This window comes from Vicia villosa, linkage group LG5, assembly GCF_029867415.1.
Source record: "Vicia villosa cultivar HV-30 ecotype Madison, WI linkage group LG5, Vvil1.0, whole genome shotgun sequence".
Lineage (NCBI taxonomy): Eukaryota > Viridiplantae > Streptophyta > Magnoliopsida > Fabales > Fabaceae > Vicia > Vicia villosa.
Window position 1 is genome coordinate 90,537,911 of NC_081184.1, and position 72,089 is coordinate 90,609,999.

Sequence of the window (72,089 nt, forward strand, 5' to 3'; positions counted from 1 at the left end):
GTTATATATAGTTATATATATATATATATATATATATATATATATATATTGTGGAGAGTTGTAGGAAAAATATATTTTATGTATTTTGTTCCGGGTTTGGGTGAAAAAATCTGAACCCAACGGGTGTGGGCGTGGGTGTTATTTTTCCACTCGAATAGTGTTTGGGTTTGAGTTCGAGTTCGGATGCCAATTTCGGGTGCAGGTTTGGGTAGTGTGAAACCCGCACCCGACCCGACTCGTTGTCATCCCTACCAAGGACAACAAATTCTAATCAATGATATCTTTATAATATTAAACATTGTTATGTATGTTTATTGTTTGAGTAAATAATATTGGTGTTTGTATAGTTAATACACTATTACAAAATATATTTATTGTAACATTTTATTATCTTGATTAATCAAGCAATCGAAGTAATGGTTTTTACCACTATGGTCCATAATAATAATTGTGGTGATATGTTAAGGCTTACAAGTTTCGAATCTTAGCACCAATATTTTTTTAATTTTTTTTATACAACAAAGAGTGTGTTCATTAATTTCTAAATTAAAAATAATTTCACCATAGTTGTATCTGTCAACCCTGGTTGTATGTCACCTAAAACTAATATGTTTCACTACAATTGATCTTATCAACCACAGTGAAATGTGTTTCTTTATAATTAAAACATATCAGATTTTGTTTATTTTCTTTAGAACACAAGTGCCCTAGTGAAGAATAAACAAAAGCGACAGCGAAACAGGCTTTCAAACTTCATCTTCTTACCTCTCATTCATTTCTTGGAAGGTCCAAACTTCCGGTTCTTACAACGAAAGCGAGCGCAAGCATACACGAAGGGTGTTTCTTGATCGCAACCTCTTCTTCAATTTACAGCACTTTATCTATTTCTTAACCTTTATCACCATTCACATTGAGTTTTTAGATTTTGGTGTTGTTAAATGTTATATTATTGTGATTGAACCATATTCATATGAAGTGTGTGTATGAACCTCTAGTAAGTTGTGTGAATGTAGGTGATATATATATATATATATATATGTGTGTGTGTGTGTGTGTGTGTGTGTGTGTGTGCGCGCGTGTGTGTGTGTGTGTGTGTGCGCGCGCGCAACATATTAGTATGTGAGAATGTTGTATGTAGCATTAGTGTGTCATTTGTGTTGTTGTGATTGAGTGATAATGAGATTGTTTTTAAGTTATTGGGAATGTTATCTATAGTTGTTATTTAACGATATGAAGCTAAAGACTGTTTTATAACTTATTGTGTTGTTGTAATGTTAAATGATTATACAAGTTTTTGATATATATTTCAAATTTTATTATGGATCGTAGTTGGATGAAAGCTGATAGATTAGGTCCAGTGTATGAAAATGGAGTTCTTGAATTCCTTGAATAATCGGAATAAAATATTCCCAACAATAATGGACTCTTTTATTGTTCTTGTGTTGTATGCGGAAATGTCAAAAAATTTCCAAAGAAATAAATATTCCATCAAGTATGTTGTGATGAAATTTGTCAAAATTATACAATATGGACCTGGCATGGTGAAGTGGATAAAATCAAAATGCAACGTCAGTGTAGCAACCTGCCTAAAATTTAAACTTAGAGAGTCGCCACCTATTCTGAAGGGCGAATAGGAAACCCTACGCAGTATAGAGATCAGGGTAAGATACTATATTCAGGTCGAGGGAAGGTGTTAGGCACCCTCAACCCTTTCCTATTGGCTTTGAATCTAAGGATCAACAGTGTTATGGCTAAGAGTATTAAGGTAAGGTTTATGCTTTCGAGGGTTAAATAATTAAGGGAAATAAATCGGGGAAAGATGAGATTTAGAAGGAGGGGGACTCGCCTTGTTGCCAAGTGCCTACGTATCTCCTTATGGAGAATCAGAGTCAACGTAGTTCGGGGCACAGGATTGTACGCCTTAGAATTGAATTTGATGTGTTTTTGAAATTGTTTTGAAGTTGTTTTGAAATGCGAATGTTCGAAGGTATTTTGAGTTACCTTATCGTAGTTGTGAACATTGCAGTGTTGAAAAACTGTAGTATCGTGGTTTAGTGTTTTTTAGATTTGGGCGTACAACCCTGATTTGGCACAATTAACCGCAATGATCAATAGGTTTGATCACCATAGTCAAAAGATTGGGGTTTTGCACCATTACCAATTCAAATCGATTGATTCGATTATCACTAATAACGGATTATTATTTTAATTATTAAGTTTTTAATTTACCGTTACCCCTCATAACCGATAGATTCGATTACAAATAATAACGAATTGATAAGGGGGAATATGCTAATCATCATAACCAATAAGATGGTTAAAACCATTTAGCAAAATAATATGTTTTTATTATTGGATTTGATTAAATAATTAATCGATTATTAACCATTGCGACCAATAGATTTAGTCGGAACGAATAATAAATTAAATCCTAATATCTTGGCCTAATGGCCAATGGGATTGGGCGAACCCTAATGCCTTACCTTTCTAGGATTTTTTTGTGATGTTTTTTAATAGTAATTAGATTAATTAATACAATTAAATCGAATAGTCGAGATAATCGAATAAATCGGGAGAAATCCTATACCCCTAACCCCAATCCTACTTTTATTATATCCTAATTTGAATAATTAATTAACTTTCCTAATTAACTAATATTTAACCTAATCATAATAAAACAAAATAACATAAGTAAAAAAAAATAGAAAGAACCTGGTTATGATCCTGTATGGTAAATCCTTGAAGCTCCATGGTGGGGTTGCAGCCCTCGTGCGTTGGATGCAGCTTTGGAACAATCCAAAGGCCGGGATGAGAGAGTGCACCATGAACTCCCTTTGGCAGCGTGCATGTGATCCATCTTTTTGTTTCAGTAAAAATAATTGGCATGAGTGGGGATTCGAACCCACGCCCTTCTTGTTACCCAGCGAACAGTCTTACCATTTGCGCCAGTTGCGTCTTCTGTTAATCATAGTGGTTCGAGGATTAATGTATGAAAAATTAGCGAGCCAAAATTCAAAACAAAAGTTGAAGCATGTGGCACTGTTCATGTTCATCTTCGTTGTACTTCCTTCGATCCTGCAGATTTAAACTCACACAATTTCGACCAATAAATATAAAAGGAAAACATGATTCGGCTGGGAATCAATTTCTAAACGTGATAGAGTCATTGAATCGTTCTAATTTTATCTATTTCTAAAAGCCCCAAATCAAAGCTTCTAACCCCGGCCATGGTGATTCTTGAAACCTGCACAAAATCTCAAATTAAACAACACAGGGAGACTCAAGACAAGGTTATGAACACAGACATGTATCCAAACTCGATTTATGATGGGTATATGCTTGAATTCGGAAAAAAGAATTTGAGGCAAAAGCGTGAATGTTGTTGGCTGTGTTTGCGTTGTTGACCGTGTCGGTTTTGTAGCGGCGGAGCGAGTTTGGTCTTCTTCATTTTTTCCAGAATTTTCTTCTTTTTCCGAATCCTTGAAACTACTTATCTCTTTTCACCTGTAAACATAATTCTTGGTGAAGATGAGCATGGGATTGTGGTTATGACTTTGAGGCAAGGTTCCGCTGTCAAAAAAATATTAGAAATTTGGTTTTGGAGTATATACGTGAGAAAGTGAGAAAATTAGCGTATAAACTTGTGTTGTTAGTATCTGAACAAAAAGTCAATCCTCTGTACCGAGAGAGAGTAAAGATTATTGGGTGAAAAGAGTGGCCTCCCCTAATATGCACTAAAAATGTTTTATTTATATTAGTAAAAATTAGGTTTTCTACACCTAATGGGCCTATTGCCCAATCAACTAAATAATTATAAAAAGAAATCCTAAATTAACACTAATAATTCTAACAATATATAGTTTAACTCCTATTTAATTTACAAATAAATACAACTATAAACTAAAATTAATATACTTAAAAATATAAGGAATCTTATTTTTTTTATTTTTTTTCTAAATAAATAAATAAATGAAAATTGGTTAGAAAAAAACATTACAAAAATAAAAGACGAAAAGTCAGTGGGATTCGAGCCCGAGACCTCTCGATCGCACACTCTTATCTTTAAGTTCTTACCGACTGCACCATGTCAATCATTCGAAAAATGACATAGACAATTATAAGGGGGCAAATTTTGGGGTATGACAGTCAGAAACACATGAAGTTGATGAATATATAGATGATCAATTAGAAGATATGATTTGTAATATTGGAGAATCTTCTTTTAGGAAAGCACATTTTATGATACTTTATGTAGTAATAAGGATGCGCATTTATATAAGGGGTGCACAAGTTTTACACGATTGTTTGTGGTGTTAAAAAAATTTAATTTGAAGGAAAAAAGTGGGTGACAGATAAAAGTTTTACGGAATTGCTTGATTTGGTGAAACAAATGCTACCAGAAGATAACAATTTGTCGGATCGTTGTTATGGGGTCAAGAAGATATTATGTCCAATGGGTTTGGAGTATATCAAAACACATGCATACCGTAATGATTGCATATTATATAGGAAAGAGTATGTATAATTGGATCAATGTCTAGAATGTAGTGAGTTGCACTACAAGGTGAAGGAAAACAATGGTGATAACTATGACAATGTTAGCATGAATCATTTTCATGCTAAAGTGTTATGGTACTTGTCTATGATTCCAAGGTCTAAGATACTTTTTGCTAATACATATGCACAAAGAATATTATATGACATGCATATGAAATAAAATATGATGGAAACATTCTCCATGTAGATGATTCTTTACAATGGAAAAAAATAGATTAGTTGTTTTCAGATTTTAGCCTTGAGCTAAGAAACCTTAAGTTTGGGCTTGTAGTTGATTCTTTGATTCATTGATTGTGCATGAAGCACGAGTATATCTAGTTATCTATGATAATTTTTGGACCAAAACAACCTGAAAATGACATAGATATTTCTCTAAGTTCATTAATTAAAGATTTAAGACTTTTATGGGAGGAAGACATTGATGTGGATGATGCGTATTCAGGTGAAAAGGTTAAGATGTGTTCCAGGTTATTTTTCCCAATCAACGAGTTTTTTACATATGGTAATTTGGATCGATACAGTTTCAAGGAACATAAGTCATGTCCTATATGTGAATCTAATACCTGTTTTCACCAACTTCGATTTGGAAAAAATATCGTTTAGCTTGGGCATTGGAAATTTCTAAAACCTAACCATCCTTATCATAGATTGTTGAAGGCTTTAAACGAAGATCAGGAGTTTGAAATCGCTCCTAAGCCTTTAGCAGGCAATGAAGTTTATCAATGACAAGAACACCTTACTGTTGTCTTTGAAAAGAATAAAAAAGGGCCCGCTGATAGAAATATTTTGAAAAAGAGATCGGTGTACTTTGATCTTCAATATTGGTCTAACTTCGACGTAAGACATTGTCTTGATGTGATGCATATTGAGAAAAATGTCTGTGATTGTTTGATTGGAACACTTCTAAACATTCCAGACAGGACTAAAAAGGAAAAGAAAAGTGTATGCAAGTGTTTGCATGATATCAAAGTTCCACAAGGTTACTCATCAAACATCAAGAAATTTGTATCATTGAAAGATCTCAAGTTAATTGACTTAAAATCTCATGATTGTCAAGTCTTGATACGTTAACTTCAATCAGTGGCTATCGGTGGACTCCTACCCAAAAATATAAGAGTAACTATAATCAGATTGTGCTTATACTTCAATGATATATGTTCAAAAGTTCTTGATTTCAATAAATTAGATGAATTAGAAGATGAGGCTGCAATAATCTTGTGTCAATTGGAGATGTATTTCCCTCCATCAGTTTTTGACATTATGATTCACTTAATTATACATCTAGTAAGAGAAATTAGATTTTAGTCCAGTTTATTTAAGGTGGATGTATCTAATTGAGTGATACATGAAGATCTTTCAAGGATACACGAGAATCACCATGACCAGAAGCATCAATCGTTGCAAGGTACATCACAGAAGAAATTGTTGAGTTGTGTTCAAATTATTTGTCGGAAACCTGGTTGATATAAATTCCAAAGTCAGATCATGTTGATAGATATGGAGGAAGAGGTACTCTAGGTTTAAATGTTATTTCAATGTCTCGGGATATAGTTCTTCATGTACATTTATATATATTGAATAATGTTGATGAAGTTGAACCATACTTATCTACTCATAAAAGAGTTATCAAGAAAAAATATTCCCGAATGAGTGACAAGTGGTTGTTGAAAGAGCACAGCAAGAATTTCATAAGTTAGTTTAATGAAAGGATTTATAATGATGACAGTGCATTTGAGATAATTAAATGGTTGTCATTCTTGCAAAAAATTTAATGTAGTAGTAACTTGGACTGCATATGACATTAGTAATTTTTTCTTTTATGCAAAATTAAAAGATAATCGTAATACAATTCAAAATAGTGGGTTATGGTTGAGTGTGAGCCCATGTATTTCTCTAATTCGAAAGGTAATAATCTTATTTTGTAACCTTTATCACCATTCACGTTGAGTTTTTTTTCTTTTATGTTTTTACTCAAAACCTTCTATATTTATAAGTAAAGTCAATACCAAATTTTGGATTAGAGGGTCAATGAACAAGTAAAATTAAGAATGTGTAAGATTTTGACATGCACATCTTGCAAAAGAGATTATACGTCATATAACATAGTCCGAGTCTTGTGTTATGTGCTTCATCCCCAACATAACATTAGAAGGATGTCGCACACCACACTTGTACTTAGGTTATCAATTTAATACCACGTCAATAGACACCAATAAATAAATAACATAGAAGTGGCTCAATTTGTGTATTGTGTTTAGGTGATATTAGTGGTTGTTTTTATGCGTGTACTTCATTGTCAAGATAAGATATATTTGCTGTACATATGGTTAGAATTAATGGTCGAACAAGACATTAAAGAATTTGGTTTGCTACTACTTACTACTCCTTTACATGAGTTTGGTTTGTTTCAAAGATGGTGAGTCAACAATGTAATGAAAATATGGCTTAAGTGGTAATAATATCTGTGTGTGTTCCACTTAAATGTATTGTTTTGTAAGTGCAGTTTGAACCTTCCCTAACTAACTGGCAGAATTATATATGATCCTACCATTCAATTTTAGAGGCTCATTTAATAGATTCATAACAAACAACCAACTCAGCCATAAAAACGGTGATAAACTCAATTAACATCCTCCAATAATCACAAAAAATAATACTGATATAAGTCACCTATGTATCATTAACTATCCTCTATAGTAGTTTATAGTATAAATATTGCATGCTTGTGAGAATTGTAACTCAAGCTAAGTCTTCAAACATTTCCACTTCTAAACTACTTTTGTTCATTTTTTCAATCATGAGAAGGGCTTTCTTTTTTCCTTTGTTGCTTCTTGTAACATTCTTTTATGCTACTTCTATTTTAGCAAGAGATGATCCCTCAGGTTTGTCATTTTCACATTCACACATTCATATTTCTCCCATATTTGGTAAAAAGAGTATATAAAAATTTATGACATGAAAAAATATATAATTTGTTGTCACTTGTGATAGTAATTTTGCATTTATTGTGTAGGGACTGAAGTGAGCACAGAAGGGAAGCTTGCAAATGAAGGGGTGACAAAGCCAATCCTAGAAGGGCCAAATGAAGATGAAAAATTCAAAGGATATTTTTATCTAAAACACAAACTCAAAGGATATTTTCACAAGAAACCAATTTATTATAAGCCTATACCAAAATACATTCCAACCTATAAACCATTCCACAAACCAATCATAGGTGAAAAACCAATCCCCTCTGCTGTTGAGCCAGAGGCATTTCTTAAGCATAAGCATTATTTCTTCAAAAAGCCTATTGTTCCCATTGTTAAACCTGTTTATGTTCCAATTTACAAGCCAGTTCCTAAGGTTATTCCAATTTACAAGCCTATTCCAATTTACAAACCTATTCCAAAGGTGATTCCAATTGTTAAGCCAATTCATTAATCAGTTTGATAGAAGAAATTAATGTATCTCAAGTGTTTCGTGGAAGTACCATGCTTGAAAAGTTAAATAATCAATTCTTAAAGCTTTTACATATAAATAGCTTCACCTCTCCTATTTATATCTTGTGTAATTTTTATTTCTTTGAGAGAACTTACCATGTGTTGTGTATTACTTAATGTTTTCACCTTAATAAAGTTCTCAACGTGCCAATTGTCATTGATATTATATTTCTTTTTATATTTATTATTATCTACTATATTATTGTGTATGTGTTTGTCTTGGAAATTGGTACACAACACTATTCTCTTTTTAAAGGTTACTTTGCGAGATCAACTAAGGAATCTTAGAACAGCACTTTTGTTTCAGAGTTTTTACAAGAGTTTTTAAATATTGTAGTTTGAAAAGAAGGTGCTTAACACGGCACCAAATACTCTCAACGTCAAAATTGGTGTTTTCGCAAATAGTTGTGAAAGATCAAAGCGAAAAGTTAAACATAAATAGCAAGACTTAAAAGTAAATGACATAACATTAAAATTTGCATTAAAAATACGTGATTCAAACGTACATAGTTCTTGTTTGACTCATTTCGCTCGTTCGCTTGGGTACTTTGAGTGTTTAGCGTATAGGCGTTCGCAAGTTTGGACCTTTAAAACTATGTACAAAGTCCTTTATTTATAATACAGAGAAATAACTACTTCATGGTGGTTTTCAACCAGCTGGAACTCCACGTTCTTCTTTCTAACTTCTCCTATGAACACCCACGTTCTCCATTCGTATTTCCTTTTCCTCAAAAATCCTCGCCCTTTTCCTCAAAAATCCTCACGCTCATGACTTGGGCTGCTTATTCAGTCTTGGACTTTTGAGTGCTTTCAGGTCCAATTGACTATTGATAGACTCTTCCTTGGTTGACTAAGATTATGCTCGACTTGAGTATTTCTCTCACACCATCGAACCCTTTGGATCCTTTTCTATTAGCTGGATTTTAGTCTTTGTCGAAAATCCCACAAATATTATATTTTAGTGATAAGAAGTGATGTACGGTCTTTAACTATATTTATCTGTATTAATAAAAATAAAAAAGATCAACTAACATTTTAACTATTTAGCTAATTAACACATTATTTTGACAAGTATTTAACATAAGTCTCTCATAGGTCCATTTTTTTATGTTACACTATAATTGTGCATTTGCGACTGTATAAGAATCCATACGATTGGTCATGAGTAATAGATTGATCGAATACCTTTTTTAGCATTGTTGCAAGTAAAACTTTCATCTTCGAATTTGAAATACTTAAGAATTTTTCTTTACCCACCTCCCTATGTGGGAAACCCCCACCGAAATCCTAAAACTGCCCCTGCTTCGGAGATGCATCTCCGAAGTTATTTTTTTTTTGTTTTTTTTTTTTAGTTCGGAAATGAATCTCCGAAAACATCAAAAATTTGATGTTTTCGGAGATTCATTTCCGAACTAAAAAAATTCAAAATCCGTGCATATTTTCGGAAGTTCATTTCCGAAACTGTTGCTGCATATACAAATTTCCCTCCTTCACTTTTTCATCATTTTTCTCCAAAAACTTATCAAAACCCTCTCTAAACCCTATCAATCTCCATCAATTTTTCGCCCTAAAAGCAAGTTTCAAACCGTTGATCACGTTAAAGGGGGCATAGAAAGCTACAATTTCAGGTAAACATCTCTCATTTCATCCCCTATTTCACTACATTGATTCAACAAATTTATGCTGAAAACTGATATGGTTCGGAAGTTCATTTCCGAAATATATTACCTAACAAATTTCGGAAATGAACTTCTGAAATATGCCATGGCAGTTTAAAAAAAAACAGTTTTGGCCAATTTTGCTAATTTTTGCATTTGCTAGGTATGGTGCATCCGGACAACATTGTGCAAGACGATGGAGTATTAAATCCGGAAATTGTCAACGTTAATAACGATCCGGTTATTGACGCTACTCCTATGATCAATGCGGTCGATGTTAGGCAACATTTTACAAATGATCGGAGCTTCGTTAGTCGAGAACAATTGATTGATTGGGTTCGAAACGAAGCTAGTAAACTTGGATTTGGAATTGTCATTTTAAGGTCGGACAACGGAAATAGTAGGCGGAAAGCTTTCGTTGTTTTGAATTGCGAACGTGGTGGTAGTTATGTGCAATCAAACCGTGTGCTAAAACACGAGGACACGGGATCGAGAAAGTGCGGGTGTCCTTTTAAGTTGCGTGCTAATCGGAGGGTTGATGATTTGTGGCGGTTAACCGTAATTTGTGGAATGCATAATCATGCCTTGGATGTCAAGTTACACGGGCATCCAATGGCGTGTCGTTTGTCCCGCGAAGAGAGGAATGTGATATCGGACCTAACGATAGTCAAAGTGGCGCCTCGCAACATACTTGCCGATTTGAAGCGTAAGAAACCGGATAGCGTTTCAAATATCAAGCAAGTTTACAATGAACGGCACAATCTCAAGGTTTTGAATATGGGTCCTCGGTCTGAAATGCAACAACTTTTGAAACTTCTAGGCGATAACAATTACGTTTCAAGCTTCCGAACCTCCGAGGACAAAGTTACCGTGCGTGATATTTTTTGGACTCATCCCGAAAGTATCAAATTGTTCAACATATTTCCAACCGTTCTAGTCATGGATTCGACGTACAAGACAAACAAGTATAGGCTTCCTCTTCTAGAGATCGTCGGTGTGACCTCGACGGACAAGACTTATTCGACGGACAAGACTTACGTCGAATCCACCATTCTTGACAAAGTTAGAGAAAAAGTCGTGTGCGCTTGGACAAATCGGGTTAGACATCTTGGTTGCACCACGACTAACCGAGTTGAATCCGCACATGCGGTCTTCAAGAGGTGGTTGGGTGATAGTAAGGGAGATTTATGTCGCGGGTGGGACACCGTGAATCAAATGCTTGAAAATCAACACAATGAAATTCAAACATCGTTCGGTCGGAGCAAGACGGTCATGGAACACTGGTATAAGGGCCAAATTCTATTCTCCCAATTGATTTACAACATATCTCGAACGGGTTTGAATTTTTTGTTTCATGAAGCTAAGCGGTCGGAGACCACGGGGGCGGATAGTTCTTTATGTGGGTGCACCATTAGAACTACATACGGCCTTCCGTGTGCTTGTATAATTTCAAAAAAGAAGGAGTTGAATTCACCAATACGCATGGATGAGGTAGCCGACCATTGGAAGAAACTTCGTTTTAATGATTTTGACCCGCAGAAGGAAAATGACTCCAAAATCACCATCTCCGACGAGTTGGAAGTGATAATGGAGAAGTTTGCTAAGGCGGACGACACAACAAAATTGCACATAAAAGAACAATTGCGAAAGATCGCGTTTCCGGAGACCACCGATTTGAAACCGCCATCTCAACCGGTTAAGACGAAAGGTGCACCAAAAAAGTCAAAAATTACACAAGATGACAATTCAACAAAACGATCTCCTTCCTACTTTGAACATGTTGATTCATCGTTGCCGGAAATTCAAGAGACACCGAAGTCCACGTGTAGTGGTAACAAAGGAGCCCGTATTTCGAAGCCACCTCGCACACCGCCGATCAAAAAATCACCGATTGTCTATATTGATGAGATGCCACTTTTCATGCACAAATATATCGATAACATCGTTGATGTTGGAGGCGACGGTAATTGTGGATATCGGGCCGTTGCGGGTTTGCTCGGTAAAGGGGAAAATAATCACACTTTAGTCCGACGGGAGCTCATTGCGGAGTTGACTTTGTATCGGGATATCTACGGCCGACTATATGAAAATCAAGAAAAGTTTGCAAAAATTCATGATGCACTTGTTCCATCACTTACCGGTATCACTCCGGTTTCGAAGTGGATGTCATTCCCCGAGATGGGTCATCTAATAGCAAGTGCATATGATATGGTGTGCGTCGATTTGACGAGGTTCGGATTATGTGAGACTTTCTTTCCACTTCATAGTCGACCGCCGTTGGACGCGTCGGGCCGCGTCATATGCATCGGGTATCTACAATCGCGGCACTTCGTTCAAGTGTTTTTGAAACCGGGTTGTCCTATACCGGCTACTTCTTGTCAATGGACGGCACATCGTTCAAATGAGGCGGAGACTTGGCCGGATCCGTTCGTTGCGAGGATGGCGGAGTTTGAAGAAATGATGAGCAAGGAGCGCGAGCAAAATAGAGAGCGTTCGAAGAACGTGCCTATTTTCGACTTAGGATCCACCGATTGGTTCGGTGAATTTTAGTTCGTTCCGGATCGTTTTTTGTTTGTAACGATCATTTTTTGTATGTATTGTTGTTTATCATGTAAAATCGGACAGATTCAATACATATATAATATAAGTATGTTTTATGTCATCTTTGTGTAATTTATGCCTATTTTGAATGCTTTTGGTATTGGTAACACAAAACTGAATGCAATGCACAAAATTTGAAATTTGCCTCTGTTTCTGCATAATTCGGAAATGAACTTCCGAAATATACATGTCTGGAGCCTATTTTCGGAAGTTCATTTCCGAAATGTCCCCTGATGCAGGATAAGATTTGTTGGGCCATCAATGCTCCAATAAGTCTATAAATACCACACACTCTTCTTCATCCTCTTCACACCACAAAACACAAATGACACAAACCTACCCTCACCTAGCATTCGTCTACTTTGAAACCGGCTACCCGATGCCGTTCTAATTTCGCTTCTCGCGTGACACGCCGTTTGCGGAATTGATACCGTCGCTCAACACGCTTTTGCGCTATCCCGAGAATTGAAAGGTTGTCAAGCTCGAGTACCGCTCTCCATCGCTTAACGACGAGGGAGACATTAAGTTCACACCTTTTGAGATCAAGAACGACGAAGGCTTAGCGGTTATGTGGACAACGTTCGACCGATTTTCTTCGAAAGGCCCGATCGAGTTGGACGCCAAACTTCAAAGATCGGCGGACGACGTTATCAAAATGTTGACTCATCCCCACCTACCCGTGTTCAACAATATGTAACTTTGATTTTCAGTAATATTATCGTTGTAATCTTCACCCGATTAAATAAAGCGAATCGTTGTTATTTTTCATTTTGCTTCTGTCCAGACATAACTTCGGAAGTGCATTTCCGAATTCCATCATGGGGGGTGCGCTCGGAGATGAACTTCCGAAACACCACATTTTCTGAAAATTTAACTTTATTTCGGAGATGCATCTCCGAAATCAATTTTTTATATTAAAAAAAACACTTTTTCGGAAGTTCATTTCCGAAAACACCTTTTTTGCAAAAAAAAAGTACCGTTTCGGAAATGAACTTCCGAAACAAGGGGTAGTGTGGTAAATTCACTAGGGGTGGGCAAGAAGGTTAGGAGGTGGCTAAAGAAATTCTCATACTTAAACATTCTCAAAGCTAATATATGTATATCCTCATTCAAAGGGTATAGAGATTCTTTAAAACCCATCATATTTTGAATATGATATACAAGTCTTGAAGTCATTAAAAGAGGTTATGAATTCAATAAGGAGTTATCAAATGGCCATGAGAAGAAACTTGTACAAAAAACATATAATGGTTAGTCTAAGGGTTACTATAAGCCACATACAATGCAACAAAACATAGATTTTTTAACGAATTTTTTTATCTCAGTTGAATGCGAGGTCGAGGGGAAAACAATGAGTGTCCTATTACAAAACGTGCATACGACAACGTCAAATTCACCACGGTACTTCAATATACCGTGGTGACATATCTAAATTGAGGTGCTAATTTTTTTTATTTTTTAATTAAAAAACATTAACATATAATAACGGTGGATCATTTAACTGTGAACCGTGGTGATAAAATGAAACTTTTATGGGTTCGAACCTCAGCGCTCTCAAATATTTTATTCCTTTAATGTTAAGACGCGCCTTTTCGTTTTTATTTACTTTTAAATAAATAATAAAAGGGATATCACCACGGTTGAAAGTTTTAACCATTGTGAAATAGTATACTCATATATCAGCGAATTAACTCTCACTTTTTTACAGTAGCACCGTATCCTTCGCGGGTAAACCCTAGCACCCATTTTTTCTCTTCTTCTTCGTCATTAGTCGTGATTCTTGTTTTCAATACATAACATATTATTCTTCTTCCATCTTCTTGTTAGATAGTTCCTGATTATCTCTTTTGTTGCATCTTGATGAATGTTCTCTGTTTCTTAGATCCATCTTCACGACCTTAACAGGAATAAAGTACAAGAAGTATGAAGCTATGTAGAAAACTTCATCCATCTTGTACTTTTTCTTCAAGGCTTCACAACAATATGAACTTAATACTTTGTTACAGTTCCACGACTTCATGTATATCCATTGATGATGTAAGATGTTAGTATTTTTATTTTATTGCATGTATTTATTGTTGAAAATTAAGTTTGCGGTTTCACATCTTGATAACTTTCATGGTATTTATAGGAATCAAACCAAGAACAATACATTGTTAAGTCACAAAAAAAGTAAATGAAGAAACAACAGCAGCAAACTTCATATAGTTTGAGAACCTATGAGAAGAAATATAAGAAGTATGAAGTTGTTGTGTAAACTTCTTACTCCTTATATTTCTTTCTTTTTCATTGCTTCTCAACCTAGATGAACCTTATCAATGATTCATGTTCCATGTACGATTAGTTTCAATACAAGTTGCGTCCTAGAAACATTTTATAATATCTGGTTCTGTTGTATATGTTATTTTGTTTATAACTGCTTTTGTATGTTGTTGTTGTTGATTAATGTTCTCAAAGCAAGAAGATTATTTGAGTTTATTATATTCTTTGTAGATTGTTTGTTTCACTAATCCTCACTTAAAATACATTCATTTAAATTGACATAGATACTTATAATATGCAAATTAAGTTGTTCTTGAAAACCAACTTATATCCATCAATTTTTTTAAAATATTTGCGTCTTATCTTTCATTTTGTACTCTTTTACTTGTAGAATATGATATAATGGCCTTAAATGCATCGCTATCTTCAATTATAGTTAAATTTATACAATACAATTAATTAGATTATCTGCCTCATTATAATCGTAATTTTTATGATGTTGTATCATCATAAAAACTATGATGATAAGTGATGATGACGAAACCAATTATCCAATGCCTTGTTATTATTGAAATTTAACTATAATCGAAGATAGCAATGTATCGAATAAGTTAGACCAATAAATCACATTGTATATGTAAAAGAGCATGAAATGAACAATGAGATGCATGCAATCAGAAAACAATGGTTTGTATAAGTTGGAAGCTCATAACTTCTTCACCAAGTCACCATTTTTCATGCTCCAAAGATCAAATTGAATAGCAAATTACATACAACAAATTTGTCCTTGAGGATGAATTTCCAAAAGATGCAAAAGTTTTGAGTTATGAAGCCATGAAGTTAGTGCCTCAATTACCAACACTTAGTGAAATTCTCAAGGCAGTTTTGATCCTTAAAAGTTCTTGACTTTCAGGCCATTTTCAACAATGATCCCTTGTGAATTCAGATATACTCCGAACATGAAAGTTGTAGAGGATGTTTTAGGTTTTCCAAAAAGTGCAAGAACTCATTCATAGCATGTGTGAGCTAGGAGTTTCAAATTTAAGAAGAAGACGCCATGGAAGATGTTCTTAAGGCCATTTTCATGTTCTAAACCAAGTTCAAACCAAAGCCATACCACAAGATCTCACTTTACAAGTCCTATAACTTGTAAATCTCAACATAATTGAGTAATTACATAGATCCTTAATGCATTGCACAAGAATTATAAGCTTTATCCATTGCATGATGCTATTTTGGGATGAATTTGCAAAAATTCATATATCCAATTTCATAAAGATCACCTTTTCTCAACAAATCTTGATTAAAGCTTGCTAAATTGATTTTGCTTGGATATTACTTCATCTAAACTTCAGAGGCAATCCCCTAATTTCAGGATAGCATGGCACATTCCATGATTTACTCCTTTCTTCACCAAGAAGCAAGCCATGTGTTTTAGAACTTGGAGAAACCAATTGACCAAACCACCCTTCCATATGAGCTGAGATTTATTTCTGCAAGTCACATGAGCCAAAATTATAACTCAACACACCAGAATTTGCACAAGGAATTCCATTGTTGCAAGCTCTCTAAACCATTTCTTCGAATTTCCATTTCCTTGCAAGTTCTTTGCAAATCAACCATCCAAACACTTCCCATATAACTTATAGAACCTTCTGTAAGCATTAAACCTTAACTAAAACACCTCCATTAACATATCAATATCACACTTGCTCACCTATGCAACTTGAGTTTTCCAAAGGAATTGAGGCACTTTCTATCCAAAGTAAGCATTGCAAATGCTTCCTGGAATTTTACTGAAGCTATATAGATCATCACAACATCCCCAGAAGTGCTCTAATCCAACTTTCGATTCTCACTTCAAAGATAAGTTAACCTGACTTTGAACTCCATGTTTAAGGAACCATTTTGAATAAAACTCGATTATATCTTGTTCAGCATGATGTAAGGATCATTAACCCTCTCTTAGTTGTCATTTATCATTTGTATATACCATTTAATTTTGTTTTGAAAAATTAGGGTTCTTAGTGTTTTCTGGAAAATTAAAGAGTTACAGGTTAAATAAATTTATGTTATGCACATGGTTGTGTTCGTATTGAAATTCTACACAGCTATCATGTTTACATTATTTTAATTGGTTGAGAGATGAAGAAAATCGAATTTCCAAAAATCCATGTGACCCAAGGTTGAAGATGAAGTCTGAAAATTGAGTTTTTGGACTTTGTTTGTGTTATATTTATTTTAAAGCATATAATTATTGGATGAGAGAATAGTACCGCTGGTCAAGGAGTGTGTTTGCAAGCGTGAGGTATGGGTTTCGATCCCCCTAAACCTTTTTTGTGTTATTTTCTTTTTTTTTAGATTTTTACACTTACTTTGATATTTTATTTTCTAATTGCATTACTTAGTTACCCCTGGCGCATGGCCCAGTGGTTATATTTTTGTGTTCTGATGTAAAGGACGTGTGTTCAAGCCTTCTTGCCAACAAAACAAATTTTTAATACTAGTTTCTATTCCTTTTATTTTACAAACTTCGCCAATTTTTTAGCCTATCAATTTAAATTACTTTGGCTTGATTTTTTGTACACACCTTATTTATGTGATATATTTTTTAGAATATATTTTAAAATCCCCAAAAATATTATTTACTTAATCACTTTTAATTAAATCAAAATAGTGCCTTTTTTACACCTTTTAAAAGCCTTTTTCTCAAATATTTTCAAAATGATTTCTTCACCAAATAAATTGTCTATACTTGTGTGATCCTACTAGGGTGGAGTTAAGCTTCCTTTGAAGTTTGTAATATGATCAATTGTTTTATCATCTAAGGTTTAGTTATTTCTAAATGAACAAGTTTGGTATATATACCTAAAACCCTAATTTGTGATCCTTTGATCTTTCTCTTGACTCTTGATGCAACACCATGTTAATATTGACTTGTTGCCATGATTATACCTTGTTACTCATTTGAATACATATTTGTTTGTTTACATACTTGTATCATACATTGGTTATGTTATTATCTTTGTATATATTGTTGACTAACCTCAAATACATGAGATATTCATCCATTTTTTTCATTACGTCATACTCATACATACATGATATGATTGACCTTAAGGTATGTCATCCTTTTTATTCATAACCTTTTATACTTGTGTTTATTTGAATACATTTGATATCTTTACTCACTTTGATTGCATCCATGATACACATGTCATGTCTCACCCACAACTTGATATGCTTACCCTTAATGCTTGCTTGAGATGTTTGATTCCTCATTGTTGCTAAAAATCCAAAGGACTGGGTTAGTATTGAATAAAATTGTCAAGGTACTCACTCTCTATTCCTCCTCTTTTTATTTTGTGCTCTGTATTGTTAAAATCTTAGCACCTCTCTTGTTTTAAACATGGTTCTATATTGTTAAAGCTCAACCATTTTTAAATCAAACCTTGTTGTGTATTGTTAAAGCTCAGCATTTTCAAAACTCTTTTAAAACCATGCTTTGTATTATTAAAGCTTAGCATGTCACTCTTGCCTTGTGTAATACGGTGAACTGACTTTTATAATCGAAATGTCGCGGTTAAGCATGAGTCGCCACCGACTTTTATTTTATCCAAATTAATTAGAAAGGCTAAAAGAAACAGAAAAAAACCTTTTAAAGAAATCTGAGTTCGGGGGGTAATTTATGCAAAGGGAAGGTGTAAGGCACCCTTTGCATCCATGGTTTTCCATGGGCTCTTAATTGCTTTGCTTGCTCGTTTTCAGAAAATGTAGATGAAAGAGGAAAAAATGGACTTTAGCTCGTAAATGAGCGTAGCCAGTTTTTGAAGAATTTTGAGAAAGAATATAGAAAATAGAGCATGGCAAGGCAATTAGGGGCAATTACCTTAAACTCAGATGATAGGTCTCTTTTTAGCCTTTCAGAATGAAAGGGTCAGTCCTTGCCATAAGAGGGCAGGAAGCCTTTCGTTTGGAGGTAGAAGGGTCATCGAATTATCATTCGCTCAAAGACTGACCCATGCCATAGAGAGGCAGGTAGTCTAAGGGGAAGGATCAGAATAGCCTTTCGTAGGCAACCAGAAGATACCTCAGCCTTTTCCGTAGGCAACTTCCGAGGGTCGAGGTCATGTTAGTGTATCGAAGGCAGCATCATTAGGGACCATGACCTTTAATCGAGGCAACATGGCTGAGGTATCCTCGTATTCGAGGGACTGGCTATTCTGCACAAGATACAAGGCAACAAGGCAACAGGCAACAGAGAGGCAACAGGCAACAAGGCAACAGGCAACAAAGAGGTTACCCAAAAGTGTGCGTGTGTGCACCAATCATGTGATTATATTCAAATATATTATCTTGTAAATTTAGTGATTCTATGTTCAATTCAAAGGTTGCACTCCCTAGGATTACTAACCACGCAATTTAAACAATATAATCAACAAATACGGGGGAGGGAAATTGTAACCAGCGGATCCCTTAATAGGGTTTGACATAAGTAATAATAAAGCATAAAATATTAAGGTTAGGGTTTAGGGTTACCAACACTCGTAGCCTTGGCGGTCAACAAACCCTGAAAATTGAAAAGGAAAGAATAAACAGAAGAGAGTGAGTGTATTATTTGTTCAGAGGCAACTAGGGTTAACCCTAAAAATAGACATAATAATACAGAAAAAGGGTAAAAGAAACTTAGCTTCGATTGATGAAGGTTGAGAATTGGAGGTAGCTTGAAGCATTGACTCTGACCATCTGATAATTGAATAGAGAAATAAGAGGAAGTGAGTGTAGAGGGATTTCATTGACAGGGGCAATCAAACCCTAATTAAAACAAAATAATAGGCGAAAAATATTAAATAAGAAGAAATTAGAACTTAGCTTCATTCTTTGACGTGGCGCGCAGTCGGAAAGTATTTGTAAAGCCAAACCTGGAAAGGCACAGAAAAAAGAAATGTATTCAGTGTGGGGCAAACCCTAATTAGGATTCAAATTGAGTATAATGGTAATTGATTTAATTAATTATTGGTCTCGTGACCTAATTAATTAAATCGGGAAAAAAAATAAATTAATTGAGTGTAAAAAATGATTTTTAGGAATTTTTTGTGAATTAAATAATATGTATATGAATTTTTAATTAAATATAGGTAATTAAATATAATTTATATAAATATATAATATTAAGAAAACAAAATAATTTAAATAAATAAATAAAAAGGAAAAAAATAAAACATATACTTAAAATAAGATAATTATTTTTATATATATATATAAAAGTTTTAGAAAATATATATAGTTTTTATAAGATAAAAATAAAAGGGAAAATAATAAAACATATATATAAATATAACTAACTAAATAATTTTATGTAATTAAATATAAAAAAAAATGGAAAAAACTTAGCTGGTGATTGTGTGTGGCGCAGCCTGAAGGTGCATGATAGGGCTGCGCATCCAGAGCCATCAGATCCAGCCCATGCTTAAATCCTGTGGCAATGATGGAGGGTGCATTGCACGTACGATGAAGGTCCCCGCGTGTGATCTGGTAACAAGGAAGAACAAGGAAAATAATAGAAAACAAACGCAGTGGGTAAGGATCGAACCCATACCCCTGCGAATCAAAGTGTCATGCGCTGCCAACCGGACCACAATGCTTACGTTGATATGGAATTGGACTGAGATTTATATAACTAGCTATATGACGTTAATAAATTTTTAAAACAAAAAATTAGCGCCCAGACTTTGTCTTCTTCGTGAAGACAATTAAGAACACAACCTTTTTGGCAACGTTTTCCTTTTGTTGCCATAAGTCCTGCAAATCAAAGCTCAACAGAAACAATTTATAAATCAGAATTAAGACCGTGGATCTACTAGAAATCATCCAAAGAATCCAATGGTACCACTGATTTCGACTGATTTCGTCTCTAACCCAATGGCCCCAAATCGCAAGTACTGAACCCTAGCCATGGTGTATTGTCGTATTCGCGTCAAAACTCTAATTAAACCATCCAGGAACCTTGTAAACACAACTATGAACACATATATATTCAAATTGCATTAAAAATGTATGAATTATGGTAATCGAATTCGAAAAAGTTCTTAACAAACCGTGAACGAACCTGAGTGATTCGGCGAGCCTCGAATGCTGGTAATGATCAGAATTGTTTCAGAGAATCTCCAGGAAGGCGTTGGAATCGACGAAACACTTTGAATGGCCCTGCAACTTCTTGATCCGAATTTGATTTTTTTGAGTTTTCTTCCAAGTGTTGCTAAGGCTTTGGGGCAGAGAATTCGTTCCAAAAAAATCCTCCTGTATTCTGATTTTCGTCCACTATAAGTATGTGGGAATTTAGGTTAACAAAAGTGAACCAAATCCTCATAATTGGCATGATTGAGATTGGATTTTTTGGATGAAAATCTCTTATTCCAATCTTTCTAAAACTTGGCCAATATTGCTCTTTTTTCATCAATCTTCATGCGCCAGATTTTGGTGTGAATCCAATATATCTTAATGATTGAAATCAATTTAAAAGACATCCTAATCATAATATTTGGTATTTTACAAGATTTATGTGAATTATATCACTTTTAAATGAATAAAAAAAATTCATATAAAATCAAATAAATCTCATAAATTTGTGGGACTTGGATTTGATTCAAATTGATCCTTTAAATCATATCTTTGATTTTCTATTGATTTACTTCATTTTAATCATTTTTAAATGAATAAAAATTAATAATAAATCAAATAAATCACACAATTTAGTGGCAATTGAATTTTGAGGCCTTGGATAACTTGAGAGTGAAGATTGGGCCAAGAAGATTGGGTCCCTTTGCAAAAAGATTCATTTTGAAGCCTTTTATTTCACATTTTTCTCTTAAAATCGACCAACTTTGACAAGGCATATTACCCTCAATTCTTGAAGTATGGAAGTGTTCTAGGGCTTTGTGTATTGATTTGAATTTGAATAAGAGAAATAGTGTGGGCAAATTTTGGGGTATGACAGCTGCCCCTGTTCAATTATCTTAAACCTGAAGATGTAGAGTGGTTTCCAATCGGTATCTGAAGGTGGAAGATGATTGAACACTAGAATACCAAGAAATTTGCCCTAGCTGAAGTAGGGACTTTTGTCGGAGATGGGCTTGCAGATGTCCTCAGTTGTTCGTCTAAAGTAGATCCTTTTTTAGACTGGATCATATGCATTGATTGTACTTGAAGGAGATGAAGTAATGTCTTACAGAAGACTACCTGAAGAGGTGCTCGAATAAGATATATCATTGACTGATGTAAAAAGATTAGGCTTTAAACAAAGCTCGAGAAGAAGTGTTTTGTAGAAGATTGACGGGGAAACTCCTTGAAGGGGCAGTAGATGTCTTTAGAAGATGTTGGGTAAATATTAAAGGAAGATTTCCTAAAGAGGTTAAGATATGTCTCAAACGAGGCTACCTAGAAGGGCTCCTATAAAGGATATGATATGTCTTAAACAAGACTACCTAGAAAGGCTCCTAGAAAGGATATGATATGTCTTAAACAAGACTACCTAGAAAGGTTCCTAGAAAGGATATGAAACATCTTAGAAAAGATTAACTAGAAAGGTTCCTAGAAAGGATGAGTTATCTTAGAAAAGATTACCTAGAAAGGTTCCTAGAAAGGATGACAGGTGTCTTAGAGAAGACTACCTAGAAAGGTTCTTGAAAAGGATGATATATGTCTTAGAGAAGACTACCTAAAGAGGTTCCTAGAAAGGATATGCAACATCTTAGAAAAGATTACCTAGAAAGGTTAAGAAACGTCTTAGAAAAGACTACCTAGAAAGGTTCCTAGAAAGGACGAGTAGTTCTTTGATTGTTTCTGAATTATCTTTGAAGAAAGACCCGAAACGAAGTGTCATAATTGTATTTTTCTTAAATGAGTGTTGAGATTGACTTGTTGATACGATTATATTCGCACCGTATTTGGATGATAATGTTCTTTTGATTATACAGTGACCTGAAAAGGAAAGATTAGTTTTATGCAATACCATGATGCATGTATTGAGATTCTCGAGATAAACGAGAGTGTTGTATGTTATGCATGTATTTATGAATGATGCAGGGGTGGACTATATAGTCGAAGCATATTGATAACTCTTGTATAGCAACTGCTGATTGAGAAAATAAATCCCTGTATGCCGTTGGGGATAACGATAAGAGAATTCCTGTCTTTCGTTCGATGATATCCAGCTGGGGATTTTTTATCTTTGTTTGGGGATGAGATTGACTTGAGTAATCTGATCCTGATGTATCCCGGGGACAAGAGAAATGAGCATACTATCTAACCATATTTCTGAGCGGCAACTTTGATAGAAATAGCAAGTTTGAATAAACCATGCTAGAGAAGAAGATTGTGTCGGAAAACCGGCAATGTCGGAGGTATAAATTCCGTCGGGGAACTAAGTTTTTGTTGGGAATAGATTGCTTGAAGATAACTTCTTAAAGTGCTATGTGGGGATATACTATGAAAACTGCTCTGTGGGGAAGATTTCTAGAGATTTTCAATTTTCCATTGCCCCTTGTCTTTGAGTACTTGTTGTTCAAAAACACTTGCGAGAGTATACCCGCCCCTGGAATCAGTAGCTTGGTATGCTTGATACTTGAATTTGGAATTAGAACTTCAAAGAAGAGACAGATACTGACATCATCTGATGCTAGTAGCTAAATAGCATTCGTTGAGATACGTGACTGATATGACATGCCCCTAGTGAAGGACTAACTTCTCTGGGTTTTTTTCCAGTGCCTCTGAGAGATTCTACGAATCGTTATGCCCCTTGTATAAACAAGCTTTTAGCTGATCGAGTCATGCATACGAGACGTCTCTGCAAATCTATTTGTCTGGAGGACTTTTAGTCATTAATTATGCCCCATGCAGATTCTTCCTGATGTAAAACATTTGAAATTACGTAGACAAAATTGTTTTATAATGACACTCATTAAAATGCAATGCATATGTCTGTCTTGGAGTTTTAAAAACAATTTTAGTAAAACAAAATATGTAAGAAAGTGATATTTGTAAAAACATGATATCAACTCAGGATTTTTGGTAAACTTTAAGGAGTCAGGATACCCTTTTTGTGACAGTACGCTTTCGAACTAACCATGATTCAGTTAGGACTTTCAAGGGTTGTAACGTGGCTTGGTTCACGGTTTAAGAAACAAAAGATAAAGGCTCAAAGTTTGATTGTACCCGCCCCTCTTCGTGATGATCTTCAATCCTAAGCTCAGTTATTTCAACTTATGCATTCAGGTTCCAAGAGACTTTTGGATTTGCGCCTTTGATAATGTTGATGGTTTACAAACAAAGAGAACTTTTGTGATGTTCTTCGATCTTATGCTCAGTTAACTTTGCGTTTTGAGTTCTAGCAGAGCTTTGAAGTCGTAACTTTGATGATGGTTTAAGTAATTGAGGTTTATTTGGACAGGCAGTCGTCCTTTTCTATTTTTGTAATTCTTTTTCTTTTGTTGAGGATTTGTAGTGACCTCTTTTTGACTTTATTATCCCTAACTTTTGCCTGAACTGTTTATTTTGAGATTACAGCTAGCGGGATGTTTCGATTTTTGATAAGTCTCCTTCATAGGTTTTGACTTAACAATTTTCTTTTTTCTTTTATGGATATTGACTGCCTGACTTGAGAATTACGGGAATCCATCACTTGTGTAAAGCACCTGGTATAATTGAGGTAACTGAGTAACTACCCTGCCCCAGGTTATGATTAAAGGTTTTAATCTGTATGAGAAAGAAAACTTCTACTTCTTAGGCTCAAAGGGGTTGACGATGGATTAACATCCTTATATCTCCACTGTTTAGGAATTGAAACAATGCATGTACATCGTCAGCATAGTCTGTTTGAAAGCATACTGTATGAGGTTGCGGTATCGTTTTCGTCATCCTCCCTCAAAAGGCTTACCGCTTTAGCGAGAGTTAAAGATCATAAAGAAAACTAAGTAAAAACAAATTTTAATATAGAAATAGGAAGAGAAATAAATCAAGACAAACATATGCAATGCATTAATGATTATGATAAAATAAATAGAGTCTGACATAAGACGAATGTTTAAACAAACAGGAAAGAAATTGCGAATGCGAGTAAATTAATGATCTAAATAGCCATCCTTTAGACTTTGTGTGGCTTCTCTGGTTGCCCAAATTCAACGATCCCTTCTTCAATCAAGTTTTGAATTTTATGTTTCAATGGCCCACACTCTTCTGTATCGTGACCAGGACTATTTGAATGGTAAGCACATCTTGCATGATGCTTGTACCCAGGGACGGGATTAGCAGGAGCTGAGTATGGAGGCAGTAGAATTATCAGACTCCGATCGAGCAAGTGTTGCAAAGCTTGAGCCAATGGCATGTGTAGTGGGGTAAATGACCTCTTGGGTTTTGATTTCCAAGTACGTTGGCCACCTTGTTGCTTGCGTTGATCTTTTTGTTGTTGTTGTGTTGGAGCCTGACTAGAGACCAGGACTGCCCCAACAGTGTTTGATTCATTCTTCTGATTGTATGGCTTTTTCACAGTACCAGAAGAAGTAGCCACCTGAATTTTTCCGCTTCGGATACCACTTTCAACACGTTCTCCAGTTAGTATGAGATCGGTGAAACCAGACGAGGATCTTCCAAGTAAATGGCTGTAGAAAGGACCAGTCAGTGTATTCATGAACATATCAACCAATTCTCTGTCAGTCAAGGAGGGTTTGACTCTTCCAGCTAGATCTCTCCATTTTTGAGCATACTCCTTGAAACTTTCCTCGGGTCCCATAAACATGCTTTGTAGTTGCATGCGAGTTGGTGCAAGGTCAGCATTGTATTGGTATTGCTGGTAGAAGGCAACAACTAAATCTTCCCAGGTACGGATGTTAGTACCCTCCAGTTAATAGTACCATTCGAGTTGAGTTCCGGATAAGCTATCCTGGAAGAAGTGGACCCACAGCTTCTTATCGGCGGTGTGAGGTTGAATCTTCCTCACATATGATCTTAAATGCAGCTTAGGACAGGAGACTCTGTCATATTTAGCAAAAATCGGAATCTTGAACTTCGGAGGGATGACAACTCCAGAGACGAGTCCTAGTTCCTCAAAATCCAACCCAGGTACCTTCTGAATCTCCATGGCTTTCATACGTTCTTCAAGCAGCTTGTATTTTTCGTCTGGATTTTCATCCTCATGGTAATAGTCCTCTTCTTCTTCAGCGGGCTTGGCAGAATCATGATTACTTTTTGCATCAGTTTTGATACTAGCTTCATCATCTTGCTCATCTTCGTCACTGTCTTCAGAGGCTTCGGCATCCCTGAGTTGCAGGATAGGTCTAAGTCTTTTCCCTAGAGTCTTCTTGCCTTTCTTCTTCTTCTTGGTAATAAGTGCTTTCAGTTTATCTTGCCCCTTGGATAAGTTCAGGATCAGATCTTGAAACTGGGCATTCTGAGCTTGAAGGTCTTTGACTGATTGCTCGAGATTCATGATGCTGAAATAAACAGCGAGGAGGTGAGAAACCTGTGGTGGAAACCTGTGATGCAATGTTATGAATGCAGATGCAATATTTTCAAGGATCTATGGAAATTTAGTTAGCAACATCAAAAAAATGATTTGGTCGCCTCTTCGTTTGAAGAACTCTGATTTTTGGATGTTCTCCTTTGAGAATCAAGCTCACCATATCGAGTGGGTCATCGCCTCTGACTCGGGAACTTCTGAATTTGAAGGTACATGGCTAGAGGAAAATAAATCCTCTTGCCCCTTAATAAGAGTTCAGTCCTTGATAAGAGCACCTGAAATTGTGCGCTCTAAATCCCTAAGATCCTTGAAAGGGTTAGTTAAATCATGTTATGCTTATGATGTCATGACGTCATGATGTTATGCGAATGCAGTTCGTTGGACTTAGTGCGAGATGGTAAGGACAAACAAATCCTTTCAACAAAACCTGCGAGGAAATGAAGGTTAGTAGTAAACACAAACAAGTCACACAAGTCACACAATTTTTGGCTTAAGGCTTGCACGGAGTCTGATCAGGTGTCCTTCCCAAGGGTATTTCTATGGATAAGGAGATTTCAGCAACGGGTTCTACAAGTTATCCAGAATTGTCAGCCCTTCTAAAGCACCCTCGGACATGATGCATTCGCACCATGCAATGATACTTTGAGAAAGAACCTATCTGAATTGTAGCATCGGGTAGCGACTAGTTCTTAACATTTGTCAAGGGTAGTCCCCCCACTACGTTCCTAAAGGCCAGGATGGGTTAAGGGTAACTAAAGATCCTTGAGCTCCGGCGCACCCACAGACACATACATAGACCTCCCTCATTTGAGAAAGGTGTGCATATGCTATGGAGTCCTAACTCAAGTGTGAACTTCATATTGACTCATCTCCCACATATGTGAAAGAGGTCGCCATGACTATGCCACTCCTAATCTTAAGTGTACTTGAATCCGGGTGTAGGATTCGTCCTTCAGTTAATTCCCAAAACAGCCCTGAAAAATAAAGCAAGCAAAGCAAACAATAGAATACAATTAAGTGATCCTAAACTTTTAAGGTAACCCCTCTTTTATAAGAAAATTCTCCCCAGCAGAGTCGCCAGTTCTGTAATACGGTGAACTGACTTTTATCGATCGAAATGTCGCGGTTAAGCATGAGTCGCCACCGACTTTTATTTTATCCAAATTAATTAGAAAGGCTAAAAGAAACAGAAAAAAACCTTTTAAAGAAATCTGAGTTCGGGGGGTAATTTATGCAAAGGGAAGGTGTAAGGCACCCTTTGCATCCATGGTTTTCCATGGGCTCTTAATTGCTTTGCTTGCTCGTTTTCAGAAAATGTAGATGAAAGAGGAAAAAATGGACTTTAGCTCGTAAATGAGCGTAGCCAGTTTTTGAAGAATTTTGAGAAAGAATATAGAAAATAGAGCATGGCAAGGCAATTAGGGGCAATTACCTTAAACTCAGATGATAGGTCTCTTTTTAGCCTTTCAGAATGAAAGGGTCAGTCCTTGCCATAAGAGGGCAGGAAGCCTTTCGTTTGGAGGTAGAAGGGTCATCGAATTATCATTCGCTCAAAGACTGACCCATGCCATAGAGAGGCAGGTAGTCTAAGGGGAAGGATCAGAATAGCCTTTCGTAGGCAACCAGAAGATACCTCAGCCTTTTCCGTAGGCAACTTCCGAGGGTCGAGGTCATGTTAGTGTATCGAAGGCAGCATCATTAGGGACCATGACCTTTAATCGAGGCAACATGGCTGAGGTATCCTCGTATTCGAGGGACTGGCTATTCTGCACAAGATACAAGGCAACAAGGCAACAGGCAACAGGCAACAGAGAGGCAACAGGCAACAAGGCAACAGGCAACAAAGAGGTTACCCAAAAGTGTGCGTGTGTGCACCAATCATGTGATTATATTCAAATATATTATCTTGTAAATTTAGTGATTCTATGTTCAATTCAAAGGTTGCACTCCCTAGGATTACTAACCACGCAATTTAAACAATATAATCAACAAATACGGGGGAGGGAAATTGTAACCAGCGGATCCCTTAATAGGGTTTGACATAAGTAATAATAAAGCATAAAATATTAAGGTTAGGGTTTAGGGTTACCAACACTCGTAGCCTTGGCGGTCAACAAACCCTGAAAATTGAAAAGGAAAGAATAAACAGAAGAGAGTGAGTGTATTATTTGTTCAGAGGCAACTAGGGTTAACCCTAAAAATAGACATAATAATACAGAAAAAGGGTAAAAGAAACTTAGCTTCGATTGATGAAGGTTGAGAATTGGAGGTAGCTTGAAGCATTGACTCTGACCATCTGATAATTGAATAGAGAAATAAGAGGAAGTGAGTGTAGAGGGATTTCATTGACAGGGGCAATCAAACCCTAATTAAAACAAAATAATAGGCGAAAAATATTAAATAAGAAGAAATTAGAACTTAGCTTCATTCTTTGACGTGGCGCGCAGTCGGAAAGTATTTGTAAAGCCAAACCTGGAAAGGCACAGAAAAAAGAAATGTATTCAGTGTGGGGCAAACCCTAATTAGGATTCAAATTGAGTATAATGGTAATTGATTTAATTAATTATTGGTCTCGTGACCTAATTAATTAAATCGGGAAAAAAAATAAATTAATTGAGTGTAAAAAATGATTTTTAGGAATTTTTTGTGAATTAAATAATATGTATATGAATTTTTAATTAAATATAGGTAATTAAATATAATTTATATAAATATATAATATTAAGAAAACAAAATAATTTAAATAAATAAATAAAAAGGAAAAAAATAAAACATATACTTAAAATAAGATAATTATTTTTATATATATATATAAAAGTTTTAGAAAATATATATAGTTTTTATAAGATAAAAATAAAAGGGAAAATAATAAAACATATATATAAATATAACTAACTAAATAATTTTATGTAATTAAATATAAAAAAAAATGGAAAAAACTTAGCTGGTGATTGTGTGTGGCGCAGCCTGAAGGTGCATGATAGGGCTGCGCATCCAGAGCCATCAGATCCAGCCCATGCTTAAATCCTGTGGCAATGATGGAGGGTGCATTGCACGTACGATGAAGGTCCCCGCGTGTGATCTGGTAACAAGGAAGAACAAGGAAAATAATAGAAAACAAACGCAGTGGGTAAGGATCGAACCCATACCCCTGCGAATCAAAGTGTCATGCGCTGCCAACCGGACCACAATGCTTACGTTGATATGGAATTGGACTGAGATTTATATAACTAGCTATATGACGTTAATAAATTTTTAAAACAAAAAATTAGCGCCCAGACTTTGTCTTCTTCGTGAAGACAATTAAGAACACAACCTTTTTGGCAACGTTTTCCTTTTGTTGCCATAAGTCCTGCAAATCAAAGCTCAACAGAAACAATTTATAAATCAGAATTAAGACCGTGGATCTACTAGAAATCATCCAAAGAATCCAATGGTACCACTGATTTCGACTGATTTCGTCTCTAACCCAATGGCCCCAAATCGCAAGTACTGAACCCTAGCCATGGTGTATTGTCGTATTCGCGTCAAAACTCTAATTAAACCATCCAGGAACCTTGTAAACACAACTATGAACACATATATATATTCAAATTGCATTAAAAATGTATGAATTATGGTAATCGAATTCGAAAAAGTTCTTAACAAACCGTGAACGAACCTGAGTGATTCGGCGAGCCTCGAATGCTGGTAATGATCAGAATTGTTTCAGAGAATCTCCAGGAAGGCGTTGGAATCGACGAAACACTTTGAATGGCCCTGCAACTTCTTGATCCGAATTTGATTTTTTTGAGTTTTCTTCCAAGTGTTGCTAAGGCTTTGGGGCAGAGAATTCGTTCCAAAAAAATCCTCCTGTATTCTGATTTTCGTCCACTATAAGTATGTGGGAATTTAGGTTAACAAAAGTGAACCAAATCCTCATAATTGGCATGATTGAGATTGGATTTTTTGGATGAAAATCTCTTATTCCAATCTTTCTAAAACTTGGCCAATATTGCTCTTTTTTCATCAATCTTCATGCGCCAGATTTTGGTGTGAATCCAATATATCTTAATGATTGAAATCAATTTAAAAGACATCCTAATCATAATATTTGGTATTTTACAAGATTTATGTGAATTATATCACTTTTAAATGAATAAAAAAAATTCATATAAAATCAAATAAATCTCATAAATTTGTGGGACTTGGATTTGATTCAAATTGATCCTTTAAATCATATCTTTGATTTTCTATTGATTTACTTCATTTTAATCATTTTTAAATGAATAAAAATTAATAATAAATCAAATAAATCACACAATTTAGTGGCAATTGAATTTTGAGGCCTTGGATAACTTGAGAGTGAAGATTGGGCCAAGAAGATTGGGTCCCTTTGCAAAAAGATTCATTTTGAAGCCTTTTATTTCACATTTTTCTCTTAAAATCGACCAACTTTGACAAGGCATATTACCCTCAATTCTTGAAGTATGGAAGTGTTCTAGGGCTTTGTGTATTGATTTGAATTTGAATAAGAGAAATAGTGTGGGCAAATTTTGGGGTATGACACCTTGTATTGTTAAAACTTGGCTCCTTTTAAAAACTTGTTGTGTATTGTTAAAGTTCACCATTTTAAAATCTATTGTGTATTGTTAAAGCTCACCATTTTAAAATCTGTTGTGTATTGTTAAAGCTCAACGCCCAAAAATATTTTTGGCACTTTGACTCTTTATTTTCCTTTTAGGAGAAACTACAAATACTCTGACTTCCCTATTGCACTTAAGGGGTATGTAGGCACAAGATGTGATTTCTTGTCGAGCACGCTTTTAATAAAACTCTTTTCTCATCATCCCACTCTATTTTCACAAATAGCAATTTTAACAATAATATATATTTTCAAAGAGGTTCCTGTAAAGTACTACAGATGTGAGGGGTGCTAATACCTTCCCCTTGCATAATCAATCCCCGTACCTAAGATCTCTGTTTATTTTATTAATTTTGATTTAAAAACTTCTTTGGGTTTTATTTCGCTCTTTTTTCCACTTCCTTTGAAAACAATAAAGCGTGGTGGCGACTTTCACTAAAATACGAGTTAAGTGAATCCAATTGCTCCAGTTTCAATTTTTCACTGCTACACTATAGTATGCATTTTCATCCGAAATCATATTTTCGACTTGTGAAATTGATCCACATGCATATGAATAAGTTTAGAAGGATTATGAAAATGTTTCTCATGCAAGGGTGCACCTTAGGCTAAGAGGATATCGTCCAATACATTCTACTTCTAAAGACCTAATTTTGACTTCACTCAAAATAAATTGTTTGAAGTATGCACTCACAATCCATTCTTATTTTGGAATTCGAAATAGAAAAAATTAATCCATTAATATTAATTTTTTTAAAAGTGTTGTTCGTAATTCTTGCATTAATTGTGTATGACCAAGTTTTTCCATGTTTTCTTTGCTGACCAAGCCGCCTCCAACGATTACTTGGAGGAATTGGTCACTTTCACTATGCTCGCCCTTTTTTCTTTCCATTTTGATTCAGAAATTCTCAAAAATAGAGGCCTTTGCATTTCATTTTCTTCACTTCATATTTTTATATTAACTGAAATCTTTCTCCTCTCTCATCTCCACTTCATCTATAATTTTCTTTTCTGTTTTATTTTTTAGTGACTGCTTTGTGTCATATACGATTAGTATTCATACCAAATACTACAACTGTTATTCATACCATATATGAGAGATCTTTGCACTACCAGAGGCTGTATTGTGCTCTAGTACTCGTACAACTTAGAACCCGTGGTTGGTAGTCTATCTTGCATAATTTTAGGCAGAGTCGTAGAACATTTTAAAGAGAACGCCCTAATTTGCGACTCAATCCGATAATTTCGTTATAATGTATTTTTAAAATTGTAAAACAACTATTATTTATTTAATTAGATGGTAATTATCCATTATGTTCCCCTTAATGATAGTAGCTGTCCCCTGACTCTCTTTATAGAATGAGGAGCTATTGTTGAGCATTTAATTACTTCTTCATTAACAGAAGTTATATCTAATGCTGCAGTTCATTTTGTTTTGGTTCCCAAAGCTTTTAAAGTAAGACTCTCATCTTCAACACTCTTTCCTCTGCCATAACTCTATTCACCTTCAAGGTCTAATTTCTCATCTCAAGACAACAGTGGTGCTCCTTTGTTATTTATACACTAAGCTCTTTTAGTTTTCACAAAGAACACATCAAGGCACAATTAATTGATAATCATATACACATTAAGTCAATTCAGAAAAAGAAAAAACACAGGCACACACATGTACTAGAGAAATTTAAACTATCAAATGCAGATTACAAGGAACCTCAAAACCGAAATCGAGGTTGTTCTTGGTTTGATGCATTATTCTCCCTTTGGTCCTTTCCCTAGCAATGTCAACAAAAACTCTTTGTAGTCTCCTGAGGTATCTCCAATGACATCATCATCAAGATTGTTTTTGAACATGTTAGCGTATTCGAATCTGACTTTCAACAGGTCGATTTCAGCTCGAGTTACAATGCCTCTGTTGAGTGAATCTTCATCGGTTCCAAACCCGACAATAGAATCCCTAATAACCTGTTGTGAATACGAATGAATAGAAATAAGAAAGCAATCATTTTGATGAATTTCAGCATTTTATAATATGGATGCAGCACGAAAGAAGTACCTTTGCGAAATGTTTCTCGGGGCAATCTATGCACCATACTGCCACATTCAAAAGAGAAGCCAAATCACCTTTACCACAAACTTTTATGTCCTGCAAAGAAAATCCCCGAAATTCATATTAATTGAGATTCGAGGCTTTTCTTGTAAGTGTTTTTTCTTTCTTTCTTTTCTGAATAAACGACTTGATTTGAATAACTAGTTTAAGATTTAAAGAAAACCTCTTCAAATGTATTGTTATAGAGTTGCTTGTAGCTTGCGAAAGTTTCGCGAAGCTGGAAAAAATTCCTGGTGCAAAGTATCCAAACAACGTGATCGTCGTCTAATTGCTTGTTTTTTACGGCTTCATGTAGTTTCTCTGCCTCCGATTTTGCCACCTCTAAATTTACGATTACTTTATCATGCCTGTAGGAGCTTACTAGTCCCACTAAAATCTGCAAGAGCATTGGATTTATGAAAAAATAGCGGTTTGCTCAAATTCTGCTACGCAATAGTGCTATAGCCTATATATAGCGTATTGTAGAACAATAACATTTTGTTCATATCTCGCTAGGCTATGGTCGCGGTTTAAAATCACGGATTTGAGCTGAGATAGACAGACTTAGATAAGAGTTTCCTTACTTTTATGAGGGGCGGAGAAACAGATGCTATAATGTCCTCCTCGAGTGAGCAATCAAAGAGAGCACAGTAAGCCTGTCTCACGCCCATCAAATGATTAGGACTCGACGCGCACGCTATTTCAACCAGAATCTGCAGCTGTTTGATCCCTTTCCTCTTAACCTTCAATGCATCTCTCGCTAGTTTTGCATCTCTTTCTGAAGGATCACAAGTCCAAAGAACTATAGCATTCTGTTACATATCAATAGTTTTAGTCACGATATTGTGTAGTATATCGCATCATAACCTTATAAAAATGGCATGCTCCGAAAATCTTATAGACATTCGACAAAAAAATAAGAGAAAGATAAGTCAAGGGAAGCAAGCATGGTATCATGACATACTCTAAAATCACCGGAGAGTTCAGATTGGAGACGATCGACGAGTGATTCTTTGTAAATTTGGTGATAAGTTTCTCTAATTTCCTTCCTTTGTTGAGCATTTCTATGTCCTAATACCAAGATTAGTTCCTTTTCATCTGTTCCAATTCCTACATCCATTTTCCAATAACCCTCATCAACAACAGAAACTTAATGCCAACAGTTACTCATAAAAAATCACCATGAATTAACCAACCAACAGAAATAAAAAAAAGGATAAAAAGGACAACACCAAAAAGGTTTTGAAAAAAGGTCCTGAAAAACAGTCGGTTACCGCAAAAACGGCCGCGACAAAACGGTATCAGAAGATGTCGACGCCGATGCCGATACCGATAGTGTTATTCACCGCTTTTAAGATAAAGAACAATTTATGGTTAATTCACACCATAACAACTGCCATCAATGTCGTAACACCTCTACCGACCAAAATCACAAATGCCTATAGGCAATTGCAACGACACCGTACTTAAAACCTTGACCATAATAACACCTTCAATGTTGTTCAATGAATAAAAAATTCCAACAAATTCTAATAAAGTTAACACCTTTGTTTGAAATCAAAGAGTTTGATTACAACTTTTCACAAACATGAAACATGCATATCCCAAACTAACGTTTAAGAAAAACCCCATTAATAAAAACCTACAAAAGTTCGGTTTTTTAACATAATTCTCGCAACCCAAATTCAGAAATCACCTAAATCATTAAAAAGTAATAATTTTTTCAACTTTCTTCAGCATTCATATAATAGATAGAAAAAGAGAGAGAAAGAAAGAGAAACCTTGAAAAGCATTTCTAAGACGTTCAACATCCTGTGTAGGAGAAGGAACAACCTCTGGAAGTTTCAACGAAGCCATGAATAATTTCTGTGAGTCGAAAGATGAATGAAAAATTTTTAGTGACAACAAATCTAAGGTTTACAGAAACTGTTGTTAAAACATGTTTTTAATGTTTCAGCTGTTTTGTTTTTTTTTTTTTTTTTTTTTCCCTCCTCAATGGATCCAACGAATTCGTGGAAAACAATAATATGATGATGTAACAGTTTACTGTTATTACTGTTTTATCCTTGTTGGTTTCAAATAAAGAAACTTTTTTTTTATAATTATAGTCCTTTCTGTTTTACATAATTTCAGTTTTGCAACTGTTTTTCTTGAATTGGAGAAATGCACCATCATTTCTATGTATTTATTTTTGCACACCACAAACATAAATGGAGATATTTCGTTTTAAAGTGCCTGTTATTTTTTATACAGAATTTATAACGTCTTTTTTTTTAAACTGCTGATTTTGTTGAATGATATATATATATATATATATATATATATATATATATATATATATATATATATATATATATATATATATATATATATATATATATATATATATATTACCTTTTTCTTCTTCTTTATTTGTGTATTTAAATTGGTTTTTATTTGTACCAAAAAAAATTTGGATTTTTATTTAAAAATTTTAGGTTAAAAGTTCATTTTTTAAATTTGATTAAGTGGGAAATTGGAATTATATTTAAAACAATATTTATATTAAATTATATTAATATATCAAAATTTATTGAATTCAAAATAAATGAAAATTTTTCTCAAAAAGTTTTATTATTATCACATGTTTAAATTTAAATTCAAAGCTAAAAATTTTATTAAAAAAACATGTGTTATTTCATATAAATATTTTTAAAATGGAAGAACTTGAGATTATTTTAGTTAATACTAAATTATAAATATTATATTTTATCAATCATGGTAGAATTTAAAGTTGATATTGGACAAATCAACTTTATATATTTTTATAAATTATAAAATTACTTAATATCTTATCTAATAACTTCAATTGAGTATATAATAAATTGTCAATAGAATTGACTTACTCAATAAAAAAAATAAAAAAGTTAATTCAGTAATTAGTATGATAAATTTAATGTTTGAACAAAATTATTAAACATAGTAGTAATTGTTTCAGAATGAAGCTAAGTCCCGATCCATTCAACTTCATCACCACTCAACACTCTTTAAAAATTATGATAAATGAGTTATCAAAATTTTTTGATAAATGAGTTGTCATATTCATCTAACGACTCTCTTTAATATATGAATAAATCAATATGAAATGATTTAGAAAATCTAGCGCGCTTAAAATGATGAAAAAAATAATGTCATATTAGATTAAAGTTATCCAAACTTGCAAGATCGGTCGAAATCAAACAAAATATTCTATTGATCTTAGACTACTAACATTAGTCATATAACATGGTTATTCAAAAATAAGATATGGAAGTTCTGTTAAATCAGTTTAGTCGATAGTTATTTAAGAATATCAGTGACGATATAAGTTCAAACTCGTAATATTTTATTTATTCACTTTTAAAGAATAAATTTGAGCTATTAAATTATTTAATTGAAAACAAAATTTTGATACCTTGAAGATTGTCTTATCATACTCCTAATAAGGTTGTAGCAAGCATGAAGTTCTAGGTGCTTGTCATATAGTATTAAAATAAGTATATATTATTTCTATATGAATCAAAATTGATACACAAAATCAAATCACAATATAGATCATGCCAACTCTCATCCATTGACATTATTTATTTAAAACCAAAGAAATATCCTTTAAAAAGAGAAATAAATTGTGTAGACCAAGTACTAGTAATTAATCATCAGATAGCACATGGTTTCCCATTGGAGTGGACCAACTAGTCGTACGTGTTAATTAATTAGCTCCGTTATCGTATTCTTTTATTATTATCTCAATGAGTTCACATTTGTTTCTAAAATAAAGGCATTTGACTAAATATTTATATCCTCACGTAATGCGCATGTATATATAAATTAACAATTATATTGCATGTTCAATAACATATATACTAAAATATTCTTTTTTTTTTTTAAATTGGTTTTCTTTGGCCACTAATTTACTTATTTAGGATTGAATTCAAATTTAAGACTTTTAATTAATTAAATTTAAAGAGATTTTAATTATTTTATCTAAATGCACCTGAATTATACATGTAAAAAACATTATTTTATCTAGTTACCTCAATAGCAATAACTTTTGAATAGTAGCGAAGTTTTCGCATGAAGTTTTATGTTTTCGCCGCTTCCACGGCATCTTCATTGGTGAAGCCACCGGATGGAGATACATCTAAACCTATTAGACCTTCGTTTTAGGATATTCTCACTGAAGGCCAAGGAACCACTATTGTGAAGTAGAGAATGAATCTGATTGAAAAGAGACTTAAGAAAGTCTCTCTTGAAGGAGAAAACTGACTGCTATCAAAAGTCACGATGAATGAGAAACTTTTTCAAGAACTATGCAACTCTTGGAAGGAAGCATTAGTTATTAAACTTCTTAGATTTATCATTTATATTCTCATCGTTCAGAGGTGTATCACGTATATTCTTTGCTTTTTGTATTTATTATGCTGAATATAAGCTAAAACCTATTTTTATTTTTTTTAATAATGTGAAGTTTAATACAGTTGTAATTTTTTGAATGTTAAATAATATGATGTTGTGATATGTCTAGTTGTTCATACCATGTGTTTATTTTTTATTTTATCATCTTAAAAATATACAACAATTTCTAGGTTGTGGCCTCGTTCAACAAACAAAATTCATGAACTAATATGGTAAAATAGTGAGTAGACATATATTTCTCACTTGATCACTTTAGGTATAAAGGATTAGGGCCATATGGACAAATAAAATATGTTTTACTTGAAGTGCCCTTGTGCTATTGTCATACTCATACATAAGTTACATAGTTACCGACTTCATATTTTAACATTGTAGGCATACACGGCAAGGTTAAGGTTTAGCCTTACTTATCAAGATATCACACTTTATATGTAAATATTAGATGAAATCATTAAATGGACCATTGTCCAACATATTCTCTCACTCTATTTAAACTCTATGTCTCTCTGATTTCCCCAGTTTTAACCACATGACACACACTATTATTTTGTTAGCTTAGTTCATGTTTAGCTTACAAATTCTGCATGAAGTTTCAAAATGCATAATGCAATCGTTGTGGAATTTATACATTTAGGATCACTTGTAACTAGTTTGACTGTGTAAAATTGCACATACAAAGTAGCCACTAGTCACAAGAGTTGGTTCCATAAGCGAGAACTTTTAAATCATTTCAAGCCCATCGTGGTTTTTCTGTGTGAAACTCATACAAAGTTTGATCTTCTAAGAGATTTTGTAATAAAGAGTTGTACGATTGTTGATGTAATGGAGGTTAAGGGACACTCAGGTGGTCTACAAATTTTAAATAATGATTCTAGATCATATTAATTTGTGGTGATTGAGAGTGTATCTTAATTTATTTCTTTTAAAGGGAATTGAGATAGCATGTCTGGGGTTTTCTCAAGATTTTATGCAAGCCCGAAACATTCAGCAAGACAAGAAATGTGAGCTTATATTTGTGACTTATGGACTTGTATTATTGAACCCTGGATGTTATTAGGTGACTTCACTGACATTGTAATTCCCCGTGAACAATGAGGAAGCAACTTTTATTAACCTAAGGGATATTCGTTTGGTGACATGATAGACAAATGAAACTTTTCTGGTTTATAGTTATTTGGAAGCAAATTCACTTGGCGAGATCAATGTATAGGTGGTCATTTAGTGCCTCGGAGATTGTATCGATGGCTCTGTGATGTAGGTTGACGTACATGCTTCCTATAGGCTGCAATTGAACGCATACTTTGACACCATTCTAGTCATAATTCTATTTTATTTTGATGTTATAATGGAATTGCATCATGTTTGACTAGATCTTTAAGGTTTTAGACATCTTGGTGCACCGATGTGACTTATTATGATATTGTGAATACAATTTGGAAAAGGAAATTGGAAATGTCTTTGTATCGTGTAACAATGTTATGCAAAACTCGCTTATTTTTAATAAAGAGATTTTGGTAATATATTAAGATAAAAAATGGAATACAAAGCTAGGCTCCAAGGAATTCAAATTTTGTTACAGCATGTTGATTCAGCTTCATTTTTTTTGTCCTTTAAAGTAAACTTCTTAAATAATACAAGGATATCCTTTTTTCTAAGAAGAAATCCTTTGGTATCGAAAGTATAGAGAGAAGTATGCTAAAATGGGGAATTGCAACACCTCTTTATTTCACTTATAAATTGTTATCTCGTGCAAGAGAAATAAATTCATTGTATCACTTTTCAGCTGGTAAATGGTGCATAAACAATAATACTTTCTGTTGGATGTTTTGAGTTATTTTAAAAGTTTGTGTTATAGGAAGGATCATCTCATTGATTGTTATCCAAGAGAATATTTCCCTGGCCACAATTATAAATCAAAAAGGCTATCAAGATCGAATCAGTTCTAAATCGAATCAGTTCTAATCCATCTTCTTTAAAATTAAAAACATTTAGGAGGATATTGGAGATGATATTTTGAATTTTGTGAGGTCTAGTCTTGACTAGGTAACCTGGATCCTTAGGTGACAAAGGTTCCAATCCATTTCAAAATTTGATAACCCCCACACTTTCAAGAAATCTTGGCATATTAACTTGAGTAACATGACTTGTAAGTTGGTCTCAAAAGTGTTGGTGAATCTCCTTAGGCTGATGGTTAGTGAGATCATAAGTCCTATGCAAAGTAGCTTCATTCCAGGTAGAGGTATACTGATAAATTTATTACTCTCCTAGAAATCATTTAACATATGTATAAGTCTAAGGAGAAACAATGTGATATTATTTATAAACTTGAACTTGAAAAGGCTTAGGATAGAGATGATTAGAAATTTTTTGTGACACCCTCAATTACATTGGATTTCTTTATGGAATCTTATATTTGATTATCAATAAGAGTAAGAATGAACACTTTAAACCTCTTCATGGCATCAAACAAGGATATCTTTTATCTCCTTATGTTTTTGTTCTTTGCATGTAAAAGCTTGATGATTTGATTGATTAAGTAGTTTATGAGGGTTACTGTTAACCTCTACATATCAATCACGATGGTCCTAAAAGATAATAATTTCTCTTTGTAGATTATGTGTTACTGTTTGCAAAGATAAAATCTTCTCAGGCACAATTCATTATTAACCTTTTGGATAAAAAAAAATTTCAAGTCTCAAAGTTAGTCTAGATGATTTTAGAACTTACACTTTTAAAAGTGTCATTTGAGCCACTAAAGATGATTTTGAGTAGTTCATCAATATCATATTTACCAATCGGTTAAAAAAATATTTTATATTTTATATTCAAAATGAAAAATGAACACATAAGAAAAGATGATTTCTTGGAAATCTAAGATAAGTTAGTTTCAAAATCCGCTTCTTGAACAAGTCAAATCATGTCACTCTTTCTATTTTTGTTCTTTACTTACTTATAGTATGCAATTTGTTGTTTTCCTTAATATGTTTATGAGACCGTGCGTGATTTTGTGAGAAGTTTTGTTTGGCATGGTAAGATGGCTAGACTTTTGAAGGAACACACTCATTGGCTAAGTCTACGATTCCTTCCATTTTTTCACAATATCACTTATCACAACGAGCATTTGGTAACTCAAATTTCTCCCCTTCTTTGCAGCTTTCGTGGGAAGTTTGTTGGCAACATGGTGATAATGATACTTGGGTTCTAAATATTGATGATAGTGAATTAAAAGATTCGGGTAAGTAGGTTATTGTGTTCATGTGCGGAACTCAGATGGTCGGTTCCAATTTGGTTATTATGGTAGTGCAGGTTTGCCATACATTTTACACGCGAAGATTCAAACCCTGTTAACATGAATTATTTTGTGTTAGGACGCAGACTATAAAAAATCATGTACTTTTCTGACTCCATCCATGTCGTCCAATTAGTGTTGAAGAAAACACTGAAATTTCATCATTATGTTAAATTCTTAAAACTAATTATATGCCATTTAGTAAAGGATTAAGATATCTCTATCCACCACATTCTCAAAAAAGAAATATTTTAAACAAATATCTAAGTGTGTTCGTGGTACGATTTACGTTGATTTTGAAAGACTCATATGATACAAAAGTAAAACTATTCACAGTTTGACTCAATTTTGGAAGACTAATTAATAAAATTTGATCGAATCTGATCTAATTTCTTATGATTTAATTTGGATCGGTATTTGAATATCTAAATTATAAATTATATTTTTTTCATTAATATTAATAGTATAAAAATACTATAAAATAATAAGTTTGAAATAATATATTATATATAATATATTAAAATTTAAAGTTATAAAATGAAAACAATTAGTTATGTTTGAAACAAATGAAATATTGAAAATGAATGAATAAATTTAATTAATAAATACTATCTTCGTTTTTTATCATAAGTCGTTTTTTACTTTTCACACATATTAATAAGAAAAATAATAATTGTTGTATGAAAATGAGAAATTAGGAAGGTTTTTACAAAAATAGTTCTTCATTATGACATGTGGAAGATAAATTTACATAATTGAAAGGAGAGAGAATAATAAATATTTAAGGATATAATAGAAAACATATAATTAATTATTCATTGGAATTGTAAAGCGACTTATATTTAAATATAATTTTTTTTTCTAAAATGACTTATAATAAAAAACAGAGGGAGTAGTACTGGAATAAATAATAAATTGAAATTATTTATATATATATATATATATATATATATATATATATATATATATATATAATAATTATTAAAAAATACGAATGTGTTTGATTTGAATCAATTTTGACAAAATTAAATTGAAATTTGATCTAAAATAAACTGTTTTTATAAAAGAGAATTCAAACACATCTAAAAATAAACTGTCTTTTGTAATTTTGAAATTTGTATTCTAAGGATACATGTTAAAAAAACCTAAAAATAAAAAATTTATATTAAAAAGAGCAATAAAAAAATTAATTATTAATTTTAATAAAAATAATACACAAATTTAAAAAAAATCCGTACATTTAACATTTAATTTATGCCCCTAAAACACATTTTAACATTACCCTTTCTTTAAATCAATTTGTAATTTTTTATTTATATTGATTTGACTTTTAACAGTAAATAAATTTGATAATAATGTGCTAATCACATGAAAATCTCTTATAATTATACATAGAGCTTCCCTATCTCCCAGTGCCATTTATTAAGACCTAGTCATTTTGTTTTTTTTTTTTCTTTCATTCCTGTGCCATTAAAAACTCGATTAGTCAATGATTAAAAAATTAAAATAGAACATCTATTAGTAATTTATATAAATTGATGTTTTTTTTTATAATTAATTTAAACTAATTTTGAAACTTCAATTTTTTATTAAAAAAAAAAAAAGACTTTTCCAATGATTTGTAAATCAATTATGTAAAAAGTAATTCATGATGACATTGATAGCCACCCATCTAGTCTTTGTCATCTGTCATCTGTTGCATCAGTTGATGTACAAATTTATTCACTGTGGCCCCTGACAACAATTTTAATCAATCCAGCCTGGTACTCTTCAATGATTGAAAATAAAATCCATGTGTTTCACGAATGCTTAATAAATATAAATCCAAAATTTTAGAATTAGTACAAATTAAACTAACATTTTCTTAACATTGATAACACACCTAAGTATAAAATAAAGAATATTTACTAACATTTTTTTATTTTAAATATTTTACCTTGTCATAATTGACTGTGACCTGTCATAAATTCCTATCTACTTTATGCCAACTCAAAAGACCATTAATTGTATTAACTAAGTGTTTGGACTCGAGTGGCAAACGAGTCTCTGCAAAGGATGACATTTGGAGAATATCGAGTTTGATTTCTTGCAGAAACAACATTTGACCAGTGCATGTGCCTCCGTAGCACGAGCCGCATCTACTATGTAGGTCGGAACCGCTGCGAAAGAAAAAAAAACCATCAATTATTAGAATAAACAAATTATAAAAAAAAAAAAATTTCAATGTCATGATAAATTAATATCAATGGAAAACTTTTAGAAAACAATTAATATCTTGAATGGAAAGGATAACGATATTTTTTTTATAAATAAAGCATTATAGATAACTTGGTGAAGTTGAGTTATTTCTCCATAATGGTGAACTACTAAAATAGCCATTGATTTATTATTAAACAATTTCAATGAATATGATTGATTTGGAATGACCTACAAACTAAGTAGTATGTAGAAAAATAAATATTTAACTTCATACCCAAAATATATTTATAACTAGCACCAAAATATATGAAAAATTACACTTTCCATTTTGTTAATTAACAAATTAAAATGTTAAATATATTAAAACAAGCTCTAATATTAATATCAGTAATAGTTAAAGGGAAATGTATGTAAATATTAATTATATTATTAAAAAAATTGGTTTTAAAATTTATTTATGCTATTAAACATTACAAAATTAATATTTTATTATTAAGTGAACACTTCATTACTCTTTGAATTTATTTTATTTTTATCATTTTATTTTAAAATAAATTAAAATTTATATTAATTATACTAAAAATATTAATATCCAACTAAAATATACCGATACCAAAATATTTATCTTATTACTAATAAAAAAATAAAAAATTAATTTTATAACAATAAAAATAATTTTTTTTATTGACCCACCGCTAATACCCTATGTTTTATGTTAAATAGAACAGCAACAACTGGTTGTGTATGCCAAAATAAATTAAATACAAAATTTACATGTTAGATGAAAAATATTAATGCACAACATTAGATAAACTCATCAATATTGTATCAAAAAAAATTGTTAACAATTTATATAAAAAAAAAAAAACTCGTCAGCATTGATACAGAATTTTTTCAAGTTTTTAATTTTTAATAAATTTCTATTTTTTTAAAAAAACAAATATTTTTATGATTTATATTAAATATTTATTCAGACTAATAAGTCATTTAACAAATAATTAAATTTCTACATAAATTATAAAAATACAAAAGCAATTAAATTTTTTTTTGAGCAATTGTATAAATTGTTAAAAAAAACTTGTTTAAGCTATTATAATAGATATTTTAGTAATTCAGCATGATGAAACAAAAATTTAACTTCACTATACTAACCTTCACCTATATATTTTATTAAGAGGTATCTTATCTAACCTTCACCTATATATTTTATTAAGAGGTATCTTATCAGTTTCCTTAATTTTTAATTTTTTTAATAAAGTCATTAGGTTCCTTAATTTCTAAGTAACTTGTTATTAAATTATGAAGTTTAAGAATTTCTTATGCGTTATTTGACTTTATGAGGTTTAATTATAATATTTTAAATTTAAAGTTTTATTTTATAAGTCTCGAATAAATTATTTATTCCATGAAGGAATGCATTATGATGAAGCTGGAACAACTTTTTTTAACTCAAGGCTGGAACAGCTATGTCTTTTAAAAGGAGAAAATAGAAAGAAGAAAAAAATCATCAAAAGTAATAAGCTAAAGTTATCTTGTTTGGCAATTTTCTATAAAAAATTAATTTACTTGTTCTTTTAAGGACTATCATTCTTTTGTTATTCCAGTTTATTTTCAACAATGTTGTATTTAATATCTAGATACTTTCTTCACTTCACGTATAAATAGAAAATACAGAAATAGTAGAAAAAAAAATTAAAATAACCATGTTTAATAAAAAATATACAAGAAAAACCATGTTTTCGGGTTATTTACCAAACTGTCTAGGTTTGGGACCGACTTGAAGTGAATGCGCCAAACCATTTGGCGCATATATACCTAACTAGCCAATCCATTTGGCGTAAACTCTAAAAAAATTAGGGCAAAGGGAAGTAGCCAATCCAATTGGCGCATGCACTCCAAAAACAACACATAGGCGCCATTTCATTTGGCTCCTATGTGTTGTGCCTATTTTTTTTTTAAATTTTACCTGTTTCGGGTATTTTCGCGCACCGGTTCGGGTATATGTCTGATAAATCGATTCCGGAAAATGTCTGATAAATCGATTTTGGAAAAACAGAAGAATATGTTTGAATAATGTTTGCGTTGGCAATTTCGGTTATTCACTAAAGCACAATTTATTGATGAAAGACGGAGGCAAGGTTACAAGAGGTGGTAAGCGAAACTGATACAATGCTTTAAAAAAAATACAGATTATACTAAACTTGCGACGAGCCCGAGCCACGATAAGGGCATCTTTTTATATTGTGCCCCACCTGACGACAAATGCTGCATTTTCGTTCCATTTTGTCGTGGACGTCCATTTCGGTTCTAATCCGTGTACTATTGGGACGCCCTTTTTTCTTTCGCCGCATTGCGTCGTTGTGCCAAACTACCTCTCCTTCATAGTCAGGCCAGTAATCCTCCTTGGCCACCACAGGAAACGCAACACTGTAAACTCTAAGCAATGTCTGAGTCTTGTAAATCGGAGACAGTAGTGATATAGCGTCGCGGTGGGCATACGCACATGCAGCTATGACGTGCGAGCAAGGCATACGAAAAGCTTGAAACCTTCCACAGTCGCACCAATCTTCGTCAAGAAGAACCCTATATTGTTGTCTTGGCAATCCCTCATTGTGGTCAATTGTCTCGCGCACACTGAACGTGCGACTGAATCGGTCGAAAGAAGTTACTTGGTGAGTGTTTGCTTTTGCCGATTGTTGTTGCATAAATTTCATGCAGCTATCACTTAAAAGTTGGCCAGATTGCCTAACATCACCCCATCTCCTGCCTCTTGTTGAGAACAGTGAAGCCATCCTAAAGTATGTGGCCTCCACCAGTGCTGTGATTGGAAGGTTACGAATGCCTTTGAAAACGCCATTCATGGATTCCACGAGATTGGTTGTCATATGGCCCCATCGCACGCCTTTGTCGTAAGCCCTTGTCCATTTCTCCCTGGAAAGATTATCTACCCAACTACCTGCCTCTGGATTTGTCATTACAATCTCACTCCGATAATGCTGGAATGTGGGTTGGGTCAATGCATAACCAGCATTGACCAGGGCCTTTCTTAGATGTCTGTCCTTGATCTCCCGCATGAAGTTCTGGGCGATGTGGCGAATACAATAGACGTGTTTTGAAGGGGGGTCATGCCATCCGTTTGCTGGATTATTATAAGCACTCTCTATGGAAGCGTGCCTATCAGAGATTAAACAGATGTCAGGCTGAGGAGCAACATGTTCTCGGAGGTTCCTTAGAAAGAAACTCCAAGCCGCTGCAGTTTCACCTTCGACGATTGCAAACGCCACTGGAAATATGTTGCTGTTCCCGTCTTGTGCAACCGCCATGAGCATGGTGCCTTTGTATTTGCCGTATAACCAAGTCCCATCAATTTGAAGTATGGGTTTACAGTGTGCAAACCCTCGTACACAAGGTTTGAACGCCCAAAAAAGCCGATGGAATATTCCGTTTCCTTGGACAGGGTTTCCATCCGGGGCATGCGCGGGCAATGTCTCTAGAATAGTAACAGTGCCAGGTGCGTAACTATGTAGCGCATTGAGGTATCGGGGAAGTATTTTGTATGACTCCTCCCAGTTGCCGTAGACTGTCTCAATTGCCTTTGTTTTTGCAACCCACGCCTTTCTGTAAGATGGAGTGTAGTTGAAGGTTGTAACAATGTGTGATATTATATTTTTAACCTTCAGAGACGGATCAGAGCTTATGAGAGGCAAGATCTCCTGACATATGAGATCGGCACTGAGTTTTGTATGATCCTGGGAATTGTTAGGGTTGACACACGTGTGTTTCTGCGTAATCGACCCTATTTTCCATGCATTACTTCTCTTCCTATAAGAAGCCAAAAGTCTAAACCCACACTCTGGATTTTTACAAGTGATTACATACTGTTCCAGGTTTGAATGATCTACGTCAAAATCAACATTGTTCGCCATGTGCCATTTTTTTATTCTTCTCAGACAAGCCTCCTTAGAAGGAAACTTGTCTCCTTCCTTTAATTCTTCGTCATTTTGGATGTAGGGTGTGAAGAAGATGTCAGATGATGGTTCGTCACCTTGCAGGTTCAAGTTACTCATATGTGCTGGAGGTGCGTACGCATGAGCTGGAGGCACCAACGTTTGCTGATCGTCGTCGGATTCCTCGTTGACCATGTCGTTAAATTCAGTTTCCAGATCGTCTTCTTCCTCGTCTATGACGTCAACCTCGTCTTGCTCGTTGACTGGTGGGTCAATAACTTGTGACTGGACAACATTAGTTTCTTGTGTCTCAACCTGTAGAGTAACGTACAGCTCGATGGATTCCAACCCAGAGTATTCGTGGGTGGTAAACATATCTTGGAGGTCTTCGTTAGTGGCAATCTCCATCTCGTAAAACTTGACGGTGTTGTCTTCATTGAAATGGGGACATTGGTAAAAAAACACTTGCAATAGGACCCATTGCAATCTTAGAGTATAGTCGCTGAATGAAGTACGAAAATGTTGCTCTTTTGCTTAACAACAATGGTACAACCTGAGTGTTTCTCATCACAAAACCGGCTATTTCATGAGAGTAGGTCTCCCCGTTCAGATGGGCATGCACAAGGTACTGGGTTGATGAAGTCATTTTGACGGGGAAAGTGTTTGGGTGTTGTAAGCTCAAGTCAGATTGGGTAAAATTATTGGTGTGGGCTGTAATGTTTAGAAAATATTGGTATGCCTTATAAATTGTGCTTCTTACATCCTTGCCAACACATAGACACGCTGATCTATGTCAAGTACCCCATCACGCGTCTGATAAGATTCCTGATAAGATTCCTGCAACGATTCCTGATAAGATTCCTGCAACGATTCCCCCTAGACAAAGCATGCATGCAGCCCTACATCTAGCAGCTAGTTCTGAAATAAATATTTATTTATATATATAATAAAATATTTATTTATATTTATATATTTATTTATTTATATATATATATAACTATTTATTTATATTTATATATTTATTTATTTATATATATATAAATATTTATTTATATTTATACAAAGCATGCATGCGTCTGTATATGTCCTGAAACGATTCCTGCAACGATTCCCCTAAACAGAGCATGCATGTAAACCTATCTGGCAGCTAGTTCTGATAAGATTCCTGAAACGATTTACTTATATATATATATATATAACTAATTATATATAAATAATTATTTATATATATATATATATATATTTATATATTTATTTATTTATTTATATATTCATGTATATGTTTTTATTTATATCAAAGCATTCATGCAGCCCTACATCTAGCAGCTAGTTCTGAAATAAATATTTATATATATATATATATATATATATATATATATATATATATATATATATATATATATATATATATATATATATATATATAAATATTTATTTATATTTATATATTTATATATATATATATATATATATAACTATTTATTTATATTTATATATTTATTTATTTTTATATATATATAAATATTTATTTATATTTATACAAAGCATGCATGCGTCTGTATATGTCCTGAAACGATTCCTGATAAGATTCCTGCAACGATTCCCCTAAACAGAGCATGCATGTAAACCTATCTGGCAGCTAGTTCTGATAAGATTCCTGAAACGATTTACTTATATATATATATAACTAATTATATATAAATAATTATTTATTTATATATATATATATATATTTATATATATATATATATATATATATATTTATATATATATATATATATATATATATATATATATATATATATATATATTTATATATTTATTTATTTATTTATATATTCATGTATATGTTTTTATTTATATCAAAGCATTCATGCAGCCCTACATCTAGCAGCTAGTTCTGAAATAAATATTTATATATATATATATATATATATATATATATATATATAAATATTTATTTATATTTATATATTTATTGATTTTTATATATATATATATATAACTATTTATTTATATTTATATATTTATTTATTTATATATATAAATATTTATTTATATTTATACAAAACATGCATGCGTCTGTATATGTCCTGAAACGATTCCTGATAAGATTCCTGCAACGATTCCCCTAAACAGAGCATGCATCTAAACCTATCTGGCAGCTAGTTCTGATAAGATTCCTGAAACGATTTACTTATATATTTATATATAACTAATTATATATAAATAATTATTTATTTATATATATATATATATTTATATATTTATATATTTATTTATTTATATATTTATATATATTTATATATTTATATATTTATTTATTTATTTATTTATATATTTATTTATTTATTTATATATTCATGTATATGTTTTTATTTACATATATACATAAAATATTTATATATATATATATATATATATATATATATATATATTTATATATATATATATATATATATATATATATATATATATATATATATATATATATATAGTTATCAACACATCCTATTTATTTTAACACAGCGACCACATTAATTTTAATTGAACGATCCGGTTTTGGCAACCCAAAACAACCGGTATATCACAATATTACATTGCAAAATAACACATAAAAACTTGTAGTACACGCTCGATCATTGCAACAAAGACAACAACACTTAATCTAAACTACTCAAGTATCACTGCAAGAACAAGTGGATCTTCAACGCCACGGTTAACCTCTCCACTGTGTGTCCAAAACATTAGATCCACGTCCACATCGTCCTTCACACGGTCCCAATAATACATGTAGGTGCCTTCTGGATTATTATCCGTCAACGTAATGTATGGACAACGGTAATCTATCTGTTTAACTTTTCTGGTTGGACCATCTAGTTGACGAAACCCAGTGTTGACGGCTCTAACAATTCTCTGAAATTCCAATGGGGGTTAAGGCAGACACGCATGTGACTACCTTCCTCAAAAAAAACGACAGCCCAAACTGAGTTCATTTTTTAGTGTTTGCAGAAAGAATGAAGAAAGAGTTGGTACTTCAACTCCACACACTCATACCTTTATTTATAGTGGGTGAAATACAGGGGAAAATAACTTTGTTAATTATTAATAACTTAAATACTAATAGGAAACTTGGTAATGTTAAAAAAACATTTCATTAATATATGCTCAGAGCATTTAATTGGACGGTACAGAAGTAATTGAAAGGGTAAAGAAATTGCGACATCTAGGATATTACAACGGTTAGGACAATGTCTTCTCTGTCCTCCATCATTCGAGTGCATTGAATGTCGTCCTCCATAGTCTCCCACCAACGCTGTCTTTCAAGAAAAACACCGCCCCTTGTTCTAAGTCTCTTGATAGATCTGATTTGTTCGCCTGGACTCAACTCTCCGTCCAAAAACCTTATTAGGGTTCTCTTAAGCTGGTCCATAGTTTGAATGTTCCAAAACATCACCTGCATGGGAGGTTTGACGGCAGAGAAAATGACGTATCCAGTCCTTCGACGATAGTCCGGTTGATAGTCGAAACGCCTCACAGGGGGTGGAGGCTCTGAAGTCCGGTGCGAGCTATCTGGCCTTATTCGAGATCTCATTTTTGCGTGTGTGTACTAATTCAAGGTAGTAAACCCTAATTTATAGAGGGACGGATGCCTTGCCTTAGGTCTGTATCACAATTAGGGTTTCGTATACAAGGCACACACGTAAACCCTAATTTTGAAAAAAAAAACAGGGCCTTCTAATGCGCCAAATGGAATGGCGCATTAGTGAAAACAAACAACAGGAAGGCGCCAAATGAATTGGCGCATAAGAAGGAATTTTTGAAGAAGAAGCCAAATCATTTGGCGCATGTGTATTAGGTGTGGACCCCCTAGGGCCCCACATGGTCCCCACCTGTTTTCTGTCCTTCGCATGCGTCCGAAACGAGTTCCTGTACCCTAGCATGCGCCTGCATGATTCCTGCACGATTCCTGATAGATTCCTGCAAGGATTCCCCCTAGGCAAAGCATGCACGCAGCCCTAATCCAACAGCTACTTCTGATCTACATGCATATGTCTTTTCACCGAAAGTTAGTCAGCATGCATGCTAACATTTTCTGCACACGCAACACCTATCAACTATGGAAGTGTTGAGTTGTCCAACATGCATAATGTTACCGTTTTTGTGTGATGGGTATATAAACCACTTAGCTCTGCAGACAGACTCCTCACCACTTTCACTCATCTACTCCCACACTAAACCTTCTGCCTACAACTTCCAGATTTCATACTTCAACCATGTCTCTTTTAACAATGGGCGATACACACCGAGGAACACCAGAGAACATCGCTACCTATGTAAGTATTTTAGTATAACATTGATAACATGCATCTGCCTGAGAATATGTAACTGATTTTTTTTGCATACATTATTATCTCCAGGACGTTGGACGTTTCCGGACTCGTAGTCACTCTACTATCTCTCCGGACGACCGCATAAAACCATACTTGGAAGTGGCGGGTTTCGGACCGATTAGTACCATAGCCGAGTCATCTATTGACCACAAATTTGTTCTTGCGTTGCTAGAACGCTGGAGGCCCGAGACACACACGTTCCACCTTCCAACAGGGGAGTGCACCATAACCCTGGAAGATGTACACATGTTACTAGGCCTTCCAGTTGACGGTAAGGCAATTAATGGCTGTGTTATGCAGGCTAACTCCTTATGCTTTCAGGCTCTTGGCATAGACTTGGTAGAGGGACAGGTTGGTGTAAGGGGACAGGGCATTAACCTTAAGAGGTTAAGGCTTTATTATGATCGGTTTCATTTGGATGATGCGTCTCCCCAAGAGACCATACTTCAGAAAACTAGGTGTTACATACTCCTGCTAATTGGAAACATTTTGTTCCCAGATAGCACTGGTAACACGGTTAATTTTATGTATCTTCGTTTGTTAATGGATTTTACTAGAGTTGGTCTGTATAGCTGGGGGTCTGCAGTGCTGGCTACGGTCTACCAATCCCTATGCAAGACCTCCAAAGCTGATACTTGCACATTCTATGGATGCGCCCTGTTGGTGCAGGTGTGGGGGTGGTGGAGGATGCCCATACTGGCCCCTGTTAACAATGGCGATTGGGGCTTTCCGTATGCGTTGAGGTAATTTATTAGTATACCATAAATTTTAATACACAGTTGGTGGATTATGATCTACTCCAGACTAACTAATCCACTACATTTATGTTGTAGATTTTGCGTGAAAGGTATGGACTTCCAACTAAATCCGCGGTCAAATATAACAATGTACCGCACGCTGATTGATCACCTAGGACCTCAACAAGTATTATCTCTAACCTTTTTCTCTTTCATATGTTTATTTTTTATAAATAATTTCCCGAGATAATGTATAACTCTTATGCATGCAGTTTATATGGAGACCGTATCTCGAATGTGAGCATGTGCCTAGAGCTCAGGATGCAGAAATTTGGACCACAAAGTGTTGCATAATCCGGTACAACATCATTGAAATGCATCATAGTGACCGTGTTATGCTACAGTTCGGAATGCGCCAACGTATACCAGACCCTCCAATTGACGTGGGAAGGTGGCACCTCAAACGAGTCAATCATCAATGGACACACCAAAACTGGAAGGATTTTGCACCCGAACACCGCCAGATGTGGAAGGACCGTCGCCAATATGTCCTCAACTTCCCCGTCAGTGACCATGAGATGAAACCGACCGCCGAGTACATGAGTTGGTATCGTACAGCTACATCCCCTAACCTGTTTCTTGCAGCTCCGTTCTATTTGATTGATCCCCGTGCTCACAATTACATCTTACCACAACAACAACCTGAGGAGGAAGAAGAAGTAGAAGAAGAAGAACAACAACAACAACAACTACGACAACAACTACGGCAACAACAACGGCAACAACAACGCCTACAACAACGCCAACAACTACAACAACAACAACAACAACAACAACTGCAGCAGCAACAACAAAATATTTTCAACACTCCGTCCCGTTCCGCACACAACTACCGACATCCAAATATGTTCCAATCCCAGTCCCAGCCTTTTCAACAATCTGGAGACCACCATCATTCCTCGGGCCAATATGAGACCCATTCACAACCATTAGGATTTACAGCGTTTGCAGGGTCCTCAAGGCCTTTCGGCCACAACCTTACGCCCGGTTCTTCTAGCATACATCTAAGTCCCGACGATGGTCCTTTTGGTGATTCCTCTCACCGAGGCACCCCCTCCGGATATGCAACACCATCGAACCAATTCGGATTTGTTCAAGGTAGTTCTAGTGATGCTGGATGCTACGCACCTGAAATCTTTTCCCAAACCACTCCACAACCACGACTTAACGCTTTTGAGGGGATGGGTCACCGACTTTACAACAGCCGTTTACCGGAAAATTATGGGGGCGTGGACGAATTCATAGACAGCGACCCACGAGACATCCCAATTCCAGGCCCAGTGACACAGACCCAACAAGAAGCACAAAGGGGCAGGGGCAGGGGTCGAGCTAGGGAAAGGGGTGGTGCCAATCTTCGCGGCGGGATGAACGATCGCGGCAAACGTGTGATAACAATACCAGGGTGCGGAACGGATGGCTATCTTGGTGATGGACGCCATTGAGGATTTAGTTGTGTTTTCTTCAATCAATTGTGTCAATGTATCGTTTATTTAATCAGTCGTAATCGATGTTTCCTTTCTTTAATATATTATAACCAATGTTTTGTTTTCGATTATCAAATTTCATTTTACATTTTGTGCACTACATTTTTACAAATAATACAGTATTTAATCATCGATATATATATATATATATATATATATATATATATATATATATATATATATATATATATATATATATATAGGTATGTTTAACATAACTATAAAAAATGCAATTTTAAAACTATAAACCCTAAAAAATTAGTTTTAGAACAAGGTTAAAACCTATGTATTTAACAAAACTTTACAAAATAAAATTTGGAAAAAAAAGAAAAAAAAATAACTTAAATAATTTAAAAAAAAATTTAAAAGAAAAAAATATAGTAACATTACTTAAAAAAAAATTGAAAAAAAAAAAAAAGGGGGGAGCACACTTAGGCGCCAAATGGTATGGCTATTAGGGCAAAATGCCTAGCCTAATGCGCCATTACATTTGGCGCATACACCCACATTTTTAGGGTTAGCCAAATGGTTTGGCGTATTCACCTAAAATATACACCTATGCGCCAAACCATTTGGCGCATTCACTTACATTCGGTCCCAAACCTAGACATTTTGGTAAATACCCCGAAAACATGGTTTTTTTTGTAATTTTATTATTAAACCTGGTTATTTAAATTTTTTTTTCGAAATAGTAAAGCGTCAGAGATTTGATTTTAGTTGGTATAAAAATATTTTTGTTTCTACTTCTTGTAAAAGTATCCTATTTTATTTTTTATTTTTAATTCTTTTTAAATTAGAATAACAAAATTAATTTATATTTAATTTAATTTTATATTAATGAATAAAAGATTTAATTTTAATCTTTCAAATGTAAAACTAATATGAATATTACATGAACCATTAAAGTAAATCATTAAATATAAAAATAAATAAATAAAACACAAAAAAGCAGTATATTTACAATACAAAAAACATTTCTTAAAAGATAAAGAAAAAAACGATATATTTACATGGTCTAATATCATATATAAACATATTATATAAATAATATGATTAAATATGTTTTTGTCCTATAAATATTTTGAAATTTGAAATTTAGTCTCTATAAAAAAAAAGACATGTTTTCATTCTTATAAAATTGATTTTTCATAACGTTTTAGTCTTTTTACAAGGACTAAAACTATGTGCATAATTAGTTTTGTAGGGACTAAAACATAATATTTTTTTATAAGGACAAAAATTCAAAATTGATAATTTTGTAGGAATAAAAACATATTTAACTTAAATAATATTAACAAATGACAATAACTTAATAATCAAATGACAAACACATTGGAGGAGTTAACTCTCCACAGATAACTTTAATCCCTACCTCTAAAATTCATCTTGAAAATCAATTCATGGTTATGCAAGTTTAGAACCCTAATTATAATGGGAAGGTCATGGCAACGATGTTGAAAATTATGAACAATAATTATTATGGGTGTTGTTCTAAAATGACAAAACGGACAATTGAGTTAATGACAATAAACGTATTGCAAATATTCCCTCATAGTAAGTGAAGCAAACTTTAAAAGGATTTATAAAGTCTTTGGAAAATTAAACTCACCAAAGGAGCCAAAGAGGATAAGGTGTCACATAGGCATATGTGGTGGTCCAAAGCATTATGTCACTTGTCACATCCAAACAACCCTTCGGCTCCAAACTTATGAAACAACAGATGCATAGCCTATAAATACATGACTCTTAATTCGAAAATCATTCACTCAAAAATCGTACATCCTCTTCCATATTTCAGACACATTTCCTTGCATTCGAGTTCTTCATCAGTCTTGTGTAGACTCGATTATAAGATTGACTATCCTGGGTATTCTTTCTTTCCAACTCTAAGACAATTAAGAGAGTTCTTGAAATACTTTTAAGAAAAGTGACTCCATTCACGATCAGCCCTGTCCCATTTGATTTTACCGAAATATCTAACGATCTTAAAAGTATTTACACAATGGATTTCGACGCTGCAGTTTCAAGTTGGATTGCTTTGATGGAACCAACTACAAGATGACAAGACAAGATGACATTCTTACCGACTGCCCTGAAGGTTCAATATGTCTTGGATCCTTACTGAACACCGATTCCTGAACCAACACAGAATGATCCTGAAGAAATCAAGAAGGAACACAAGAAACGTAAGGAGTACTAACTGCTATGTCGTGGACATATTCTGAATACAGTGTCTGATCGTCTCTACGACCTGTATATGGATAATATGTCTGCAACAGAAATCTGAAAAGCGTGAGTTTAAATTCAAGGGCGAAGAGGAAGGTACGAAGAAGTTTTTAATTTCTAAATATTTTGATTTTTAATTTATAGTGAAGGTGCGAGAAACACAAGAAAGGGATGTTTGAATTGGGTTACGCAAAATACAATCTTTTTGCAACTCAAAACACAAGGTTAACAACTGAATAAAAATAGATGAACACAACTATTTTTATCCTGGTTCATTGTTAATGAAGTTACTCCAGTACACCCGTCAAGGTGATTTTTCCTTCTTAATAAAGACTTAATCCATTATAACCAAACTGATTACAGACAACCACATTGGCTACAGGCAATTCCTTCTTGAGACTTCTGACTAGCACATAGTCTCTCAAAGAAACAACCATAATAAGTTTATGATCAACCTTTCTTACAATACCAACTAGTTCAGCTGATCCTTATTGTGAAACCACTATGACCGCAGTCACAGTCTTCTTGAGGCTTCTAACTAGCACCTAGTCCCCCATGGAAATAATCCACCAAGTTGATGACAAGTGTGTATTAAAAAGATGCTTCTAATAAGCAGATTACACAATGTTTAAGTATAGTAGCACAAAAGTATTGATAAGCAAGATATGAACAAAATCTCCTTGCTAAAATACAAAACTATATAAAAAAAAATTCTAACAGAGTTTGTGCAGCGCTTTGGAGTAGTTTTGTAGAACTGGATCGTTGAATTCAAATTCTTCCAATGGCTTTCTTTATAGAGATGGATAGATCCATTGGAGGGTAGAATAGGAAATGCAAATTATAGTTGTAAATTCCCCAACATTCTTGGTGGGAATGGTAGATAACAAGTACAGGTTGAAATGTCCTTACGCCACCATATAAGAGTAGAAGTCACGTACATGTTGATGTCTTCAGATCTTCAAAACTTGTTCAGTAGAACCTCGTCTTCAGCATCTTCCGAACATGAGACACATAAGTAAATCTTTAGAAGGCCTCCAAAGCTTCCTTACAAAGTCATTATTAGAAGCTCTTGTACTAATGTTTATTGGAACCGTTGCAGAAGTAGCATTCTAGAATCTTGAATTCCACTATAACACAACACTGGTATTCTTTCAAAGTGTTGAGTTCATAAGCTGATGACGTCACACACCTTCTTACTCAGAACCTGCAAGGCAAAAGCCACACACTAGAAAGAAAACCGTTAGTGTATGCAATTGTTCTTTAAGATAACATGTAAACTTATCATCAAAACCTAAGGCCAGATGCAGAATCAATCTTGTTCTTACAATTCTCCTCCTTTTTAGTAATAACAAAACCATGTATTTTTGTAGAACAATTTATACTGGGTAATCACCATAAAACTCAAATTTAGAAAAGCTAATCAGCTCCCCTTGAATCTGTTAATACTTTAAAATTCATTTATGCTTGTTCAGAGTCCCCCCCTAAGGCCAAGACTCACAAAATAAATTTTGAAGTACATAATGAAGCATAGAGAAGGAATAATTCTCCTTCTAGTTATCCAGGTTCCCCATAGAAAAGGTTAGTCCTGTCCACCAGCCAAGGTGATATTTCCTTAGAAAAGAACTTAATCCACTAATCATTAAAATGATAACAATTTTACGGGCCAACTGCCGGTGACTAACAACCAAAGCATTGATCAATCTGTTAGTGATCTTTTAAGAATTCTGACCCAATTGGTCCCCTAAGAGATATAACGATCAATTACTCCTTTAAGAATTCTAACTCAACTGGTCCCCTAAAGAATATTTCTCCATAATGATAAACTGTCAAAGTCTTCTTGAGTATATAAACTAATACTAGATGGTGGATAGTACAACATATTACATCCTTTTCCTGTAGCCTAAAGCTTTAACATGGAAGACAACTTTTGAATAGTATGAACGTCTTGGGAATATTGGATTTGTTCAAGAATATCATTATATTAGAATCTTCTTGATAAAGTTTCTTGATCTTATCTTCAAATGATGTACTTCTGATCTGAAGTAATAAGCTTGGAAGAGATCAACTTTTTATTTTTGTTCTACTGATGATTTATCTGATGAGTATTTTAAAAACTACTTTGTTATGATAGCATGAAAACATCAGAACCTTTAGGAACAAAACTTTGTCTTTCAGAAATATTAGCAACAACTTTTCTAAAGAACGATGCAAGACTTCCTAGATCAAATATGTATCTGAAGTAAGATAACTGATTTGAGGAGTGATAAAGAATTCATAAAACTTTATGTGCAATAGTGTCAGAGTCTTTCAGAATAGAACAATGTTTTAAGATATATAAAGCAACAACTTTTTTGAAGACAAGTCTTAATGTATAAACTTTGAGTCATGAAAAATTCCCCTGAGTCAAAGACTTACAATTTAGAATGAAGGGATATCTGAGCATTGTTTACAAACCCCCCTGAGTTAAACTATCTCCTCCCGAATCTAAAACTTAAGACTTTACTGGACAAGTAGGTTTTTCTGAGCTTGATTACCAAAGACTAGAATTCTGATTTAAGCATGTGGAAGCGATTTATCAGAGTTAGCTTTTATCAAAAATTCTTTCTTCTTAAGAACCTTCTAATCATCAGATAGGTTCTAGATCAAAGTTTGATCTATCAGAACCTTCATACTCTCTGAGCTATGTTACACACCCTCGATCTCTCTGAAAATTCTAATCAATATAATTTCCTTTATCAGAGTTTGATCAACAGACCTTTCATAACATTAGAAGTTATTTATCACAGCTTGATTATTTGAACCTTCTAGACTTGAGAAGTTATTAGTAAATTTTACTGATGTACCTGAAATACATTTTAAATTCTTTTGCATATATATATATATATATATATATATATATTATGCAAGCAACGAGATCATCAAAATAACATCAAACGACTTTCTCCCCCTTTTTGTCATAATCAGAAAGTTTAAGACATTACTAATTAATTTTAAATTTGAGTAAGCATAATTAAAAAGAACAGACAGAGAAAAACAAGGAGTAATTTCATTATATTATAGAGAAATAGTACAGACACAAAACACAAAAAGATTTATAAAAGGAGCAGCAAAGAAATTAACCATTGAAAACTTCACAGTATTTCTTCACCAGACCATTTTTTGGACCATTTGCCCTGATAATTTCAATAATTCCTTCTTTATATAATATTTCGATAGAATTCTCCTGAAAGGTATGCAAGACTTGTTGTGATTTCTGGATGAAACGATAGAATCTTGCAGAAAATTGAAGATAGATTGAGGTAGATTTATCTGATACCGATTGATCAAAAGGAAAAGAAATAATCAATCATCATACAATAGAACATTTTTGTTGACTGCTCGAGGACGAAAATTTGTTAATAACAACTTAAACCAAGCTCTGGGAATGGGAAGAAGATTCTCAAGATTGGTAGGTTCATATATGGATGACGTGTTGTGGAGGGACCCAAGCTTCTTAACGACAGAATGTTGACATTTTACTTGTTCAATAGTGAGGCCAATGTTCTCATAGCCTGTAGCGAGAACGATGGAGAAAGGAGTGACAATGATGGGAACATAAAAAATTCGAGAAGCAATGGAACACCCTTCATCGTTGATATATGCATGTTTCCAGAAATCTTTTACAAGATTTGTGTAGATAGGTTTATCCAGCATGGTGAAATAATTTGTCCATTCTTGATTGAACATGGTTAGGGAGATATCACAATAGATTTCTCTCTCACCAAGATGAAGCAGTTTGATTTGCTCTTTAGTTATGACTTCGAGAAGATTCTCATCTCCAAGAAAGGTAACTAGAGACATGAGATAAACAATAAAAGAAAAGAAGCCATGAGAATGATTTTGAAACACTAAAATCATATAAGATTTGATAAGAGAAGAGGTAAGAGATAAATAGGTAAAGGTTGAGAAACGTGACTGACAAGAGAAAAGATTTTGTTATGAAATATATCAAACTTGAAAAGCTCAAAATAGTTAAGATGGATTTTAAACAAGAGAGAATAAAAAAAAGGACCATCATTTCCAAGACAATTGTCATAGAAATAAATGCACAACGACAAAAAAAATAGGAAGGGAAGGTCGTGCTTAACCAGATTTATACTTAATTAAAATTTGTCTTAAGAGTTTCATTTTGAAAAACACATAGGGTAGGAATATAAAGATTTTAACTATTCTAAAAAATATTTCCCATTGCTCGAGGTAAATAAATTGACATGATAAAGTTGATAGAAGTCAAATCAAATATTTTAATTTGAGAACTCATGACTTAATGTTCTTAGAGTCAAGGAAACCAACATATTTCTAACTAGATATATTTCTGACTAAGACATCTTCCAACTTATAAAAGTGTCTTATGAAGGAAATAAAAGATTTTAGATAGAAATCTGACCTGATACGCTTTATCTTCAGATAATCTAACCTTTCTAAATACTCAATGTTCTGATAACATGATAAGTTCTTTTTGGCTTAGGTACCAAATATTCAAACATCATTTCTGGAAGGGTTTCTTCAAAGAGGATATTTGTTCTGAAGGGTTCAGTCTTTCTTCCCAGAATAAAATCTTCATAAGACGTTTTTCTTTGAACTTGTGGAACTTCAGAGGGATTTGATGCGTCATCTTTAACGGAAGATTTTATCTTCGGAAACGTTAATTTCTTCTTCAGATTTTGCATAAAGTGATTTCTAGATCTGCAAAACTATTAACCAGCTCTAACCTTTCTATGTCAAGCTTATCATCAAATCTCATACAAGTTGAACTTTCCACAATACTGTTTATTTAGTGTATGTCTACTCTGAAGCCTTTAGAGTATTCAAAGTATCATAATTCATTTCTTATGCTACAACGTCAAATTTTCTTTATGCTTTAGAACATAACTGGTAAAAGCAGAATGAGACTCATCTTTGCTTTTATGGATATCACTCATGTTCAACTATTTTAGTAAATAGAAATAACAAGTTCATATTTCTTTTCATTGATAAAATCATATTATCAAATGATATCTTATAAAGTTGTATTGATATGTCATAAGCTTAGTATCAAAAGTTTGGGTTTGTTCATGGTCATGATAAATGATGATTTTAGCAGGATTTAAATCAGATAAACACACCGATCGATATGTAAACAAAAGTTCATTAATTGAGTAGAGGTGGTTACAAAAAGATCATAATAAAGAAAACAACCAGGAATAATTACTCAACATAATCAAACATTTCACATTATTCAACACCCAACACATTTTCACGCCCTTCATTTCTAATCCTATTAACTATCCATGCTTTGATGAGAATCTCAGACACTACTCTTCCATACGGGATGAGAAAGGTTGTCTGGTTCCTTGAAGCAATGATAGTATCTTTGAGATATTTAAAGATAATCTTTGGGAGATTGATGCAGTTATCAAAGGAGAGAAGGAATATAAACTGTTTATCTTCCTTTTTGAGCTCTTCTATATCAGTTTCCATAAGACGAAGGTTTGAAAGGAGAATTTGAAAGCAAAGTCTATAGGTAGGTCGAAAAATCTTTAGGGATGAGGACTCTGGGTTTTGATCAACCGAGTGCATAAACGGATTAATGAGATTTGCATCAAAATCATAGTTAAACAAATAGTCATTCACAGAAGCACCAACATCCTGATATTCAATTGCATCAGCAACCGTTGTCCCAGTGATCCTTATTGAATTCCCGAACACAGAGGATGGAATTTTGTTTCTTTCTAAAGAAACACAAGCATTCACCCATAATTCTTTCACAAGGTCAGGAAAGATTGATCCCTTGAGCATGGAAAAATAGTTTTTCCATTCTTGAGTTCTTACTTGCCTCGAGAGATTGTAACCTTTGGTTCTCAGTTCTCTAAACTTGATTATTTGTTCATTGATGACTAAGAGCAATTTTTCATCACCTTGGAAAGTTCTTACTGCCATGATGAGTTTGAAAAGGGAAAGAGAACAAGAGAAATTGAACTGAGGTGAATGGAAAGGTTATGAACCACGTGGTATAAATAGAGTGAAGAAAATAAGGTAGAAGTGGAGAGGTTCTGTTTCAAGAAGGAAATTTGCACAAAGATTCATATGAAAATAATGACTAAAAGAGAAGTCATTAATTCAATTACGATTCACAAGAAACTCAAAGATGAGATGAAGAGGCTAGGAATAGAAATCTGATTAAGCATTCCAAAAATTATTATTCCAAAAAATATTTATCCAATAAGTTTTAATCCAAGGATAATTAAACTTTATACGTTAAACGGATGGGCATTAAGACATTTACTATATGAAGTGAAAATTTCAGTGTCCAAGATTTCAAGCAATAATTATGAGGGAAATTAGGGATTCTTAAAACAAGAGAACTTCATTGAAGAAATGCATCATGCTCAGAGTTTAACATAGACTTGTGTACCTTGAGATTCCTTTTCCTGAAGAATGATGGTTTTAGGTAAACATCATTTCTGATTCAGCCAATAAGCATAAGAGAAAGGATCCGAAAATCTTGTATCTTGATTCTAGTTTTTATACCACATTCCTTTTTTTTGGATGACATCTTCTGACTCTGAATTCTCGATCTAGTTGAGCGGTATTAATGCCTTTTGATTAATTTTGAACCATTCATGCATGACTTTAGGAAATGAGCAATTACTCCTCTTTACACGAAAGAGTTCTTAATGAGCAACAGTGAGAAAGTCAACGGTAGACAGAGTCTGATTATTTAAAACATCCCATACTCAGAAAGAATTAACTTTCTGCAAACAAGATTCCTAGGTTCTAAAAATTCCTTTTGCATGACAAGCATTATCTTCATATTTCAAATTCTATTCATGAACTAGAATTCTTTTTCTTATGAAGATTTAATGGCTTAGAACCAGAATCATTTCATTCTTTTGAGTTTATAGCAGCCAAGGTTTTTCTCAAAATGGATCTCTCTACACGGTTAAGTGTTCAATTTAAAAATCAATAACTAATATGGGCTTTGATACCAACTGAAGGTAGAGAAAAACACAAGAAAGGGGGTTTGAATTGGGTTTTCAAAAACTTTTTCCTTTAGAAACATTATTTGTATAAGATAAACAATAATGAATGCAATAAAGAGAAAAATGACACAATCAGTTATCCTGGTTCCCCTTAGAAAAGGTTAGTCCTGTCCACCCGCCAAGGTGATTTTGCCTTAGAAAAAGACTTAATCCACTAATCATCAAAATGATTATAATTTCACGGGCCAACTGACGATGACTAATAACCAAAGCATTAATCAACCTGTTAGTGATCTCTTAAGAATTCCGACCCAACTGATCCGCTAAGAGATATAACGATCAATGACTCCTTTAAGAATTCTGACCCAACTGGTCCCCTAAAGAAGATTTCTCCATAATGACAAACTGTCAAAGTCTTCTTGAGTATACAGGCTATGACTAGTCACTCAAGGAACAAACAACTAACATATGCTTATTGTTTGTGTGTACATGATTGGTTTTATTAAGCTGAACACAAATGTGTAAGTACAAACATAACACAAAAGTGTTAAGCAAGATATAAGCATTAGCTCCTTGCTTTTACATGATTCTACAAAGATGTATTTGATAAGTGTTTGAGTAAAATATTGTAATGATATTCTTTCTCTTCTTTCTTTTCTTTATCTTCATGATTTATCCTCTTTTCATTTTTCCTTTTTCTCTTTTTTTTGGCTTCAGCTTTTTGCATTAGCTTTCGCTTACTTTGAATACTTGAGCTTCGGCATTGGCTATTGCAAGAGCAACCAACAACTTTTCTTCTGAAGTCTTGATCTTCTTTTATAATCTTCAAAAAAGAGATGTTGTGAGGATAAAATAGTCTTTTCTAAAAGCCAACAGTTACTTTCCAACTGATAGTATCAAGTGTAAATGTTAGATAGTACAACATGTTATTTTATTTTCCTGTAGCTTGCAACTGTAACATGGAAGACAACTTTTGAATAGTACGAACATCTTGGGAATAATTGATTTGTTCAAGCATACTGTTGTACTGGAATCTTCTTGAGAAAGTTTCTTGATGTTATCTTTAAATGATGTACTTCTGATTTGAAGTAATAAGCTTGGAAGAGATCAACTTCTTATCTTTGTTCTACTGACGCGTAGTTCAGAAACTACTTTTTTTATGATAGCATGAAAACATCAAAGCCATTAGGAACAGAACTTTGTCATTCAGAAATAATAGCAACAAATTTTCTGAAGACCGACGCAAGACTTCCTAGATCAAATCTGTATCTAAAGTAAGATAACTGATTTGAGGAGTGAGAAAGAATTCATGTAAATCTACATGCAATAGTGTCAGAGTCTTTCAGAATAGAACAATGTTTTTAGATATATAAAGCAAGAGCTTTTCTTAAGACAAGTCTTAATTTCTGATTTTGATCTATATCAGTTGATCTTGACTATGTCATCAGAGTTGAAAGAAACAACTCTTCTGACGAACATATCTTCACATCTGATCTTTTGAAGCAATAACTTATATCTGATGTATACTTGTTTTATGATCTTGAGATACTTGAGACTTATGAAGCAACAACTTATTGAGAAGTACACAAGAGATCCTTTTTGTGATTAATATTCAGTATTCTTCAAAACTACTCATGTTTCTTCAAGAGTGGAAGAGAATAGTCTTTCTGACGACAGCATATCTGATGATTCTTTAGACAACAGTCCTGAACCACAAAGAGCTTATGATGTGCACACTCAAGAAAATATTAGAAACAAAATTGTTTACATATAAAATATATGTGCTGCTATCATCAAAAGTTAGAGATAAAGTGCAGAACCAAATCTTGTTATAATAATTTTTACGTTACTTGTCACAAGTGCTACAAATTTTTTTCCATCTTATATGATTATCTCCTATCTCACCGCCCTTTAACTCTAAGTTCATATCTTCACCTTACTGACAAAAATCCTGCAATCAAGCTTGGAAATATATAGGGAACCAATACTTCTATAAAAGATAATAAATCCACGATGAAGTCCAAGGAACCTACAGAGGAACTGAAACCTGTAATCAACATGCAAAGAGTCAAAATGAAAGGGGTTATTTTGGGAGGAAGGCCAATGGTTCGGTCGGAGGTCCTCCCACCAAGGAACCACCTAAAGAGGTGAAAAAGATGAAGATGAAGAAAAAAATTGATTTATCCTCAAAGGTTCCATTATCAATGTATGACCTCATAGGTAAGGAAAGTACGATGAGAAGAAAAATGTTAAAGGCAATGATGTTCCTGAAAAATTGAGATAAAACTGAAAATCAACCTACCAATGAAGTTCTTGATGTTGTGTCAATTCAAATGATTGTACCAATCTATATTCAAGGTAATGCTACTAATTCAAAACCTTCTAAAAAGGATATTGATAATATGGATAATAATGTGTCGGAGATAGCTACTGAGGTTTCAAAAATAAAAATTGAGGATGTTGATGTTAAACATCTTACTCAAACCCTAGACTTCATTCATGCGTGTGATGAGCCCCATAGGTAAGATAGTATTGAAAATCTTTTGAATAAAAACCTTGTTGAAGTTCCCACTGTTAGTATTCTTATTACAAAACACCTTCATAGATGATATTCTCAATGAAAATCATGTGGAGAATGAGGACTCCAATGATGAAGAGCCTATAGCTAGTCAGGATGGTGTTAAAGACGATGTTATCAACAATGATGTTGACATGCCTCATTCAGAGGAAGAAAATTCTGAAGATTTAAATCTTGTTGTTGATAAAAAATAAAGGCTAAGGAACTTGAATCAATAATAGAAATCAGTTCAACACCGTTAATAAAACAAGAACATTGAATCAAGTTGTCCTTCTTGGAGTTTTCTGTTCTGCTCAAAGCAAACACCCAACTGTTAGTCTTGGCGGAATTAAAATCCTTCTTAGGCTTCTGACATTGGGTACTAATATGAACATGTTCATTGTAATTAAAACAAGTTGGACCATCGTCCTTGCAGTCAGGAGCATGATGACCGGTCTTACAACATTTGTAACACCTCAGCACCTTATTCTCACATTCGTTGGAACAGTGACCTTTTTCACCACACTTATAACATCTGACAGGAGCAGGAGCCCCTCCCCCACTTGTCTTCTTCCAATCGGAAACCTTTTTTCCCTTTCTGAGCTGGAGCATCATAAGGTTCCTTACGATCATGATGTGGTTTCTCCCTCTTCTTATTCACACTCTTGTAATGAGTCGAATGAGCAATGTTGTCTTCTTCATAAATCCGACAAGTGTTCACCGACTCTACAAACCTACGGATCTATTGATATCCAATCTCCCGTTTGATTTCCGGACACAACCCAATATCCATCTTGATACTTCGCAAACTCAACAGTCTACGTGCTATAGTGCATGCAAAACTTCATAAGCTCCGTGAACTTGGAAGCATACTCGGTGACAGTTGAATTACCTTATTTCAGTGCAAGGAATTCCATCTCTTTCTTCCCCCAGACATCCTCGGGAAAATACTTCCTCAGGAACTCGCTAGTGAATACATCCCAAGTAATCACCTCACCAACAGCCTCCAATCTCTGACAAGTGCCAATCCACCAATTGTCAGCTTCTCCATCTAGCATATGAGTACCATACAGTACCTTCTGGGCTGTAGAGAAATCCATCACCCGAAAAATCCTCCCAATCTCCTTAAGCCACTCCTGTGCCCCATCAGGGTCGTACCGACCTCTGAAAGTAGGCGGATTCTCCACTGGAACATACTCATACTACAAGATTCGTTAATCCCTCCAGCATTAGGCTAATTTTTCATAGCTTGAGCAACAACTTTCAAGGAATCAACATTCACAGCGTCGTTTCTTTCAGCCATAATCTGTTCACACCAAAGTTAGAATAATCTACCGACATTATTCAACCGTCACACTACAAACTCAATAACCTAGCTGGACGGACTGACCTGCTTTGATACCACTAATGTAACACCCTTCTACCCAACATATATTGTCACATGTATTTTACAAAAATAAAAATTTCAATTAAAACCACAAGGGCATCACATCTTCATATAACATCTTAAATAAACAGTCTTGCTCCATAACACGAGTTGCAAAAACAAATAAATATTAGTTCTTTACCATCAACATATATTACTTCACATACTGCAGCGAAGTTCATAATTCAAAATACCTTTATTAAAATAAATACTTCATAAGACCTCATCACACTTTTGATCGTGTAGAGTCAAAATAGGTGGACCAGCAGGGACGACGTGATCTTTGGTGATGGTTGAGGAAAAAAGGGGTTGTACATGCAAGGAGCTCTGATGCCAAAGTAAGAAAGAGAGTAAAGGTACAACAGAAAGTATGAGATTTTGGATTAGAGTTTTAATACCTTTTCCTCTAGGTGGAGAGGGTTATTTAGATTGTTCTCTGACCGGTAAAATAGCAAGTGTACTATTTTTACCGATGTAGTAATAATAGAGTAAATTCCCAAGTATCGAACTCGCGGACTGCGTAGGAATTATATGTTTCGGAACAGTGCAATTGAATAAAAAGTCATCGGGGTGTTTGGTTTTTATGTTTATTTTAAATAATAACTTATGCAAAACGAAAGAGTTAAATAGTTTGATTAATGACAATATGCGGAGACAATTTAGGAGAGATGTATGAATCGTTCTGTAATGAAATAATTACCAATTAACAGATTGACTTTAGAAATTCTCGACTATCGACACCGAACATTGATTTTCCCTAATTCCTTAGTGAAAAACTTCTTGAGACTAAAACCCTCTTTCAATTCCTTAACAAGATAATTTTATCTCAAGATTCTAAACGACATAGTCCGGATAATTTGATCACTACGCATCAAACCCTTATTCCTAAGTGATTCTTAATTATAGCGTTATGATTAAAAAAGCATTGAGGTAGTTTTTCCGACAAAACCCCAACCGTAAATCAACACATATATTTTCCAATATATTGAAGCAATAAGAACTTTTAATCATAAACTGAATTTCATAAAGATAATCCGAAAATAACGGTAAAGATTATTCATTACATCACATGATCCAGGGACATCAATCCTAACAAGTAATAATTTAGCTACTCATGGCAATGAGCAAGATAACAATGATTAAAGATGAAGACATTACAATTGGTTGAATCGGAATTGATCTTCAATCGCGGATGCTCTTGAAGATTTCTTTGCTCCAAGCCCTGGTGCTCTCAATCTCTATTTTCACGTTCTCCGACCGTCAAAAAGTGATTTTTTCTTTTCCAAACAGTGACTAAATACCTCACAGCAAATATTCTCCTCTAAAAAGTCCATCATACCCCTCCTTAAGTGACAGGTTTCAAAATTTACAATTCAAAACTTTTCTGCGCGCACGTCTGACACGGCCGTGTCATGGGACACGGGTGGCCGTGTCAGACCCCTGACTTCTTGGTTCCAAGATTTCTCATTCTTTTCTTTTCAGCATGTCTGACACGGCCGTGTCAGACCCCTGACTTGATGCTTCCAAGATTTTTCAATGCCTTCTTTCAGCCAGTGTGACACGGCCGTGTCACATGACACGGGTGGCCGTGTCAGACCTCTGGCTTGCCAAAAACCGCCTTTCCTTGACTTGAATCGTGCCCTGTTCCTGCAATACTTAAACACTACCAGTACAAGATCAAAAGCAAGAGGAAAACAACGAAAACTAGAAAAGATAACACAACCAACTCAAATATAAAACTAAGCAAAACTAACAATAACAAGACTAAAATAACTTAAATTACCACCGGATGAAGTGTTTTTCCATTGATCAGAACATAGAAACAAGGTGAAATTGGTGGCCGATCACAACCCCAAACTTAGCTCATTACTTGTCCTCAAGTGATGGACGAGAAAACAAGAGGACACCTATGAATTTTTCTTATCTCCACAACACACTGATGCTTCCACACTTGATAATTACTTCGTGTCAAAGTGTTCGATCCCCCTCCCCGAACTTTTCCGTTGTACTTCAATTTTGACTCATTCTTTTACCTGCAAGCTCAATCACACTCTCACAACTTCTCTCGGGGTTAAGTGTTTCACTCGCTCATCAAGGCATACATATCTACTCTTTGTTTTGTAAACATTCTAACATACTTCCACAATATCAACAACACACACTTTTAGAGGACTTATGAGTTGTAACGGGGCTTAGGGTAGGTGGGATAAACAAAGAAAGGAGGTACTATGGTTTATGGTTCGGTATTAACTAATTAGTCCGATATCTTTTGCACATTACATCGTGTTTGGGGTGTTTAGCGATTTTTCCGCTTTCCGGACTCTTAACTTCTTTACATGATGGCAAGTGTGTATCGAAATCATTTTTTTTCTCTTTTTTTTTCTTTTTTACTCTTTTTTTTCACAACGCATTTCTTTTCATGTGTTCTCTTTTTTTTTTTCTTTTCTTTTTCACACTTGCCTCATTCTTTTGTCACCGGACTTGGTTACCCCAAACTTAACTTTTTCTATCGGACTCGGACTTATAGTTAACACCGAAAATAAAGGAAACAAAAGGGATTATGAATAAGAAAAAGAAAAACATGGATGATGGTTTAAGATGGTTACAAAGGATGATAAACAACAAGGTTAGGTGCGAAAGGCTCAGGGTTAAAGAAAAAAAATATAAATGCTTCGGTGTGTGTGATCGATGTGTGTACTATATGAAGAACAAATGCAAAATTAGAGTGATGATGCCATACCCGATGTTCTCTCATGATGAATTGAAGTGTTTGGCTTTATATATCCTCACAGGTTTGGCATTGCATACAGGTTCAAAAATGGTCTCCATCTTGTACAACTTCGTGTCCGGTTCAGTTTGCTCTAGACTCCTTCACTCGGCACCATCAAGTTGTGTCTCGCACTTTTTTTTTCCAGTTTTGCCAACTTTCATAGGTGTCCCGAAAGCCAATATAAGGCGCATCTTCCTCCTTTTTCACCTATATTCTCACAATTCTTTTCTTTGGAATTACACTCATCCTGGTTAACAAAAACTCAAAACACACATAAAACATGAAAATAGAATAGAAATAACATAAAAGAACTTCCCCCCACACTTGGATTTGACATTGTCCTCAATGGATACACAAGCATGAGGGAAACTTACAGAGCTCACTGAGGTGGCGGTGGAGGATATGGAAATTGCAACATCATGCGTTGCATCATTTCCTGAATGTTATAAATGGCAGCCCCTTGTCGGGTCTGCTCCTCTCCTTGGCGAGTTTGCTCTAGGCCTTGCCTTAATAGTTCCTCGCCCTGGCGGGTTTGTTCCGCCCTCAGGTACTCTATTTCAGAATGCATCCATCCCCAATTGTCCTGTGGCATTTGAGATGTTCCCTCATTAAATCCGCTAGGGGGTGGATCTGTTTGTTCAGCTTCCTCATGGTACTGCGGGTCATCCTCTTCATCACCTGCATCCAAAAATTCCAAATCCATGTCACCTTCCCCCATAGGGGTGGTGCTAGTATACAACCAGTTAGTTCGATCATAAATGGATACACGGCTAGGATTAGGCAATTCTAAAATGTGAGCCCCATGAATCATTAAAGAGTAAGTCTGGGGCTGCACAGAGATCATACCTTGCTTAATTAAAGCAGCCATATCAATTTTTAAAGTTCGCGGATTTACCTCTGGAAGATTCCGCAGCTCAGCACCATAACCCAAACCGTCCGCTAAAGCGGTAATAATGCCACCAACAGAAATAGCACATGTTTTAGCCCTACTCACCTTTTTCAAATGATCTGCTATGAAGGCGGCCGCATTTGGCGGAGTTTGTTCAGCCATACAGTATAAGAAATATAACTCCCGAATGGAAGCTACACCCGGGCTATCTCATCTACCAAAGAGCGTGTATGCCAGAGCCTTCTGGGCATAGCGGAAGCACGGGTTTTGGATGCTTGTTGCTTTTGCCCCTTTAGGACAATAAGACTCTCTACCTGTTATAGCTATCCAAAATGTTTCGGGGTTAAAAGAGTTCGGTGCTTGCCCCGCACCTGAACTTGGTACTCTTAATGCCTGCCCAAAATCCTCCATGCTTAATTCGTGATCAATGTCAAACATACGAAATTTTAGCGTCCCGTAATGCTCGGGTTCTAACCTGTTCGTTCTCAATTTCATCTCAAATTCAAGAGTGCTCAGAAATTCATATGTTAATCGTTCAAAAGTAGGAGCCTCAAACTGAATCAATCTTAATAAACCCAAAGCATGGAACATACGATGGATCTCAGTTCTTATGCCTAAACTTTCAGTAGTGGTGTCGCAAACATACCTTGTCGGCAAAATCTTCCTACGAAGAAGATCATTATACTTCTCTCTTTGAGTGTCCTTTCGGAAAGTTATTCCATGATGGTTCCCCTCTCTTCGGGCTCTTTGTGCGGGTCTAGATGTCCCAACAGTGTCTCTTCTTGGCACAGCTTTCCTTGGAGGCATCCTTGCAACCTACAAAAATTCAACAACACAAACCGACGGTGAAAGCAAAAATAAATTAGAGATTAATGATTGGGATGATGAGAGGATGAACTTTCGTGAAGACGGATTGCAAAAAGATGAAGATTTGAGGGTGAACTTGGAGGTTTTGTATGTGGGTTTTAATGGAGGCTAGGGTTGGAGATGAAGAAGAAGAAGGAAGAGTGAGAGAGAAAGTGAATAATAGTGGTGTAACTCGGTTTTTTGAGGCGAACTGACTCCTTGCTCTTTTTTGTCTTTGATATATATATATATTTTTTTTTTGCAAGAGTCGCCACCGACTTTTATTTTATCCAACATTTAGGAAAGGCATAAAAGAACAGGAAAGACCTTTTGACAGATTTTGGGTTTGGGGGGTTGGTTATACAAAGGGAAGGTTTTAAGCACCCTTTGTATCCATGGTTATCCATGGGCTCTTAGTTTTGCTTAGATCACTTTTGCTCTTGTTTGATTTTTAAAATAAGCTCGGCAAGACATTAAGCCTTGTGCCTACATACCTCCTCGGTGCAATGGAGAAGTCAGAGCTAATGTAGTTCCGCTTAAAAGGGAAAACGGTTTTTTTAAAAGGAATAAACACTTTATCGTCGTCGGAGAGAAATACTCAGCCATTGATCTTGATCATGAGAACAAATAGATTCTTTGCATCACAAATGAAAGAAGAGCTCCAACTCGGATGAAAATCAACGAGTATGACACTATCTCTCTCACGTGGAAAAGATTCCATTATATCAATCAATCTCAAAATCGTGGGGTATCACAACTCACTACAACATTTAATCGTGTCTAAACTTTGAAAGAAAAGCCACTAAGGGCAAAAGGTATTTTATAAGAAAAGATTTTTAAAAGAGGTTTTACAAACATAAGAAGATTTTGGAAAAAGGGAGAAGATTTTGAAAATTTAAGAAGTGGGAGGAGATGAAGAGGCTATCCTAGTGCTTAAAATAAAAGTTTAAGGAGAGAATGATCTAACCAAAATAAGAAACCAACAGTTGGCCGACGCATTACCACTTGGGGATCCAGATGAACTTATTATCTTTAGCACCACTTTGCA

General features: G+C 34.2%; 3 protein-coding genes across 3 annotated transcripts; 2 read left to right on the plus strand and 1 right to left on the minus strand.

Annotated features, from left to right (window-relative positions):
- Nucleotides 1-7,288: 7,288 nt before the first annotated feature.
- On the plus strand, nt 7,289-8,205 carry LOC131601832 (repetitive proline-rich cell wall protein-like). The gene is made up of 2 exons (XM_058873729.1): nt 7,289-7,439; nt 7,571-8,205. The coding sequence occupies exons 1-2, from the start codon at nt 7,355-7,357 to the stop codon at nt 7,978-7,980; spliced, it is 495 nt and encodes a 164-aa protein (XP_058729712.1). The 5' UTR covers nt 7,289-7,354; the 3' UTR covers nt 7,981-8,205.
- A 1,280-nt stretch (nt 8,206-9,485) lies between these two features.
- Nucleotides 9,486-14,474, plus strand: LOC131604991 (uncharacterized). The gene is made up of 3 exons (XM_058877399.1): nt 9,486-9,667; nt 9,861-10,465; nt 14,430-14,474. The coding sequence occupies exons 2-3, from the start codon at nt 9,863-9,865 to the stop codon at nt 14,472-14,474; spliced, it is 648 nt and encodes a 215-aa protein (XP_058733382.1). The 5' UTR covers nt 9,486-9,667; nt 9,861-9,862.
- A 17,740-nt stretch (nt 14,475-32,214) lies between these two features.
- Nucleotides 32,215-34,755, minus strand: LOC131606848 (annexin D3). Its single transcript, XM_058878954.1, has 6 exons — nt 34,564-34,755; nt 33,747-33,892; nt 33,367-33,594; nt 32,967-33,179; nt 32,750-32,839; nt 32,215-32,658 (listed from the first exon to the last, which is right to left on the minus strand). Exons 1-6 carry the CDS (start codon nt 34,637-34,639, stop codon nt 32,446-32,448), a joined length of 966 nt encoding a protein of 321 aa, XP_058734937.1. The 5' UTR covers nt 34,640-34,755; the 3' UTR covers nt 32,215-32,445.
- Between the last annotated feature and the right edge of the window lie 37,334 nt (nt 34,756-72,089).

What these genes read in the sequence shown, in the direction of transcription:
- LOC131604991 (XM_058877399.1), top strand. Translation starts at nt 9,863, where the DNA reads ATGGTGCATCCGGACAACATTGTGCAAGACGATGGAGTATTAAATCCG. An exon ending in ATGAACGGCACAATCTCAAG is followed by an intron (nt 10,466 to 14,429) that starts GTTTTGAATATG and finishes TGGTATTTATAG; the next exon opens with GAATCAAACCAAGAACAATA.
- LOC131606848 (XM_058878954.1), bottom strand. Translation starts at nt 34,639, where the DNA reads ATGGCTTCGTTGAAACTTCCAGAGGTTGTTCCTTCTCCTACACAGGAT. An exon ending in TCTTAGAAATGCTTTTCAAG is followed by an intron (nt 33,893 to 34,563) that starts GTTTCTCTTTCT and finishes AAATGGATGTAG; the next exon opens with GAATTGGAACAGATGAAAAG. An exon ending in AACTCTCCGGTGATTTTAGA is followed by an intron (nt 33,595 to 33,746) that starts GTATGTCATGAT and finishes GATATGTAACAG; the next exon opens with AATGCTATAGTTCTTTGGAC.
- LOC131601832 (XM_058873729.1), top strand. Translation starts at nt 7,355, where the DNA reads ATGAGAAGGGCTTTCTTTTTTCCTTTGTTGCTTCTTGTAACATTCTTT. An exon ending in AGCAAGAGATGATCCCTCAG is followed by an intron (nt 7,440 to 7,570) that starts GTTTGTCATTTT and finishes TTTATTGTGTAG; the next exon opens with GGACTGAAGTGAGCACAGAA.